Source organism: Anguilla rostrata, chromosome 17, assembly GCF_018555375.3.
Source record: "Anguilla rostrata isolate EN2019 chromosome 17, ASM1855537v3, whole genome shotgun sequence".
Taxonomy (NCBI): Eukaryota; Metazoa; Chordata; class Actinopteri; order Anguilliformes; family Anguillidae; genus Anguilla; species Anguilla rostrata.
The window spans coordinates 7,463,729-7,535,817 of record NC_057949.1 but is presented as its reverse complement, the minus strand read 5'-3'; the positions used below and the strand labels follow the sequence as shown (position 1 = coordinate 7,535,817).

Here is a 72,089-nt window from a genome sequence, read left to right as displayed (position 1 = left end):
CTACGACCCCGTGCGATTTTACACGAATATTTACCAACCCTGATTTAAGCCGCCGACCGGAAAAAAATGCAGCCGGCTAACGCTTTCAAGTTCAATAGCTCCCAGACAATAGGGCCTAGGACCATCAAACCACTGCTAGAGTGTTCACAGACAGCGGCCCCGAGAAACAGAGCCTATGTTTCGGGCGCTACGACCCCGTGCGATTTTACACGAATATTTCCAACCCTGACTTTAAGCCGCCGACCGGAAAAAAATGCAGCCGGCTAACGCTTTCAATGTTCAATAGCTCCCAGACAATAGGCCTAGGACCATCAAACCACTGCTAGAGTGAAAATGCCCGCTACGCTCAGTCATGCTCGACATGGCAGCCATCAACATAGTGTCAAGACGCGCCCGAACAAGCCATTCGGCTACACCCGATCATTTTCATTTAAGCGCCGACGAAAATCACCGCAGTTAGTCATTCCCAACATGCCTAGCATCACCTGCGGTTCACAACGCCCGAAGCAGCTTTGCTCCCGCATTTTACGAAATTCCTGATACCGCGCGAAAAATGCGCGTAACTTCAAGTTATAGTCCAGCAATAGGGCTGACATCAACCTGAGAGGTTCCAGACAGGCCAAGCAGAGCATTCGCGCACACCCGCATTAACAAATCAACTGATTTAGCCGCGACGGAAAAATCACCAACGCTTCAGTTCATGCTCCAGACATAGGGCAGCTCAAACATGTAGGTAAACAGCGCGAGCAGAGCCTTTCGCGCTACACCGCGTTTTCCATTTTCCACGACTTAGCCGCCGGAAAAAAGCAGCCGCTAACTTTCATCAATAGCTCGAATGGCTAGGACCTCAAACACTGCTAGAGTGCACGACAGGGCCGAAAGGCATTTCGGGCGACACCCGGATTACAAATATTTCAGATTAACGACGAAAAATGCGCCGCAACGCTTAGTCAATGCTCCAGACAATGGGCCTAGGACCATCAACCATGCTAAGTGTTCACAGACAGCGCCGAGACAGAGCTATGTTCGGCGCTACACCCCGGCGTTTTAACAATATTTCAACTGATTAAGCCGCGATCGAAAAATGCAGCGGCTACCTTCAAGTTCAATAGCCCAGACATAGGCCTAGGACCATCAACCACTGCTAGAGTGTTCACAGACGCGCCCGAAAGCAGAGCCATGTTCGGCGCTACACCCCGCGATTTTACACAATATTTCCACGTGATTTAAGCGCCGACGAAAAATGCAGCGCTAACGCTTTCAAGTTCAATAGCTCCCAGACAATAGGCCTAGGACCATCAACCACTGCTAGAGTGTTCACAGACGCGGCCCCGAAGCAGAGCCATCTTCGGCGCTACCACCCCGCGTTTTACACGAAATTTCCAACCGGACTTAAGCCGCGACGAAAAAAATCACGGCTAAGCTTCAAGTTCAATAGCTCCAGACAATAGGGCCTAGGACATCAAACCACTGCTAGAGTTTCCAGACAGCGGCCCCGAAAGAGAGCCATTTCGGGCGTACCACCGCGCGATTTTACACAATATTTCCACGACTTTAGCCGCGACGGAAAAATGCAGCCGGCAACGTTCAAGTTCAATAGCTCCCAGAAATAGGGCCTAGGACCATCAACACTGCTAGAGTGTTCACAGACAGCGGCCCGAAGCAGAGCCTATGCTTCGGGCGCTACACCCCGGCGATTTTACACAATATTTCAACCTGATTTAAGCCGCGATCGGAAAAATGCAGCCGGCTACGCTTCAAGTTCAATAGCTCCCAGACAATAGGGCCTAGGACATCAAACATGCTAGAGTGTTCACAGACAGCGGCCCGAAAGCAGAGCCTATGCTTCGGGCGCTACCACCCCGCGATTTTACACGAATATTTCAACTGACTTAGCGCGACGGAAAAAATGCAGCGGCTAACGCTTCAAGTTCAATAGCTCCAGACAATAGGCCTAGACATCAAACCACTGCTAGAGGTTCACAGACAGCGGCCCGAAGCAGAGCCTGTTCGGGCGCTACACCCGGCGATTTTACGAATATTTCACTGTTTAAGCGCGACGGAAAAATGCAGCGCTAAGCTTTCAAGTCAATAGCTCCAAAATAGGCCTAGGACATCAAACACTGCTAGAGTGTTCAGACAGCGCCCCGAAAGCAGAGCATGTGGGCGCTACACCCGCGATTTACACAATATCCACTGATTAGCCCGACGGAAAAAATGCAGCGTAACGCTTCAAGTTCATGCTCCAGACAATAGGGCTAGGACCATCAACACTGCTAGTGCAGACAGCGGCCGAAACAGAGCCATGTTCGGGCGCTACCACCGCGCATTCACAATATTTCCACTGATTTAGCGCCACGGAAAAAATGCGCGGCTACGCTTTCAATTCATAGCTCCCAACAATGGGCTGGACCATAACACTGCTAGAGTGTCAAGACAGCGGCCAAAGCAGAGCCATCTTCGGGCGCTACACCCCGCGATTTTAACAAATATTTCACCTGACTTTAAGCCGCGATCGGAAAAAATGCAGCCGGCTAACGCTTCAAGGTTCAATAGCTCCCAGACAATAGGGCCTAGGACCATCAAACCACTGCTAGAGGTAGACGCAAAGCAGAGATGTTGGCGTACCCGGAACACAATATTTCCACTGCTAACCGCGATCGGAAAAAAAATCGCTAACGCTTCAAGTCAATCAAGACAAGGCTAGGCTCAATGCTAAGTTCACGAAGCGCCAACAGGCAATGTTCGGCGCACACCCGCGCGATTTCATATTCCATGGATTTAAGCCGCCGACGAAACGCGCGCCGGTAAACCCGCAATAGGGCCTGCCCAAACAGCTAGATCACAACACGCCGAGAAGCAGGCCAGCTCGGGGCTCACCCCGCGATTTACAATATTTCACTGACTTTAAGCCGCCGATCGGAAAAAAATGCAGCAGGCTAACGCTTTCAAGGTTCAATAGCTCCCAGACAATAGGGCCTAGGACCATCAAACCACTGCTAGAGTGTTCACAGACAGCGTCCCCGAGAAGTAGAGGCTATGCTTCGGGCGCTACCCCCCCTCGCGATTTTACACGAATATTTCCAACCGTGACTTTATGCCGCGGATCGGAAAAAGATCCAGCCGGCTAACGTTTTCAAGGATCAATAGCTCCCAGTCATTAGGGCCTAGGACCATCAAACCACTGCTAGAGTGTTCACAGACAGCGGCCCCGAGAAGCAGAGCCTATGCTTCGGGCGCTACCACCCCGCGCGATTTTACACGAATATTTCCAACCGTGACTTTAAGCCGCCGATCGGAAAAAAATGCAGCCGGCTAACGCTTTCAAGGTTCAATAGCTCCCAGACAATAGGGCCTAGGACCATCAAACCACTGCTAGAGTGTTCACAGACAGCGGCCCCGAGAAGCAGAGCCTATGCTTCGGGCGCTACCACCCCGCGCGATTTTACACAAATATTTCCAACCGTGACTTTAAGCCGCCGATCGGAAAAAAATGCAGCCGCACTAAATCGGTTGCACTAAGCGAGTTTGTCTTCGTGGTTTTTCCTGTGCGTTTGCAAAGTCTACGATATGTTTCGAAAATTGAGCTACGACTCAAAGGAGAAATTGAGCCATGCTGAGAATGTGACCAGATTTTTTTAATTGAGCATGCGTTCATTTCACATGTATTTAAAAGCTGTAATATTACATTACAGGCATTTAGCAGACGCTCTTATCCAGAGCAACTTACACAACTTTTTACATAGCATTTTACATTGTATCCATTTATACAGCTGGTTATATACTGAAGCAATGCGGGTTAAGTACCTTGCTCAAGGGTACAACGGCAGTGTCCTTACCCGGGAATCGAACTTGCGACCTTTTGGTTACAAGCCCAGTTCCTTACCCACAGTGCTACACTCCGTCCTTATCAGATCTTAATATCAGATATTAAAGCAGCACACAAAAATCTAATTGTCCCTGAAGTCTGTACATGCGAGACTAGGTACTGATGTACATGTGAAATTATTTGGAATTAGGATAAAATATTACTGTGCCATTTTCTCATGACCCCACTGCAGATTTTATATGTCAACGTCATATCTAACTGGAATATTCATGAGCGCAACAGAGCATCGCCAGGGAAGACACTCAGCACCTAGTGATGTATATGGGTCACAGCTTTCAAGCATGCAAAACATGTGACACAGTGCTAAACACAACTAATTTTATTGACATAACATTAATGCGTCCCAACCATTATGGTGCCCAGAAATAGGGGGCTATATCGTGCTGTAATTTCCACATGGTGAAACAAGTGTATAAAAATACCCTTAAATAAAAGCAGAGAATCTGCACTTTTTTATTACAAATTTAAATGTTGTACAGAGCCAAATTGAGAAAAAATATGTCTTTGTCCCAAACATTATAGAGTTCACTATATACATATGTGTGTGTGTGTACATATTTATAGATACATACATATACATAAATATAAATGTGTAAAAAAAAAAATATATATATATATATATACACACACACATACACTCAGTATATAATGTGTGTGTTCACATTCAGACAGGGGACAAATTAAAGGAAAACAGAAAGTGTCTTAGTAAGGTGTTGGGCCACCACGATCCACCACCCTTGTGCCCTGTGGATGGGGCATTGTCATCCTGGAAGAGGCAACTCCCATCAGGATAAAAAATGTTTCGTCATAGGATGAAGGGGATCACTCAGAATAACTTTGCATTAAGTTGCCATGACCCTTCCCTCTAAGGAGACAAGTACCAGGAAAATGCCCCCCACAGCATAACAGATACACTGGAGCCCCTCACTGTAGGGGTCACGCATTCAGGCCAGTACCGTTCTCTTGGTGTACGCCACACATGCACTCGCCGACTTGTCGAGAATATGGTGAAGGATGAATCACCTGACCTATTTTCCACATCTCTGTAGACCGGTGCCTATGGTTTTTGCACCACTGAACTCTCAAATGTGCCTTTGTCTGTGTAATAAGGTGCTTATGAGCTGCAGTCCTACTATATTATCCCTCTCCATGTAGATGTCGACGAAGTGTTCTCGCTGACGGTCTGATCATGTCCTGCATTAGGATTTTCAGTCACCAGAGGAAGAGTTGCTCTTCTGTTTTTCCTTACATATTGCACTAATGCACAAGGTCATCGAATGTGCACTTTCAACCACAATTTCTGACTCTATTTACTGATGTCTTTTGCATAGGTCTAAATGCAGTTGTCGCTTTAGTCACTGTTCCCATTGAAACCCTAGCCAGTTGAGCAGTCTTCATGACTGAAGCTCCTGCCATCCGTGCCCCAATAATGAGCCCTCTTTCAAAGTCACTCGAATCTTTTCTTCTTGCCATCTTGATCCAAAATGGAGGTCAACAATGCAGGACACCTACATGGAACCATCTGCATTTGTTATGTTTCTCCACTCATTTATTCAGGTTTTCTTTTTAATTTCTCACCTGTATATATGGGCCTAAATGCATGCATGTATGCATGTACTGTATATAAATAAACACACACACACACAGATATACATAGCGGTATTCCCGCCATCATCCAAATTCCATTATGAGCTCGGTTTTCGAAACACATAAACACGCAAAGAGGACAGTGAAAGCGTACAATCATATGGCCCAACCACATTTGCTACACCTGTTTTCACATTAATCAGAGATCCGAATTAAACCGGTTCCCAGCGTAGCCTACATATTGCCCAACGATGTTTAAAGGCATAGCTTTGTGACGTTATACTTATAGCATAGAGCGTACACAGGAATACACAAAGCATTAAATATGCACGTCTACACGTAGCTCCCGGGCAGACCACACAAGGCATATGAACACGAATGATTTGTCGCCCTCTTGTGGCGCTGAAATGATACTAGTACAGTGGTGCCCTATCTTATCCCGAAAGGGCCAGTGTGGGGACACGTTTTTGTTTTATTAAAGCCCAGCACTACGATACCTGATTCAACGAACACGATCAAGATCTTCAGTCAGGACAATAATAAGTATAGTCAGGCGTCTTAGTGCGGGGTTTTAAAAAATAAAACATGCACCCACACCGGATTCGAGGGCACGGTTTACAAATCCGTGTGCATGGATTTGTAATTCAAGGGCACGGATTATGAATCCGAGAGCACGGTTTATAAACTGTGCGCAGATTTCTAAACCGAGAGTACAGATTTACACATGGGTCTGTTTTTTTCTCAGCTGACCCCAGGGGGGCTACGTAGCACTCGATTCTGATTGCTAATGGAAATGTTAATTTTTTAATAACGTTTTACACTCACCGTTATTGATGATGTTACTGGGGCAGATTATCCCTTCAACATAAAATGTTTGTTTTCATGATAATTTAACTGGATTGTCTCTCTGTTGAAGGCAAAGGGGGATTTCCTATATATAATATTATATGTTCCTATGATGGCCGCTGCAGCAAGTACAAGTTCATTAACTACTACAAGCACTGGCAGGGCTCTATGCATACATTCTTGTCACGGATAACATGTGCTCCTAAGTTTAAAAATTATGGAGCACACTAATGCAGCCCGATTGGTAGCCGTTCTCTTAAATGGGTCGATAGTCAGCTGGGACCCCGCCTTGTCTCCTCTTCATAAAAGTACATAAGCCTTGTTTTTATTACAGTCAGTGTGTTTCTAGAACACAACTTAACGGTCAGCCAGAGATCAGCTTTTGCTCAGTGGCGTAACTCACAGCCAGAAATCAGCGATTGCTCAGTGGCGTAACTGTCGGCCAGAGATCAGCGATTGCTCAGTGGCGTAACTGTCGGCCAGAGATCAGCGATTGCTCAGTGGCGTAACTCTCAGCCAGAAATCAACGATTGCTCAGTGGCGTAACTGTCGGCCAGAAATCAGCGATTGCTCAGTGGCGTAACTGTCGGCCAGAAATCAGCTTTTGCTCAGTGGCGTAACTCTCAGCCAGAAATCAGCGATTGCTCAGTGGCGTAACTGTCGGCCAGAAATCAGCGATTGCTCAGTGGCGTAACTGTCGGTCAGAGATCAGCTTTTGCTCAGTGGTGTAACTCTCAGCCAGAAATCAGCGATTGCTCAGTGGCGTAACTGTCGGCCAGAAATCAGCGATTGCTCAGTGGCGTAACTGTCGGCCAGAGATCAGCTTTTGCTCAGTGGTGTAACTCTCAGCCAGAAATCAGCGATTGCTCAGTGGTGTAACTGTCGGCCAGAGATTAGCGATTGCTCAGTGGCGTAACTGTCGGCCAGAGATCAGCGACTGCTCAGTGAAGGCGAATGTGCCCAGTTTCAGGACGACTGTGGCTCTTGTCAAAGGTGTCCATCGTAGTTCCAAAAGACTGCAAATCCCTCCAACTGTGAGGGACACACTCTGCACAGATGCGATGGGTCACAACTGTCATTAAGAAAGACCACTGAAGCATTATCCTCAGAAATGCCACAACAAAAGCCTTGAGTGGACAGAAGAATAGGGAATCCATCATCCACATACCAATTATTACACAACAATGAATTGTACATACTCTCAAGTCACTTAAAATGTCCAAAACCCACCAGACATATTCTGCAAATTCATTTACAAGCGAAAGCGTTTAGAAAACCAGCACACAAGCACCTAAAGCACAATCAAAAGGAGCGACGAACGTATGAATTTAAGCCGGATGCCGGAATACACCCAAAGCTCAAACAGAAGGTGGGCTAGTTAGCCGTGGTTTGCTGAAATCACTTGCCTCTTGTATCTCCCCAACAATATGCACCTCCATCCCAAATCACTGGAGACAGTGGTCAATCGCTTGCTTCACTGAGAACCTAAGGCACTGGTTGACATGACAACACTTCTTATAAACGATGGCGAGCACAAATATTAGAAACTGGCATCAAAATGTGCAGAGGAAGCATTCTTTTAGTCTGCTGGGAAAATCTGCTGATCCCTGCGCATTTTCAGGTACCCTAAAAAAACCCTATCAAAGAATTGAGGTCTTTTCAAAGCATCACTAGTCTGTACTGCACTGTTCTGGTGTCCAGTAAAGTATTTAACCCCAGCCTGATGGAAAATGCTGATTCATTTCTTTCAATTTGTTAATATCCTTTCATTTATTCCTTTATTTACTTGTTCATATTTAACAGTGATTCAAGGGCAAAAGAAGAGTAGCCTTCGCTGGTTATTTCCAGGAGCTGCAGCCATCACACAAGGACACACTGGCCAGCTGATTGTTAGAAAACAGAAACTAAGGGTGCGCTAGCCTACATTCTACAATGGAGGAAAGCACATTGGAATGGGGGGGGGGATCTGACAGACAAGAAAATGACAGCATAATAACAGCCATCGAGTCCATGACCATGTTTGAGCCAACTGACTTGTCTGAGACAGCAGCAGGACAAAGTATTTCAGCACAATAGATGGATCCAGAGCTGCCCTTTAACATGACAGATCCACAGAGCTGCCCTTTAACATGACAGATCCACAGAGCTGCCCTTTAACGTGACAGATCCACACAGAGCTGCCCTACATGACAGACACACAGAGCTGCCCTTTAACGACAGATCCACAGAGCTGCCCTTTAACGTGACAGATCCACACAGAGCTGCCCTACATGACAGACACACAGAGCTGCCCTTTAACGACAGATCCACAGAGCTGCCCTTTAATATGACAGATACACACAGAGCTGCCCTTTAACATGACAGAACCACACAGAGCTACCCTTTAACATGACAGATCCACAGAGCTGCCCTTTAACATGACAGATCCAAACAGAGATACCCTTTAACATGACAACTCCACACAGACCTGCCCTTTAACATGACAGATCCACAGAGCTGCCCTTTAACATGACAGATCCACACAGAGCTGCCCTTTAACATGACAGATCCACAGAGCTGCCCTTTAACATGACAGATCCACAGAGCTGCCCTTTAACATGACAGATCCACAGAGCTGCCCTTTAACATGACAGATCCACAGAGCTGCCCTTTAACATGACAGAACCACAGAGCTGCCCTTTAACATGACAGATCCAAACAGAGATACCCTTTAACATGACAGAACCACACAGGGCTACCCTTTAACATGACAGAACCACACAGGGCTACCCTTTAACATGACAGATCCACAGAGCTGCCCTTTAACATGACAGATCCACAGAGCTGCCCTTTAACATGACAGATCCACACAGAGCTGCCCTTTAACATGACAGATCCAAACAGAGATACCCTTTAACATGACAGAACCACACAGGGCTACCCTTTAACATGACAGATCCACAGAGCTGCCCTTTAACATGACAGATCCACAGAGCTGCCCTTTAACATGACAGATCCACACAGAGCTGCCCTTTAACATGACAGATCCAAACAGAGATACCCTTTAACATGACAGAACCACACAGGGCTACCCTTTAACATGACAGATCCACAGAGCTGCCCTTTAACATGACAGATCCACAGAGCTGCCCTTTAACATGACAGATCCACACAGAGCTGCCCTTTAACATGACAGATCCACAGAGCTGCCCTTTAACATGACAGAACCACACAGGGCTGCCCTTTAACATGACAGATCCACACAGAGCTGCCCTTTAACATGACAGATATTACAAAAGCGGGGTACACAGGGAGAGCTGGGCTTCACAGAGAGACTGGGTGAAATGGGTTGAGATGGGGTGTGACTGGGTGAAATGGGTTGAGATGGGGTGTGACTGGGTGAAATGGGTTGAGATGGGGTGTGATTGGGTGAAATGGGTTGAGATGGGGTGTGACTGGGTGAAATGGGTTGAGATGGGGTGTGACTGGGTGAAATGGGTTGAGATGGGGTGTGACTGGGTGAAATGGGTTGAGATGGGGTGTGACTGGGTGAAATGGGTTGAGATGGGGTGTGACTGGGTGAAATGGGTTGAGATGGGGTGTGACTGGGTGAAATGAGGTGAGATTGGGAGAGATGGGGTGAGACTGGGTGAGACTGGGGTGAGACTGGGGTGAGACTGGGGTGAGATGGGGGGAGACTGGGTGTGATGGGGTGAGAAGGGGTGGGACTGGGTGTAGGAGAATGGCGATGGTAAAATGGGAGACTTAAGATAATTTCTAAAGCACACACACACACACAGAAAAGAACCAATTAGACAAAACAGTATGTGCAAATACAACCCAAGTACCACACAATGTCAACGCTCAGAGTTCACACATGAAAATCCCGTCTGCCAATCAGCAAAAGTAAGCACAAATCACTGTGGCAAAAAATAAAAGTAAGTAATAATAAAATTTAATCCATCCAAAAGCTCAAACACAATCCTAATGCACATAAAATTGGAGAGGGGGGCAATGTGCAAGTACCATAACCATCCATTCAAACTGTGCTGCCGTGTAATCTCAGCAGCTAATAAAAATGAGAAAAGCGGAGAAAAATACAGAAAAATATGCAATCTCAGCTCTGAATATACTGTTTAATAGCTTGACTTAGAGTCTGGCCTACAATTTTCCAGGACCTCACAAATATTTCCAGGACATTTTGTAAATTTTCTAATTTTCCAGGTGTTTTCCATGATTGGAAAACCAGTCGATAAATTTCCAGGTTTTCCAGGACGAGTGGGAACCCTGGAAATACTGTCCTTTTCGCATTCACCTGAAACTACAGCACATTTCACAAGGATATGGGACAACAGAGTATCGGGCTGTACATAATACTAATGCCCTAGCGGTGCACTTTTCAGCTGAAGCCAAGCCTTTCCAAGACTTTTAAAAATGAAATTCAGTGAAATTCAGCGGAGATTATAGAGGGCAGAGGTACCATTTTATTTTTATACTTAAAAAACAAAGTTTAACATTTCCACAGATGTGAAATTCAGGGGTTTTAGTCCAAAACTGACAATCGTTAGCAGGTGCACTCAAAGTGGTGATTGGCTATCCTTCAGGAATGGATTGTGTTAAAGACACAGACACACCCACTCCTACAAACACAAACCACTGCTTACTGACACACAGTACTGCTTACAGACACGCTCACTCCTGCAGACACCCTAACTCCTACAGACACACTCACTGTTACAGACACACAGCACTGCTTACTGACACACCCACTCCTACACACACACTTACTCCCACTGACACACCCACTCCTACAGACACACCACTGCTTACAGACACACAGTACTGCTTACAGACACACTCACTCCTGCAGACACCCTAACTCCTACAGACACACTCACTGCTACAGACACACAGCACTGCTTACTGACACACCCACGCCTACAGACACACAACACTGGTCACAGACACTCAAATCACTGTATGAAGCAGTCTCACAGTGCACGTGTATGTAAACCCACACATATAAAAACAAACATGATTACAGTTTTTTCTCTGCCAAGATTTCAAAACCAATGATCCACGGCTAACATGATCGCTGATCAACAGTCTTGGGAAGTTAATGTCAGAAGAAGGGAAAAACTGTTAAAACTGCATATCAGGACACAAAGGGGGCACCACAAACTTAAAAAGTGCAAACTTTGAATGTTCTTGCAAAAAAAAAAAAGAAGCCTTTTGAAACTGATCAGAATGTGTAAGACACCTAATACATCACCTGCTTTTCTCACATGCCCCGCAAAAGTACAGACAGATTCATAAGCACGCAACTTTCTTTTTTCCATGACAACCAGAATTAGATGAGCTTAAATTCTCAGGAGAATACCATGCAAGCCCCCTGTGGCGAGTTCCTCGGGTCAGACTGCGATGCCCGTCACCGCTGCCCTTTATATACCTGTCAAAAAAGAGAGGCGGAGCCTACGGACCACTGACAGGACGCCATTTTGAGTGCTGGATGTCACACCTCCAGCGCAGTTCCCTCAGACATTTCCCCCCCTATAGGGCCGAGTGCTACCGGTTTTCTCAGAGGTGGGAGGGAAGTGCGTGAGTGGAGAGATGGTGCAGTGTGAGCTGGGTACTGCAGTTCTGCCACCTGGGACCGACACACTGGATTCCGCAGTTTTTTTAATAAAGGATAGACTGATAATCTAAGGATTAAATGAGCTTTGCAGTTTGACTGTACCATGTATCGCGCAGAACGCTAGCGTTGCGTAGAACGCTAGCATCGCACATAACGCTAGCATCGCACAGAACGCTAGCCTTCGCTCAACTATGGGGCTACCCAAACCCTCATCTCTTCCTACACTGTAAATCCACATAAGCATATACCTGCTGCTTTAATCGTTCGATTGCAAAATGCAATTGTAAGGACTGAGCCCAGTCTCCGAACATAATGATGTAAAAGACGTGCACGCGCGCACACACACACACACACACACACAGGATAAAATCACCTGCAAAATAAAAGCAAAACCATGAAATTAAAATGGAGACGGTGCTCCCCACTGCAGAGGGACAGTGTAATTTTATTAGGAGGGACCACGGGGGGGAAACGAGGGAGGAGGTGGGCAGTGTGCAGGCTGGAGAAGAAGAGAGAAGAGAGACGGAGAGAGAGAGAGAGAGAGAGAGAGGGAGAAAGAGAGAGAGAGACAGAGAGAGAGAGTGAAAGAGAGAGAGAGAGTGAGAGAGGGGGGGAGAGTGAGAGAGGGAGAGAGAGAGAGAGAGAGAGAGAGAGAGAGAATGGAAGGAGATGGTCGTAGTTCAGGGCCTCCGCGCTCCTGCTTTTTGGCGGTCCGTCTCAGCGCCCGCCCGAGAGGGCGCGCTCATTTTGTTTCATTCCATTTGTTCGCTTCAACTCTCGCTTTCGTTTAGGGGTCCGTCTCCCGTCTGGCCTTCCGCCAAGTTTCTTCTTCTTCTTCTCTGATTTCTCCTTTCGAGAGAAGCTCGGAGGCTCAGTAGTCCTCCACCCAGCCGTTCTCCAGGATGAAGGCGTCGATCACCTCCTTCATGGCCAGGTTCGGGATCAGCTGGTCTTGGGTCAAAGGGCTGCGGGTCACGGGGTCAAAATGTCCGACCCGCTGCAACGCGGAGAAACAATACCCACGTTAACAAAATATTTCTGAAAACGGCTTGTAAAAAACAAAAACATTTACGACGTGAGGAAAAAAAATAAAAGCTGTTTTTCTAAACAGCGCTTGCAGACAAAAGGTAAAGCAAACGTGCGTTCCTACAAAACAAAATCCAGATTCAGCCCAACTGGAAAGTGCGCGGCCCTCGCCAAACCAAACATCGAATTTCTCACGTTTTTATGCTTCATGGAAGTTCAAGAAAAACTATCCACAAACACGTGTGCACGTATGAGTATGCATAATCAGCTTGCTTAAACCCACCAGGGCGTACAAATTTTATTGAGGCGACTGATCAGTATTGATCATGATCGTTTTTGTTCTTAACGTGCCGTGCTGAGCGTGCTAATGCGCTAGCGAGCTTCTCTCCCCCGGTGCCAGACGACCCTCCTCCTCCTGCAGCTACGGCATCTGCTGGCCTCTGGTTGGTATGACGACATTACATTACATTATAGGCATTTAGCAGACGCTCTTATCCAGAGTGACTTACACAGCTTTTACATAGAATTTACATTACATCCATTTATACAGCTGGATATATACTGAAGCAATTCTGGTTAAGTACCTTGCTCAAGGGTACAACGGCAGTGTCCTTACCCAGGAATCGAACCTGCGACCTTTCGGTTACAAGCCCAGTTCCTTACCCACTGTGCTACACTCTGTCACCACAACGCACCTGTGGTGTGGTTTCGCACCTTCACACCGCTTTAGATGCGATTTACGGCTGCTTCCCATCGAGATGACCAATAGCAGCCTTCCGCCTGGGACTCCAGCTGTCACCGGATCTGCGTGCTCTTCTTTAAATTCTCACAGTAAAAAACCCCAAAGAGCGCACAACTCCACGCAACACTCAGAAGACCTCATCGTTTTGTCACAGTGCAGTAAACATGCACAGTCCCCACAGCTGAATTACCTTTCATGTCGTTTAATAGCTAGCCTACGTGTTGTGTCGTCTTACCATAGCAGAGGCTGAAATGACACCTCTGAGACTAATAAACACTACCGATTTAATAAACTTGCTTCACGACAGTATCTTTCCGAACAGCGCTATACAAATAAAACGGAACGCACGGATTGCTCTAACGGCGTGTAACGATCAGTTCCGCGTGGAAATGCTGCCGTCTGTCTGGAATGCACCTTTTTCCGGCGCTGTGTGAATCTGACACACCTCCCCGGCTCTGTCAATCACACTCCGGCCCGCACGGGGAGGCGGAGCCGGGCCCTACCTGCAGGTGCTCCTCGATGTCTTTGCGGTCGTAGGTGATCCCGCTGGGCGTGATGCAGGGCTCCCTCATGAGCTCGAAGCTGATCTTCCCGCACAGGTAGTCGGGGATCTCCCGTTTCTGCACAAAGAAAGGCACGACCGGAGAGTCGTAAACAGGGCGAACCGCCTGCCCCCCCCCCCCTAATATTGGCCACCCCCCCCCACCCCCCCGCCCCCCCGCTTTAGCACGCTGCGGACCGTCTGGCTTCGACCGAGCACCTTCGGCGAACATCCGCTACGGAGCGCCAAATGGGAACGCCAATATCGGACTGAAGAAAAGGCGGAGCCAATGTGCACCGAAGAGCCTCCGTCAGGACCAGATGAGTGACAGGTGTGAGTGACAGGGCTCTCCCCCGCAGCTGACGGCAGGGGCTCTCTCTTTAAGCGCCGTTCCCAGCAGCCAGTGCGTCTCTCTCTCTCTCTCTCTCTCTCTCTCTCTCTCTCCCTCCCTCTCTCTCTCTCTCTCTCTCTCCGCTCTGAAGACTCACCTTTCTCTTCTCGTCCACCTGAGAGAACAGCTCGTCCATGTCCGACAGGTACTTATCCTGTCCGGGGGGGGGGGGGGGGGGAGAGAGAACGGTTCAGAGTCACACGCGGAGAGCAGGAAATCCCTGTCAATGCTTCTGTCTTACGGAACTCAGTCATTTTAATGTATCCCGGAAAAAACGTTGCGCTATAAAAAATAGCGTTAAAATAGCGCTAGCTGCTAACACTGTCACTGTTAAAGACTCCCATGTCTGGACCTTACCTTACTGATTCACATAATACCAAAAATCAGAAATAGATTATTATTTTTTTTCCCCTTTGGCAGGTATGGTAGGCTTTGCAGGTATAGATACAGAGAAACAAGAAGCCAGTTTCACAGCAGATGAGTGTCATCTTCCTGTAAAGAGGCTGTACATTTTTACTTTTAAAGTGCTCATTATGGACTTTTAAGAAGAGAGCCCTTTGAAATGATGAGACGGTTTACACAGGGAACCCACCCATCAGTCAAGCTTTTCCCAACTTAAAGGGAAATGTCAACACAAAACGACCTTAGCCTCATTCAACGGATCGAGGCGTTAACTGACTAATTAGGCGTTCGAGGCGTTAACTCTCTGTGGCCAACCAAAGCAATCTCCGCATAGAGGTACCGGCAGCAAAGGTTTCGTACGCCCAATGATGTATGCCTCGTACGCCTCTGCAATTTCTAATTTTTGACAAACTACAAAGAGCGGGTAATTTGGAGATTCCCCCCCCCCCGCAACCTCCCGTACTAGGAGAATGGGGCTCTGCCCAAACTCACGGAGAGATTCGGGGTGGCTGCTGTTCCAACTGCAAACTGTATTAGCTTGGGAGCTAGCTACCGTTAATGGACTTGCTTGCTCTTCTGTGCTCTCAGTGACTGCAGAAATGAAATCTCTGTTTGTACATTAGCTAACCCAATGCCTACAATAAGCACTGGGCCATTTATAGGCTTTGGTGTGATGGCTGCTCAAGCCTGTGTTTTAAAAAGAACAAGACAAGAGACTGGAACCTGAAAACATTTAAGCTCCATGCATGCGGTAGAATGACAATGCGAACCGAGGTAATTGACCCAGTAGACAGTGTAACTACACGTGAAGTGACTAAAAACCATCTCTTCATAAAAAAACATCTCATTTTTAACAGGCAGTAGAACTGGTAACGCTGCAAAGTCGATTTCTCATTTCGATCAGGCGGACGGCCCAGGGGGCCAAAATCCCCCTTTTAAAAAACGAACGCGGTCGGAGACAGAACGGCGGCGGCAGACTCACGTGTTTGGACTGGATCTTGGCCGACTCGTTCCGGCTCCTGCTGTCCTCCGACTTGTCCTCCTGCTTTTCCCGCCAGTCGTCCAGCTCCCTGAGGAAGGCCGGCGGAGACGCCGCGTTACCGCCAACGCAGCAGAGCTCGGCTAACGCTCCGCGCTCTCGCTCCGGAGCGTTTCCAGAGAGGACTCAGCACGCTATACGGCAACAGGCACGAGGTCCACTTTTTCTCGCGCAATGATAATTAGACCGGCTAAAGTCCGCAGATTACTTTCGAATGGCGAAAAACTTTTCAAAAAATGATTACTCTTGCCTTGTTTGTCGAAGAGACATGAGACCAATGACAGTAGATGCATTTTCTCTTGAACAAAAAATAATTCCATAGAACCCATGTCTACACTCGGATTCCACCAATTTGAATATTTGAAAAAATGATGTCTCAGACGTTTCGACAACCTTATTCAGCAACGCATAGGCTTCCTGATTCTCATACTAGCATCTGGTCTTGTTGACAATGAATACAGACTCAAGCAATGAAAAGATAGGTACTGAAGCTCTCTATACCTGCATTTAAGGAAGTGAACACACTGACTAACAAAACACTAGTAAGCATTTTATAAACACTATGGTGCAAAGAAATGGGTAAATATAAATATAAAATATAAAAAGTGCTGTAATTTCTACATGGTGAAACCAAAATATACATTTAAAAAATAAATACCATTTTTTTTAAAAAGCTGAGACCCTGCACTTTATCCACATGTGAATCATTTGATTACACATCTAAAATAGTAGAGTACATGGCCAAATAAAGAGAGGGAAAAAAAAGTATTTGTCCCAAACATTATGGAGCTCAGTGCACACAGACGTACATGAGAAGCCACTCACCTCTCCTTCTCTGCCAGGATGAGTTTGGTGAGATAGGCGTGCAGCTCGTTCTCCTGGTTGATGCGCTTCTCCTCGATGCTGTTCCATCGCTTCTTCTTGGCTATCCTGAGGGCGCTGGGGATGTCGTCCCCAAAGTTCAGCCGCTGCTCCTTGGCCAGGTTGTAGGCTGCCAAAACAAAACGGGAGAGGGCCTGGTCTGTCTTCTGGGCTCCGCCATTTTACACACGGGTCTTTGCATTGCAGGTGTGTAGTCCACTTCCCTCCCAACCCCGATACTGTGTTCGCCTATACAGCCTGGGTTCTGGGGACCTCCGAGGAATCCATGATGGAGTCCTCGCCAAAACAGAAATTTAATCCAATCCATTAACTTCTTAAAAGGGGAGCAGACGGTCCACCCTCTTTGCATTTAAAAAAAAAAAAAGAACGACTCCATCGGGGGGAAGCAGAGAGGGTTACAGACAGAAATGGAAACAGGCCCCCCTTGACAATCTCAATGAGGCTCTCTCCTGGGTGAAGGAGAAGAACGGAAAGTTCCGGAAACCCCGGGCACACAGAGGGACTGCTGTACGGGTTAAAGAAGAAACTTCAAGAAACTAATTTAGCCACAAAAAGCATGCTTTATAAGCACAACGCGATATTCTCAATGTGACGTGATGTTGGGTCCCTTACAAAATTATATCTAATGTTAGAGTAATACTCAATATATCACCCAGATTACAGTAAAGTACAGATCAGACAACTTCAAGCGCGTTCAGAGGACGCAACTGTAATAAGGTGTTGGGTTTACCGAATCTTTTTTTAACGAGCGCGAATCCGCAATAGCTGCGACCACACATGCGCATGCATCCATGTGCGCATGCATCCACGCACACACCCTCACACCCTCACACAAACACGTGACCTCTTCTTTGGCTCATGACCAACCTTTCCACAAAATCTTGTGCAAATCTGTGAATCCACTCGGGAGTTATGCGCCTTTTTGTGATAGGCCACGCCCATCGCCACGCCTCCTCTTGGTCAATCGGCCTGAAATTTACTCAGCTCTACCTTCGGTCATGACCAACCTCAGCCTCATGCCAAATTTCAGCCTCCTGGCCGCTACGGGGTGGGACACTTTTGTGGACCAACCGACCAACTGACCGACTGACAGACAGAGCTATAGAGCTGCGGTCACAGCTAATAAAAAAAGACAGATAACCTTCAGCCATTTTTGTTAACATTCCGCCATTAAGCATTTAAAAGCCACGCCCCATAATATAGATCCATTATGACATCACAATGCTTCCATTTTCCATGCGGATGGCATGAATCATGGGGGAGGCCCTACAGGAACAGCCCCGTGTGTATTCCCAGGACAGGGTGGGTTATTGAGCACTGAGTAACTGCAGGAACCCCAGCTCTGACCTCTCTGCAGGTTGCCGATGGCTTCGTCGTAGTTCTCCATCTCCAGGTGGCACTGGCCCAGGAAGAAGTGCGCCTTGACCGACTGGCTGTCCAGCTCCAGAGCGTGCTTGCAGTCGGCCAGGGCCTTGCCGTACTGCTGGAGCTTCACGTAGCACAGGGCCCTGTTGGTGTAGTACACCGACACCGAGGGGTTCCGGTTCTGCGGGAGATGGGAGAGAGAGAGAGAGAGAGAGCGCAGGTCGCGCGCTGAGGCTCCGGACTCTTCGTCGGGATTCAAAGGCAACGAGAAAAACGGCGAAAGAAAGGAAAGGCGAGAGAAGCACGTCCTTCAGGTTCGGAGGGAACGAGCTGGGGCGCCCCTCTGCACCACGTGGGCCTCTACCCACAATGCTCTAGGCATGTCATCGTCAGTTTTGACAGGCAAATGTTTCATTTTTTCCTCGAAGACAAACGCAAATGCGTTGGTTAACATGCAGCTGAGGAAGATAATGTCAATGGGGTCTCAGTCCAACCTATAACCTCTGACCCCTGACCCTCTACTGGGAGGGGCTGCACTCCCCAGACCATTTGCATTGCCACCCTCAACCTAGACACCGGCACCTCCATCTTCACTTCCTACTTCACTATCAGGTCTGTTTGCCTAAACTTCAGGCGGTTTCTCTCTGTCTACGGCAGTAAAACCAATGCAGATTCAGAAGCGCGTTCAGGCAAGACCTGTGGCAAAGACTAAGCTCAGTCAGACGATAGACATCCAGACAGTCTACAAACACAGTACACGATAGACATTTGAAACTCCAGTAGATTTATTTAGAGGAAACACTTCTGTTCATATTATCAAGGCAAACACAGAAGATCAATTAAGTAAGCTATAAGTAATATATAACTGTCAACTATGAGCAAAAACAACAGCAGACTAATAATAATAATAATCGATTGATGAAAAAGATGATAATTGTTCTGCCCCATTCCAAGGCTTCCTCTTAAACAGTTTCTCTATGTCTATAGCAGGTGCCCCTAAACATGGTCCTGGAGAGCCACAAGGTCAGCTGGTTCCTTCCTTCATCTTAAAATCAGCTATCAATTCAGCCCCAAGAAACTTCTAAAATCAATTGTATTAGCTGACCAAACAAATGCAGTGTAACCCCCCCCCCCCCCTCTCCTCCCCCCGTGGCTCCCCGGGGGCCACAGCTGGCGACCCCCCCTGGCCACAAGGCCTTCCGTACGGCCCTGGCCACAAGGCCTTCAGTAGGGCGCCCCCCGCCCCCGCCCCCCCGCGGGACTCACGATGGCCTTGCTGTAGCAGACGGAGGCGTCCTGGTACTTTCGGCCGAGGAAGAGGCGGTTGCCCTGCTCCTTCAGCTCCTGCGCCGAGGCGCTCTTCTCCGGGCTGCCCGCCATCTTCTCCGCCAGCCCCGCGCCGCCGCCGGCCCCGCCCTGCTGCTTCCCTATCCTGCTCCCCGTGTCTCCGGCTCGGCACCCGCCGTGTCCTCCCGCCGAAGCCCCGCCCTCGCCCGCAGAAGCCCCGCCTCCCCCTGCAGGACTGGACACAGCACAGAGAGGGGCTCAGGGCTCTAGAACAGAGAGACCCCCCCCGAAGCACAAGGGTCAGAACACAGGCCCAGTGACCACAGGGAAATAATCGTGGGCGTATGACACGAGGGGTAAAAGAGGTGAGGGAAATGACACCGATGCAATACCCAACATCTCTTTCCCCAAAATCTCTCTCCAGTATTAGAAATGTGAGAATATTGGTTTTCGGGTCTTATTCTCCGATCAAGTCAACATATGTAGTCCGTCTGCATTTAAGGGAAAGGGTTCCATCATTGCTGCAAAAATGCACGTGTCTCTTAGTGCAGCAAACCCACCTTCTTTGTGTACATCGATTCAGCATGTCTGACATTTACTCCGGATCAATACGACCCAGCGAACCTTGTGTGTAACCATGCATTTCATCAAATTAAATTGCATGTCAGTGGTGAATAACTCACCGACAACGTTCATTTGTCTAGTTACCCAGCAACCTGGTTATCCACTACACTCACTGACTGCAGGCAGCTAGCTACCTATCTACTTAACTCGTAAGTAAGCGAACTCAAAGTAAAGACATGGACACAACACTTCAAATTGACACAAACCAGTCGGCAATCAGGTTATCACGACTCCAAACTGACTGTCAACGGTGCCACCTGATTTTAACCGGCAGCTACCGTTAACTATCTACCAATAAACAACCAGCCAGTCAGCTAGCTGGAAACACTGTTAGTCACAAAATTGACATTAGCACAAATGGTTTTGCTATTACATTTGCTATTCTGCGATCTCTCCCCGGCTAACGTTACCTCTCCTCGGACACTTGACAGACTGTAAACACCAAGCAGCCAGCTAGTCAAGAGATCTCACGTCTGGTTACGGTAGCACCTTTTCAGTGAAATTAACACGATCTGAAAACGAACCTGGCTAACTGGCTACACTACCATTTTACAGTATAGCCTTATACGTTATCGATAGACTAGTTGTAATGTATCAATTTCCCAGCAATTATATGCAGCCGATGTTAGCCAAGCTAGCTAACGATGAGCGTTAATTCTTAGCGGACAGGGTAACATGTTAGCTGCCTAACATAGAGAAGTTACGGTCTCTTCCGAAGCTAGCGATAAATCTAGGATACTGCTATATAGTTTACATTAGCGTGCTAACATTAGCTAGCAGAATAAATTATGAACATACCTACCTGACTTATTAACCGAAGCCAGCTAGCTTGGAACAAAACAGATGTTTCTTCCTTTTCTAATGTAAAACAATTTCACTTTCACTTAGCAAGGTCAACAACGAACGCATAGCGGTTCTCCCAACAGAACAGGGTCAAAAGAGGGTCTAAACCCCAACGTACCGACTGAAAACAAACACCCTTACCCAGGTCGCTTCTCTCTCCTTCGCCTAACTTACTGTCAGGCAATGACGTGGTCCCTGAGTCTTGGCCTCTCAAATGTCTCTCCTTTCCTCGGCACTTCCTTTACAAAAAACAACAGTCAGTATCTCGCACGCTGAAATTCAAATTTATATTTACTAAACTTCATTTTCAATAGCTTATTGTCGTTGACAACAATCACACACAGCTCTCGAATGGCTATGTCTCATCCGTGCTTGTATGGTGACGCAACTGCTATCGGAGGTTCTCGGAGTCGGTAAAACCAATGCGGATTCGGAAGCGCGTTCGGGCAAGACCAGTGGCAAAGACTAAGCTCAGTCATACGATAGACATCCAGACAGTCGACAAACACAGTACATGATATACATTTTTTGAAATTCCAGTTGATTTATTCGGAGGAAACAATTCTGTAAATATTATCAAGGCACGCAGAAGCACAAAACACAAAAGAACAATGAAATAAGTTATAAGTAGGCCTAATATATAACTGTCAGCTATGAACAAAAACAATAGTAGACTAATAATAATAATAATAATAATAATAATAACAGATTGATATTATTCTGTCCTATTCCAAGGCTCCCTCTTGTGGTTGACCTTTTATGTTATAAGGTGTAGCCTATTGTAATTTAGTTTCATCTTGCGGAGCTACTAGCAGTGGCAGCTGGCATATGCTACTACCAAAAGTAAGGGAAATGTTTTTTTTAATTTTTTTTTTAAACATTACATATAATATATAATGTTAAATTCTATATGAATAAGATTTATCTTTACTTAAATGATGAAGAGTATTTCCCCAATAAAATAAGACAATTTACAAGAAAAACAGTAGAATGTTCCAAGTCCATTGTAATAGTAAATACTACTTTTTTCATGTGAGGTGACTTTACAGTTCTGGAAGGAGACCACACTTTGGCTTTTTGATTGGTTTAATAAACCGATCTATTTTTCTTCAAAGGATAGTATTTACTATTACAATGGACTTGGAACATTCTACCGTTTGTCTTGTAAAGTGTCTTATTTTATTGGGGAAATACTTTACCCATAAATGTGAATGGGGTAATGTGATCCCATCCCTTCCCCAAGGAGTGTGAAAATTGGTTGTTGTCCCCTTAAAATTTAGTGAAAGCGCTACGGCAATATATTTATGTTTTTTCACACCTACTGCAGATGTTGACGAACGGATAATTAAACGCATTAAAATATCATGTGATTTGGCTCGTGACCAAGGACACAACTGGGGGAAAACTGTGTGTTTAGCTGCACACATTGAGAATGAGATGGCAGGTATGCCACCTTGGCTGTCCTACACAGCACTGAGAGTTTGGCACTTCTTCAGGGTTTCCAACAGGGCTTCCACAGTGGGTGAGTAGAACATTTGAGAGTGATCATAACAGTGTGATTGACACAGAAAAGTCAGAAGATGGGTGGGATGTGTCAAAGAGCATTAGACCAGATTAAAATCTTTGGGGCAGTAACCTTAACCCCAGGACCACCCTTGCAAGATACTTAGTATCGATTAGATATGAAATAAGATGTTTGGACACCGATTTGGCATGTTATTACACTATCGGTAATTACATTATTCATCAAATTGTAACCTCTGGTTAATACAAAAACCAATGTAATACCTTGTTATATTATATTACAGACAATATATATTATAAATAAGTTATTACGTTAACCGACAGTTATTACATTAAGGAAGACAATGTTACTACATTAGCCGTTGTTAAAGCGGGAGACGCCGTTACAGCGCAAGACGATGATGCACCACTTTAAGCCACCGTAAGCAACTGTCTCAGTTAATTTTACAAATGAAGAATGAACCCAGCCTGGGAAATGATCTCAAGACTATTTCAAAGTTTATATCCGAGAACGTTTTCACAAACGAGGCCTTGGAGCTCCACGCTGGGGACGAGAGTATTCCCCAAACTCCCTGCGCATTAATTTTTACTTTAATTAAAAATGCTACACCCCCAATCTCCTTCATTGGATCTGTCCTCCTTGATTAGTTTATACCCCCTCTGCATAATACGCGTGCCTGTCTCCTTCCCCAAGCCACGTCTCAGTAATACCAACTATCAGTAACCCGTCACGCGGGCCATAGTACATACAAGTATGCTTCCAGCATTCTAACGCAGGAGCTTCTCTCCTCTCTCAACTGCACAAAATCAAAATCTCAAAAAAGTATCCAATTAGAGGCCTCTCTGCGATAGCCTTGTGGATATAATTATACTGGAGCTGCGTGGAGAACATGCCGAGCAGTGCGGTGAAGTCGAAGCTCAAACTTGTGTCTTGCATATGAAGTGACTGGCCAAGAAATGGCTGAGATTGATGTTATCGGCTACACAGATCATCTGTGGAGGCGCACTATTAAAATGCATCTGTTGAGGCAATTCATATATTTCATACCAGTGATTTTTCTGGAGCTCTCAGAATATTTGTGAAGTCTGATATTTTGCTTTCGAGCGCTTGCAGAAGTTTAAGTTCATATGAATAAATACGTTGACATTTACTTTGACTTTTCATGTAGTTGTAGCGTCCTCTGGAATTTTTTTTTTCTGCGATGCCCTCAACAATAAATGTTCTTTATTTTTTATGTTTGGCCTCTGTGTTGCCGATTAAAATAAAAACTCCCGAAATATCCCAAGTGTTTTTATTTTCAACTTCAGACAGAGCTGGGGGTATGAGCCAAACCCGGACTCATGAATAAGTGAAAATGGAAACGGAGAAGGAAGGGGAAATGCAATCATCAAACCTCACCCAGAGACCTGCCCGTAAAAAACAAATCCTTTATTTGGTCCTTTGGAACCTGAGTTTGCAAACTAACTATACATACATATTCTTTACATATAGATTGTTCTGTATTCTAAAATGGATAAAATATTCCTTGTATAATTCTCCACCCCAAAAAGTGTTCCTTTGTAGTTCTGCCATACGTCGATCTTGATTCTTTTTTTTTTCCAAGGATAAAAGTATTCACAGCTTGGCAAAGGAGGGTTGGTACCTGTACAATTTAGCAAAAAGGACAAGTCAAGCCCTCTGACGACGGAGGGTGGCAAAAAAAGCACGCCGAGAGCCAGAGATTTCCCTTAACATTCAAACGCGATCGTACCGCAGATGAGATGACCCAGAAGATGAGGAGGTAAGGACGTGAAATTGAACAGAGCGTTTTTGCAAACGAAAGACGTACAATCCCTGTGCTTCACCACGATCAGCTGCAACAGCGGTGGGTTGGCTTTTCGTAGGGGGGGTTGAGTTCATTGGTAATGGGCAAGGCTCTGCTCATACGTAACCGCTTCTGTTCGTCTCACCGATTCGAACATCTTGGCGAAACACATGCACGCGTCCCAGTTCACAGAATCCTCTAGCTTCCATCGAGGGTAGCAGATTAACCTCCGGGGTTTCTTGCGGTTCCCACAAACATCATTACCATATTCATCCATAAAACATGGCGAGAGAGAGAGAAGACGTATCATCCATAGTATAAACCACGTGTGTCTTAATGTGTCAAGGCTGTCAGGTTGCACAACAGTCATCAGTATTCATTCAACACTACACAGGGCCTCCAGACTGAACAAAACACAACATTAATGCGATGGCTATTTCACGTGCAGAAAACACCAAGATCTTTCTTTAAATACAAAGAGCAGCCTTGTGTTTGCTTCGCAAAACGTCCCAAACATTTCATATATTCCATTCAAGTTTCAAATGACTCGGATTGAGAGGCTGGTTTGGATAGTCTTAATTAATAAGTTACCCTGTTTAGCATCCACAGAAAAAAACCACACAGCACCCTTCTGTCATTACATTCTGGAGCTCGAAATCCAGCGTTTTTGAGATGGCACCATCCCAAAATAAAAAGACAAACACAGAAGGAAACACAGAGACATTCAAACGGACCTCCATTTCACGGAACTGAAATATGCTCAGTCCTTATATTTGTGCACCAAATTCAAGTAGGAACTAAATAAAAAATAATCATGCACATGTCGTTACTTTCAGCTACTGTCAGATTTTGTGTAGGAACAAATAGAGGTAAAGGATGATTATTATTATTTTTTTTAAAAACCTGCTACACTCAGTTAAGGAAAAGGTGAACTGCCGAAAGTCTTAATCTTAACCTCTGCCATGCCACAGTCAACGACAGCTGAGAACTGCAATGAACTGTTTTATATAAATGCAGATACTTGATTGAAAACACCAAATGTTAGCATACGGTATTCTGCTCAGTTCTGCCCAGGGATCTCTGCTTACCAGTAAAATATTCCAGGAGGAAAAATGCTTTCCTAACAAAATTCTCATCAAAGCTTAATCCCTCCATCCCCCTGCAGAATTGATAATCTCTTTTTTGATGTCCTACACTTCTGTTTACTTGCCAAAAAAGTGGTTTGTTTACCTGATTGGAATGAACAAACATCTTGTGAATGGAAAAAGTGGTGAGAGGAGAGGAGCTTGATTTCCTTTCTAGATTTTGCACTAAACACTTTCATTTGGGGATTGTGCTCAGGGTAGGGGATGGTGGTCAGGGTGGGGGGACAGTATTCAGGGTAGGGGACAGTGCTCAGGGTAGGGGACAGTGTTCAGGGTGGGGAGGTGGTCAGGGTGGGGGACAGTGCTCAGGGTAGGGGACAGTGTTCAGGGTGGGGATGATGGTCAGGGTGGGGGACAGTGTTCAGGTGGGGGATGGTGGTCAGGGTGGGGGACAGTGCTCAGGGTAGGGGACAGTGTTCAGGGTGGGGGATGGTGGTCAGGGTAGGGGACAGTGTTTAGGGTGGGGGATGGTGGTCAGGGTAGGGGATGGTGGTCAGGGTGGGGGACAGTGCTCAGGGTAGGGGACAGTGTTCAGGGTAGGGGACAGTGTTCAGGGTGGGGACAGTGTTCAGGGTGGGGGACAGCGTTCAGGGTAGGGGACAGTGCTCAGGGTGGGGGATGGTGGTCAGGGTGGCGGACAGTGTTCAGGGTGGGGGACAGTGTTCAGGGTAGGGGACAGTGCTCAGGGTGGGGGATGGTGGTCAGGGTGGGGGACGGTGCTCAGGGTAGGGGACAGTGTTCAGGGTTTGGGGACAGTGCTCAGGGTGGGGGATGGTGGTCAGGGTGGGGGATGGTGTTCAGGGTCGGGGATGGTGCTCAGGGTCGGGGACCAGCCCCACAATGAGAGTTTGATGTGTGCTGGTTACTAACGACACCAAGCTTATACATAATTTATATTTAAACCTTGGATGTGTTCCTGAATACCTGTGAACAGTGAGAGAGGGTGACATGACCTTTGACCTTCCCCTTCCTGTTGTCGGTGTGAGCGATGGTAAGGCTGACCCAGGGCCCCGTAGAGCGCCGCAGTTTCCGTTTCCTGGCGACTGCATTACACAGCCGGGCCCAGCCTCTCTCACACGCGAAACGGCCACCGATCGAACCCGGCAGAGGATGGCCGCTGGCGGGCGCGAGGCGCGGGCGGGAGAGCGTCTGTCCGGGGACGAGCGCTTCTCGACCAGGCGACGCGGCGCAGCCGCCTCGGCTGAGGAGCGAGGGCACGCGGGGGCGGGTGATGCAACGCCGCGAAACGAACGAGCGACGCGGCCCGCGCTGTCAACAAACGGCTCGGGAACCGGTTGCGCCCGCAGCGTCGCTCGCAGCTATCCGCCGGTGCCATGGCAACGGGCCTGTTATAAGCGGCGGTAAATAAATGGAACTCTAATGGGATTTATACGGGAGGACGCGGGCCCCAGTAAGAGCAGGCGAAAGCTAACCGACAGCAGTGAAGGGAGGACGTAGCGAGACAGGCTACGACCGCTAGCCCGCAGTCTCCACACACCGGAAACACAGTGACCATCTACCTCAGCCAATTACCACAGATTAAGAACCTATTAAGCTCATAATGGAACCCCCCCCCCACCCCCACCCCCCACCCCCCCCGCCCCCAGCAGCCTCCACCCCTCCTGGGGTGACGTACTGTACAGCTGCGTAATGTCACTGCACAGCAAAGGAGTTTGACCCTGAGGATCCACAGCTGGTGAGCTCCACGCAAACCCGAAAAATTACACGATTAAGTCGAAGACAAAACTGCAAAAATGAAGATGTAAAAAAAAAAAAAACAAACCAAAAAAAAATAAAAAAGCAAATAAAAAAGTTTCCAGACACAACCGACAGGCCCATACGCAGACGACCAGGCTGGCTCCGCCTTCTTTAAGCGGCGGAAGCTTCTGGAAGCCCGCCGCCGCAGTTGGGCCCGTCGCCGGGGGCCAAGGTCAGGCGGAGGTCAGGCGGAGGAGGTCGGCGGGTCGTAAAGGCGGGCCGGGAGGGACGTACCATCCGAAAGGGGCCGCGGGTGGAGGGCTGACCAAACCCCCCCCCCAAAAACTCCCCCCTCCATGCAGAAACGTAGCCCCTTCCCCGCGACGAAAAGCACCTTCCTCGGCTGGCCTGGAACAGCACAATGCACGGGACGCAAACCCGAAACCGAAAGACTTTTTTTTTTTTTTGGCAGGACCACAGTTCTCTCTCTGAGGAAAGATCTACAGGAGGGGACGGGCGGACTCCCCTCCCCTCCCCTCCCTTGTCTGCGTGCGGTCCGAAGTCCTGCCCTGGTTTGAAGGGCCACGCCCCTCCCCCAGCAGGGAGTGGGCCGGGGTCATAGGGGGCGGGGCCGGTGGGGACCGGGGTCATAGGGGGGCGGGGCCGGTGGGGGCCGGGGTCATAGAGGGGCGGGGCCGTGGGGGCCGGGGTCATAGAAGGGCGGGGCCGGTGGGGGCCGGGGTCATAGGGGGCGGGGCCGATGGAGCCCGTCGATGTCGGGGGTGAGCTGGGGGCTGTGGGTGGCCTTGGTGGGCGTCCAGTCGCCCAGGGAGGCCTGCGCCGCCTTGCGGTGCGCCAGCCGGTGCGTGATGGAGAACCCCGCGTTCCCCTCCAGCTGGGACAGCACCACCAGCACCTGCCTGCAGGGGGCGACAAAAATCAACACACTCCTCAGCTTCGGCATTCATTACATTACAGGCATTTACATTACAGGCTTTTAGCACAAGCTCTTATCCAGAGCGACTTACACAAGCATTTACACTGCATCCGCTTACACAGCTGGATATATCCTGAAGCAATGCAGGTTAAGTACCTCGCTCAAGGGTACAACGGCAGTGTCCTGCCCATTCACGACCGAGAAACACCACTTTTCACCGACCTAGTCTTTAACCGGTACCTGCGTTCCAAACCGGGAGATGTGCGCCAACACAGCAGCGGACATAAACGCGCTGCTTCTCGACTGTGAAAGTCAGGCTTGCTCGCAGCGGACGAGGCGTCACGGCTGCGGCCCCGGCAGAGCGAACGCCCGCACGCACCCAGTGAGAACCCGCACTTACATACCGTGACAGAAATCCGGCTGCCCAGGTCCCTGCCGGGACATAAAGCATCCGCGCGCGGTTGGTTTGGCTAATTCATTCAACTCCAGTAGTCGAGGAGATTAACGACCGGAAGACGGAACCCGCCGGAAATGGACGGCGTCAACGGACGTTTTTATTTTACTTTTCCGTTTTTAATCGTGCGCGAAAAACAGCTAAAGTAGAGATTTTCCATTTTTCGTTGTTTCTCTTCTTGGTTTCCTTATGAAAAACCGCGATCGCGTATCGAGTGCGATGCGTGGGACCGCACTTGGCATACGCACACATTTAGAAAATTCAAACGGCGCACACTGGCCGCTGAACCTGCACATCTGTTCCGACTAGTTTTACCGCTTATTTCCCTTTGATCCCTGGTCTGAGCTATAGCTCCACTTTACTTGCGGATTAAATATGCCTTTTTAAAAATTTTTGTTTGAAAAAACAAACAAACAGCATTTTGAATTCGCTCAAGCTCGTCTTTTTGTGCTTTTTCAAAAGCTATTTCACGAGGTGTAAAATCGAAAATGGTGGGCACTGGCCGAAATGTGACCTCACACGACATCACCACGGCAGCCGCCAATCAGAACAAACACAGCCTGTCAAGGCCTTTTAATCAACAGACTGCACCACACACCCAATCATCTACTCGGCCAGACCTGGGACAAATACGTATTTGTTTTGGATTCAAATACTTTTCTACACTTTACTGATCTTGTCTGGGGTATTGGAAACAATGAAATACTCTCAAAGAGTATAAACCCCGCATTCTGGTCATACTGGCAGGCTCAATTACACCAGTATTTAAACCTCTGACTAATGGCTGGGCTGTATTTCAAACACATGCATTTTAAATATGGATTTGAATGCATTTCTTATGTAAAACAAGCTAGCTCACCACCTTTTATATGCCCCTCTATGCCACCTACCCTTCCACCATTTCGACTGTAATTCACAGGTTAATTTTCGTTGAGAGGCGTGTCGTATTTGGGCACGCTAGCGCTAGCTTAGCCCGCCGAGAGTGCGTACCTGTGCAGGGGCGGGACGCTGTCGATGGTCTTCAGGCTGCCGCGGGTGGACACCACGTTGAAGCTGTCGGTGCAGTCGCAGGACACGTGCAGGTAGTACTTGGGGTGGCGGTTCTCCACCACCACGATGAGCCCCGCCCAGCCGTGCGTCAGGTAGTAGCACGTCATCCCCTCTCTGCCCTGCAGGGGGACACAGCGAGCGCCATCAGCCTCGTGCTCGGCGGTGTCCCGAGCGGAGCGGCTCCAGTGAATATGGCTCCGGTTTAAGTGTGGACGGTAGACGGCGGTGACGCACGGAAATGCCCGGAACGTGGCAGAGCTTTGTAAACCGCCATCTTTTCTTTTTGGTCTAACAACTGAAATTTCAGAGGGGAGTTCAAACGTTCATACAAAAAAGCCACAAGAGATGAAGTGGCACCAGCTGTGCTATGCTCACAGACTGGACAATACCCCTTAAAGATGCAGATCAATTTTTTGAGGATTATTGTCATTATTATTATTTTGCCATTGTTAGACGATGTCTGTGCACCCAGTAGAAAATACCTAACAGGCTGCATGCTACTGTAATGGTGCTACCTCTACGAATGGCCACAGATGGAAGCGGCGTTAGCTTTGCTTAAACTGTGATGGAAGTACACCTTCCAGCATCACCGAAAGCGGAGTTATTTACAACTGCACCTTGCATGTTCATAACGAGTGAAAACAAAAACAGAAATCAAAATTGCAGTCACGGTAGTTTAGAGGCAGCTAAATTCAAACCATTAACCGACAAGTGACCGTGTATCCATCCACTGGGTGTAGCGGTTAGTAGGTGTACACTGTGAGTTTGGGGTTGCCAGGTATGTTGTACTGTTGGATGCAGTGGTAGTGGCAGTGGGAGCACTAGTTTACACTCAGTGACAGGCATACCTGGCAACCCCAAACTCACACCATTTCCATCACTTCACGGAGCAGAGCTAGTCTGCAGTCCTTCACTGAGCTAGCATAGTTAAGATAAGATAGTTAAGATAAGATATACTTTATTGAACCCCGTGGGGTAATTTGTCCTCTGCATTTGACCCATCCTTAGTTTCCTAGGAGCAGTGGGCAGCCACAGTGCAGCGCCCGGGGACCAACTCCAGTTCTGAGGCAAGTGCCTTGGTCAAGGGCACCTGCAGGAGTGCACCTAACATGCATGTCTTTGAGTGTGGGAGGAAACTGGAGTACCCGGAATAAACCCACGCGAACACGGGGAGAACATGCACAGAAAGGCCCCAAGCCGAGATTCGAACCCACAACCTTCTTGCTGTGAGGCGACAGTGCGAACCACTATGCCACCGTGCCCGTCCATGCATGCCTGTAGGTATTGTCAAGTATTTTTGTACTGGACACACAGGGATGAAACTGGTGTCAATATTTGCATACAAAGTAACATCCCACATGGGCTGTAGGTCAGTTCCCAGTTGTTATGGCTAAGCCACACACATTATATGACCAGAAGTATCTGGACACCCCTTGGTCTGGGGCTGTTTCTCATGGTTTGGGCTCGACCCCTTAGTTCCCGTGAAGGCAGATCTTAATGGCAGAGCATACAATCACATTCTAGAAGATTCTGTGCTTCCCCAACAGTTTGCAGAAGGTCCTTCCCTGTTTCAGCATGACAATGCCCCTGGGCACACAGCGAGGTCCGTACAGAAATAGCTCCGTTGAGAACGATATGGAAGAACTCGACCGGCCTGCACATAGTCCTGACCTCAACCCCATCCAACACCGTTGGGATCAGTCGGACAGCCAAACGCAAGGCAGGCCCTAACGGCGCCCGGCCTCACTGATGCTCTTCTTCTGGCCGAACGGAAGCAAATCAAAGCGGAAGGTGCAGGGGGGACAGCGCCCCCCTCTGTGCTGGGGGGTGCTTTAAAAGCGACGCTCTCGCACACCCGAACCACATCTGACTCACAACCACTAAACACAGCCGTTTATTTCCTCCGAATTTACCCACAGCCCTTTCGCACAGACAGTATAATAATATGTTTATTTATACAGCGTTTTCCATACAGATCCCCCACCCACCCCCCTGCCTGCCACTGTTAACACAGCAGGAGAGAGAGAGAGACGCTTGACAGATTTCACATTTACTCCGAGGGCTTGTTATTTACAGGCGTCCGTGTGAAGACAGTTTGATTGGGCCGCTGGCTTTACGTCGTCACGCAGAATTCTGACAGGTGCCCATTCTGACAGGTGCCATTCTGACAGGTGGCCATTCTGACAGGTGGCTTTTCCGGTCGCTGCTGCTACCAATTCCAGCCAGGCGGTCGTCCCATGAAACTGTGTCGACGTTCGTTCGATGGAACTGTGTTATATTGACACTCAAGTACGTTTCAACGATGAGTCTCTTTGAAATGCTATTCGATCATTTGAAGAAATCTAGTGTTTGAAGTTGAATAATCACAACAAACTAATAAATTTGTCTGCCCAGTCAGTGCGACACCATGCCATTTCTCCAGACACACACACACACACACACACACACACACACAGGCACATAGACACACACACACATCCTCACACACACAGACACACACACACATCCTCACACACACACACGCAGGCGCACACACACACACACACACACACATCCTCACACACACAGACACACACACACACACAGGCACACACACACACACACACACACACACAGACACAGACACACCCTCACACACACAGACATACACACGCACACGCAGGCACACACACACAGACACAGACACACCCTCACACACACAGACATACACACGCACACGCAGGCACACACACAGACACACACACATCCTCACACACGCAGGCACACACACACACGCACACACACATCCTCACACATAACGCACACAGCCCCCCCCCCCCCCCCGCGGCTGCCTCCATTAAAGAGGTGTATAAACTCCCACACGGCCAGAGTAACAGCGTTCACCGCCACACCATAACAGAACAACGCAAGCCCCCAATTATCCAATTCATTACACCCCTCACAGCCTAATAGTTTAAAATGCTCTTTATTCTCTCGCGGAAATGGAAAAGGGTAAAAAGCAGAGGCCTCACGCTGGGGTTCAGGTGGTACCCTGGTGCAGGGGGGCAGTGTGGAAATGAAAGCATGTCGATCGCCCACACCCGCTACATCACAGTGCCCCTGCCCGCCGGTTCAATCTGCATTAGGCCGTGTGTGTTTTACATCCCGTCTGGAGCTAATATAAACGCGACGAATGCTTCTATTAAAATGTCGAGAAAACTGCCCAATTCTATTCCTGGCTGTCCTCTGCTATGGGTGCACGCCATCAGTACCGCATCGCCATGATATGCCGTTCTCTCTCCGTCTCCCTCTCTCTCTGTCGGTCTCTCTCCTTACCGACCCCCCCCCCCACCTAACCATGCCCATCTGGTCATCCCTGGTCCAGCAATGCCCACTATTCACTTCTACACCCACGGACTAACCACTGCTTTACTATTCACTTCTACACCCACAAACTAAACACCGGTTTACCAATCACATCAGCTCAGTGGCAATTCACGGAAACTGCGAGACACAGAAATGGAGCTGAACAAGAGGCGGCCCTGAGGTGTTTCTGAGACGTGTTTCTGAGACGTGTTTCTGAGCAGTGTCTGAGCCGTGTCGGAGCCGTGTCTGAGCAGTGTCTGAGCAGTGTCTGAGCCATGTCTTAGCCATATCTGTGCCGTGTCTGAGCCGTGTCTGAGCCGTGTCTGAGCCGTGTCTGAGCCGTGTCTGAGCCGTGTCTGAGCCATGTCTTAGCCATGTCTTAGCCATGTCTTAGCCATATCTGAGACGTGTTTCTGAGCCGTGTCTGAGCAGTTTCTGAGCCGTATCTGTGCCGTGTCTGAGATGTGTCTGAGGTGTGTCTGAGATGTGTCTGAGCTGTGTCTGAGGTGTTTCTGAGACGCGTCTGAGACGTGTCTGAGCCATATCTGAGACGTGTTTCTGAGCCGTGTCTGAGCAGTGTCTGAGCCGTGTCTGTGCCGTGTCTGTGCTGTGTCTGAGATGTGTCTGAGGTGTGTCTGAGATGTGTCTGAGCTGTGTCTGAGGTGTTTCTGAGACGCGTCTGAGACGTGTCTGAGCCATATCTGAGACGTGTTTCTGAGCCGTGTCTGTGCCGTGTCTGTGCCGTGTCTGTGCCGTGTCTGTGCCGTGTCTGAGATGTGTCTGAGGTGTGTCTGAGATGTGTCTGAGCTGTGTCTGAGGTGTTTCTGAGACGTGTCTGAGACGTGTCTGAGCAGTGTCTGAGCAGTGTCTGAGCCAGTCGTCCCTGGCCTGAAGCTGATGGTTCTGTCTGCCTGGGTCTGGGTTCGGATTCTAGCCGTGTCGCGGCTCTGGCTCTGGAATCTAGTCGTGACGCTCACCTCATGTCTTTCTCCTTTGTCCTCGGTCAGCAGAATAATGGCATCGGCGACGGTGGTCGCCATGGCCTCCACCTGCTCCACCATCACCTGCCGAGAGCTGTAGATGGCCAAGATGTACCCTGGGAAGTCCTGGTTGAGGCGCCCACTGCTGGTGGGACTGGAAACTGCAGGTACAGAGCACAGAGTGATAAGCATGGCTATGTGTGGTTGTTTTACTTTCAATTATTAAGCAAATTTTTGCAACCATGATCTCTCATGTAGGCATACTGTCATCGGAGCAACGACTTTGAGTTCACTTAACCATTAAAACTGATTTGTGACAGAGCATAATAGCTCTACACTGAGTTAGGGAGCCATCTATATTAAGACAAATTCAGTTTCATCCCGATAACCCCTATTAGTAAGAGACAGCCACTGTTCTTGGCTAGATATTTCACAAACATTCTGGAATATATAACTGCTTACATTACACCCTGCCATCAACCACGTTAGACAGTTTGACTGTCCATGAATCTTGACCGGAAGTAGTAATTAGTAAGCAGTAAATAGTAATTAGTTCATTAGTAGGTTGGGAAGATGTCAGTTTAAAATGAGAAATTAGAAAACCCTCAGATGTAATTTTAAATACATATTCATAGAAGTTTTATCTTGGTACAGGGAACGCAAGCAATCATTTTTATAACCTCGAGCAAAAAGTCACCCGTGTTTCATCGTCAGTCTCTGACAGTGCATTGAAGCCTCTGGATATTTTATCACTGACGTGCCCAGGTAGCGTACGCAAGTCTGAGCAGGTACAGTATAATCTACTTTCGCTGTGTGTGTGTGTGTGTGTGTGTGTGTGTTTATGTTTGTGTGTGTGTGAGAGAGAGAGAGTGTGTGTGTGTGTGTGCGTGTGTCTCACCAAGCGTATGTGGCTCTAAGTACCAGTGTGTGTGTGTGTGTATGTGTGTGTGTGTGCGTGTTTCTCACCAGGCGTGTGTGGCTCTAAGTACCAGTGCATGTGTGTGTGTGTGTGTGTGTGTGTGCGTGTTTCTCACCAGGCGTGTGTGGCTCTAAGTACCAGTGCGTGTGTGTGTGCGTGTGTGTGTGTGTGTGTGCGTGCGTGTGTGTGTGCGTGTTTCTCACCAGGCGTGTGTGGCTCGAAGTACCAGTGGTTGAAGGCGCAGCAGACCACGGCGTACTCCCCCGGCTCCAGCATCACGTCGCAGCCCACAAACTTCTTGACCGCGCGCTTGCTGTGGGAGAGCAGCCGGCCCAGCGTCAGCTTGTTGCCGCTGCCGAAGGACGCGCGGAACACCATGATGCACAGGTCCAGCAGGTGGCTGTCCACCGTGTCCGAGCGCCTGGGGGGGGAGAGCACCACGCCACGTCACTCGCACCAGCACAGAGGCTCATGGGAAACCGCATCACTCATTCCAGCACAGAGGCTCATGGGAAACTGCATCACACATACCAGCAGAGAGGCTCATGGGAGAATGCATCACTCATACAAGCACAAAGGCTCATGGGAGACTGCATCACTCATACAAGCACGAGGCTCGTGGGAAACTGCATCACTTATACCAGCACAGAGACTCATGGGAAACTGCATCACTCACACCAGCACAGAGGCTCATGGGAAACTGCATCACTCATACTAGCACAGAGACTCATGGGAGACTGCATCACTCATACAAGCACAGAGGCTCATGGGAGACTGTATCACTCATACAAGCACAGAGGCTCATGGGAAACTACATCACTCATACCAGCACAGAGACTCATGGGAGACTGCATCACTCATACAAGCACAGAGGCTCATGGGAGACTGTATCACTCATACAAGCACAGAGGCTCATGGGAAACTACATCACTCATACCAGGCGACACTCATGGGAAACTATATCACTCATACAAGCAGAGGCTCATTGAAGATTGCATCACTCATACCAGCACCACAGGCAAGGATGAGAGAGTTCAGTGGGATGTTAGTGCTACGGATCTCACCAGCAGTGATTAAAGACAAGTGACTGTCCTTAATAAATCAAAAGACTATTTGTCTGACCAAAAACCGCCAAACCAATCAGAGCCATTTGACAACCGCTAGCTGAGTGCGGATCGTGAAATTGAGTGCAGAAGGAAAAAAGGAAGGAAGATGGAGTAGGACAGTGTGAGCTCTAGAACGCAGAAACGCCGCTCGCTCTCCCGACGCTGGGACGTCCCGTACCGGCTGCCCTCCTGGAAGAGGGCGAACTCCAGCGCCGTCCTCTCCAGCACCGTCAGCGCCGTCACGGTGACCGGCCCGCTGGCCCGGCTGGGGAAGCAGCCCTGCAGGCGCACCTCCTGCCAGTCCGAGTGGATCTTACAGATGTCCACCGAGTCAAAGTACCTGTGCGCACACACACACACACACACACACACACACACAGGGCCCAGCGGGGTCAATGCACACGGCACATCACACATAAACGAGCCCTGAGTCTGACAGTCTGACACTGTGAGTGAGTCAGTCCGACAGTGTGAGTCAGTCTGACACTGTGAGTGAGTTGGTCAGTCTGACACTGTGAGTGAGTTGGTCAGTCTGACACTGTGAGTGAGTTGGTCAGTCTGACAGAGTGAGTGAGTCAGTCAGTCTGACAGTGTGAATGAGTCAGTCAGTATGACACTGTGAGTGAGTCCGTCAGTCTGACACTGTGAGTCAGTCAGTTAGTCTGACACTGAGTGAGTGAGTCAGTCTGACCGTGTGAGTGAGTTGGTCAGTCTGACACTGTGAGTGAGTTGGTCAGTCTGACAGAGTGAGTGAGTCAGTCAGTCTGACAGTGTGAATGAGTCAGTCAGTATGACACTGTGAGTGAGTCCGTCAGTCTGACACTGTGAGTCAGTCAGTTAGTCTGACACTGAGTGAGTGAGTCAGTCTGACCGTGTGAGTGAGTTGGTCAGTCTGACAGAGTAAGTGAGTGAGTCAGTCAGTCTGACGGTGTGAGTGAGTCGGTCAGTCTGATAGAGTGAGTGAGTCAGTCCGACAGTGTGAGTGAGTGAGTCAGTCTGACAGAGTGAGTCAGTCAGTTAGTCTGACACTGAGTAAGTGAGTCAGTCTGACAGTGTGAATGAGTCAGTCAGTATGACACTGTGAGTGAGTCCGTCAGTCTGACACTGTGAGTCAGTCAGTTAGTCTGACACTGAGTGAGTGAGTCAGTCTGACCGTGTGAGTGAGTTGGTCAGTCTGACAGAGTAAGTGAGTGAGTCAGTCAGTCTGACGGTGTGAGTGAGTCGGTCAGTCTGATAGAGTGAGTGAGTCAGTCCGACAGTGTGAGTGAGTGAGTCAGTCTGACAGAGTGAGTCAGTCAGTTAGTCTGACACTGAGTAAGTGAGTCAGTCTGACAGTGTGAATGAGTCAGTCAGTATGACACTGTGAGTGAGTCCGTCAGTCTGACAGAGTGAGTCAGTCAGTTAGTCTGACACTGAGTAAGTGAGTCAGTCTGACAGTGTGAGTGAGTCAGTCAGTCTGACAGTGCAAGTCAGTCAGCCAGTCCAGCACTGTGAGTGAGCCTGTTGGTTTTATACTGTGAATGAAAAAGTAATGGTGAAAACTTAATTGCTTTGTTTACACTGTTAAAAGAAAAAAAAGAGTCAATTTGCTTTCACCCTTCTGTGTTTTGCAAACTTTGGCTTCCTGAACGAGTTACTGCTCTTCAGAAGCTGCTCAAGATCAGTGCTCCAGAGAAAGGCCTGGTGGATCAGCACTTTCTGAGCTTTTATCTAGGACTCGTCCTGACTGTCCTTCACTGCCCACAGCTGCGTTAACTGCATCAACACTCCAACAGACAGGCTGCACGAGCCCAGATCAAACACCAGGGGGCAGCAGGGGAAATGGCGCTGCTGCGGCTCACCTGATGAAGTCGCCGTACTCCATCCAGAACACGCCCTCCCCGCTGCCGTGCGCCATCAGCTCGCCGCGCAGGTGCGGGGGCCAGTCCGCCCACTCGTCCGACCAGCTGCCGTTCCACGAGAAGCGTCCCCAGGGGTTACGCAACCTCAGCAGCCTGCGGGAGGGGGCGGAGCCAAACGCGCCTCGCAGTCAGCGCGACGTCACCTCAACTTCATTAACCAATCCGTCCGACCGCGAAATAATAACGATGAGCAGTAAGATAAACACAGCGTCTTAAATATAAGTGCTGTCACACTGTAACGTTTTGACTTATTGATAGCCCCCCCCTCACCCCTGATGATTGGTGCCTCAGGTTAAGCAGCCCCGCCCTCTCACCTGAAGCCCTGCACGTCGCGCACGTCCAGGATGGAGTAGGCGTGGCGGGGGCGGAGTCCCAGCGACTCGTACACCGTGTCATCCACCTTCATGTTCCCACCTCCACACGAGGCTCCCATTAAGAATCTGATGTGCGCACACACACACACATATACACACACACATACACATACACATACACACATACACACACACACACACACACACACATCCACACACACACACAACCATGCACACACACACACACACACACACACACATCCACACACATACACACACACACACATGTAACCGCACACACACACACACAACTGCAACACGACACACACACATACACCCACATGCAACACACACACACACATCGAACACATACACCACACACGTACGAACACACACAACACATGCAAAAACACAGCATTGACACACACATGCACACACACACACACACACACACGTACACATACACACACCCACACACACGTACAGACACACATACACAAGTGCACACACATGGACAGACACAAACACAGACAGCAGGTCACCATTAGGATTCAGCCAATAAATCATTACAAAAAACACAAATGAGCACAGAGGTTAAACTAACGCATAACTCTCTGTATTAAATGCAGCTGTACCAACTCAATATGACACACGGTAATAGCAGAGAGCAAAAAAAAAACAAAAAAAAAACATCTGTTACAAATGCGGTCACTGTAGGAGAAACACACAGGCAGGTTACTCTGGGAAAAGCCTTAAACGGAATTAAAACTAGGGGGCAGAACAAAGCAAGCTGCAGCGGGTCAGTCAAAGGCTCAGGCCACACCCAGATGATAAACATCAACAGACCCGCAATCTCTTAACCGCCTTGGGAAGGGCGTTCGATAGCGGCGCCGCCGCTAAAGGCTCCTATCCCCGCTCCCGCGTTCTGCTGGAGAGGAGAACGGCGTCTGCGGACGCTCAGGCCTCTGAAGAAACAGACGGAAAGCACCTTCAGGCGTCCCCTCGCACCGCAGAGGAGGAGCCCGAGCAGATAAATATCCGAGGAGACCAGCTCTGGCCAGGGACGACGGAGACCAGGCTGACCGGGGCGGCCATTTTCTCTCCTTTTAGCCTGTATGCGCTCTCTGAGCACGGCCCTGGTCGTCGGGAGACGGCGATAAAATTTCCAAAAGGGCCGTCTGGGTAGCGTAGAGGTATAAGCACTTGCCTACCACAGCAGAGACCCGGGTTCAATCCCCTGCAGCGGCACTTCCGTATCGGTCAGACGTTCCTACATACACAGTTGGCAGTGTTCGTGGGCAGGAAGCCGGTGAGGGTATGAGTCCTGATCGTTGCATTAGCGACTCCTACTGGTTGGGCGCCTGTTCAGCAGGGAGGGGATCTGGGGGAGATAGCGTGAACCTCCGCACGCGTTACGCTCTCCCAGTGAAACTCCTCGCTGTCAGGCGAAAAGAAGCGGCTGGGGACTCCACATTTATCGGAGGAGGCATGTGGTAGTCTACACCCCCCCCCCCAGACCGACAGAGGATAGCGCATCAATCAGGACCGTGATACACACGGGGAATTTGTATAACGACTAAAATGGGAGAAAAATGGCAAAAATAAATAAATAAATAAATAAAATTTCCAAAAACGACCTGGAAAGTGTAGGAACTGCCCGCGCTCTGACCACAGAAGCAGACGAAGAAATGGTCCGTTTGAACCCAGTCACACGTTTGCTCTTGGTGGGGCGGGGCGGTGGGGAGGAGGCAGGCTCGTCGATTTACTATCATATTTAAACTGAACAGCTTTTGTTTTTTCAAAAGTACTTTCAGGTTTTTTCATTCATAATGCTATTTCTCACGTAATTTTCATCTTAGTTTCACTTTACGACAACAACCTTGCTGGGAATTCATTTTATTTATTGATGAAAGTGATTGATGATGACGATTGATAATGATATATAAGGACCAGCAGGCGTGTGGCCAAATCCAACGCTTAGCAACGGCGTATCTGTAGCGTTAGGAGTGCTTGGCTAATTGGGCCTTGGAGAGAGAGTGCGTCTTTAGGGACCACGCACAAGAGGCGTGGCTATGTTTCCAGACAGCAATGAACGACTGATCTTTGCACACGACCCTGCAGGTCACGTGCCTTTTATGGGATGGCTAGGACGTTTCCTCATGCTAATTAACACAAACAGGCACACGCATTCAATTTGCGAACAACTGCCATCCATCCTCCGATACACATGGGATACGCACAAAATCGAAGGTCTGCGCGTGTTTTTGAAGCCCACGTTGGTTTTTTCGCATGAAAGTTTAAGAACGAAAGAAAGAAGAATTTTTTTACAAGTTTTGCGAATGAGGCCCATTGTGTGGGGAGATTTTGGGCAGAAGACACACCCCCCCGCAATGACATCATGTGACCGCAACCCTGCCTTTATAGTTCCATGGGTAACATTAAGACTCCGGAGGGAGAAACAAAGTAAAAATAATATGCATCAATAAACATTATGATCTCTCCCTCAGTACGTTAAGATGGCCGTCTGTCATCTTTAACAGGGTCGATAAAGCTGAATCAAGACACACTGCGATGTATCTGTGCCAGGCTGAAACCATGAGTTTAACTAGTTTGAGTTTTAGCTCATTTACTGAGCACAGGCTAACACGGCTACGCTACTTGATGAGGCATCAGTAAGAGAATACCTCACAGTATAAATCACAGTCCGTCTTACCACGCTTTTAACAACCCTGACCGAGTTCAGCTATAAAAAATTTGATTGAGAGAAATTGATTCATAGCTGTTGGAGAGGAGAAGCAGCCTTTCAGGCCAAGCAAAACCCTTTTTTAAAAAGTGAGTCATTTAGACAAAATGCTCTCCATTTAATGAATGAGAAAACCCCTGAAAGGATTCTGGTATAGAAAAGGTGCTGCAGAGAACTTTAGAGAGCTTCTGGGGACGAGCTCCCTGAGAGACAGAGACAGAGAGAGAGACAGACAGAGAGAGAGAGAGAGAGAGACAGAGAGAGACAGAGAGAGAGAGAGAGAGAGCCTGCCTCTCGACACACACACGTTAACCTTCCAGGTCACAGATCTAATTGAGTCACTGTTCTTCCAGGCAACCGGAACACGTTATCCTTTCAGATACCATGTACCGGTTATGTGTGCTGCCACCTGGCGGTGACAGGCTATAAGGCGACAGAGGTTATAGGGTCTCCAGTCCCTCCGTTTACACCTATATTTTTAGAAACGATGAACACTGAGTTCAGAAACGGCCCCTAAACCTTCTGTGAAGGGTTTATAGACGACAGTTCGCATTCATCCTTTGTTGCTACATGTAAACATGGTCAGACAGGCAGCAGCTATTGTACTAAGAGCTTTCCCTTCTCTTTTGTAGCAAAAAAAAAAAGAAATATCATTGCGTTCACTTTGTTTAGTCTCAGTTTTGTTTATCTGAGCACACAAGGCTAAGAAAGAAACTGGTCAACCGAAAAGTTGGTCAGTTACGAGCGGAATACTGAAAAGCAGTCTCTCTGCTTTACTTTCTTTTGTCTTCGTTAATTGAATTTGTTGTTTTAGTTTATTGTTTTTGCCCTAAAGCCGTGAGGGGGAAGGGTGAAGGTGTATATTTGTTTTTGTGTTTGGTGTGGATGCGCTCTCTCTCTCTCTCTCTCTCTCTCACCCCATGTGGCAACCAATAGTGTTTCCCAGAACTGCCGCATCTCCCTCCCAGGGGTGTCACGCTGGCGTGCGGAACAATCAAAAAAAAAAAGAAAAGGATCTTGGGATATCAGTGCAGGCTGGAGTCTGTGGAGTTGCATGCTTGGATAGAGTGTGTCTGAGCAGTTATCTCTTAAGACCTTGCATATATTTGAGGGATTCTGTATTTGAAGTGTCCTGGGTAGGGTGTAGCGAGGGGGGGGGGCTGTGTGGAGAGAGGCATCAGTCACTTGCTCAGCTCTGCTTTCTGCTTTTCGGTGAGAACACCACAGCTCCTTACACCCTCCATTTGACTTTACATCGAGGCACATGCATGCTTTTCATAAGCAAATACAATGGAGCTGAAAATATCTCCCATCCATCTCTGTCAAAATGACCTTCAGTAACTTTACATTCACATTGGCTCACCCCCCCCCCAGTCCTGTTCCCTCTCTCCCCCCCCAGTCCTGTTCCATCTCTCCCTCTCCTCCAGTCCTGTTCCCTTTCTCCTTCTCCCCCAGTACTGTTCCCTCTCCTCCCCCCCAGTCCTGTTCACTCTCTCCTCTCCTCCAGTCCTGTTCCTCTCTCTCTCCCCCCAGTCCTGTTCCATCTCTCCCTCTCCTCCAGTCCTGTTCCCTATCTCTCTCCCCCAGTCCTGTTTCCTTTCTCCCTCTCCCCCCAGTCCTGTTCCATCTCTCCCTCTCCTCCAGTCCTGTTCCCTCTCTCCTTCTACCCCAGTCCTGTTCCCTCTCTCTCTCCCCCAGTCCTGTTCCATCTCTCCCTCTCCTCCAGTCCTGTTCCCTATCTCTCTCCCTCAGTCCTTTTCCCTTTCTCCCTCTCCCCCAGTCCTGTTCCCTTTCTCCTTCTACCCAGTCCTGTTCCTCCTCTCCCTCCACCCCACTCCCGGTCCCTCCCTCCCCAGGCTGGGAGCACTCACCCGGCCTCCTTGGAGCTGAGCATCTTGGCCCAGATGAGGTCGGTGTCGATGGGCTCCTCGCGGGGGTTGGTGGAGCTGACCTGCAGCATGAGCGACTCGCAGGGGGCGCCGGTGAGCGTGGCCAGCCCCTCGATGGCCCGGCCCGCCTGCAGGGCGAAGTAGGAGCCGTGCAGCTTGGCCAGCGCCTTCTCGATCAGGGCCACCCACAGCTGCTTCCTCTGGGCCTGCAAAGACACGCCCCCCCCGACAACACACTTAGCCACGCCCCACCAGGAAACTACGTCTCCCTCCAGCTGTTCATCTCCAACTCCCCAGTCCTGTTCACCTGCTCCCAGTACCTGTTCCATCTCCCTCTCCTCCAGTCTGTACCCTCTCGCCTCTACAGGTCCTTTCCTACTCCCCCCAGTCTGTCTTCTACCCCCCCCACTACTCCCGGACCTCCTCCTCCCAGGATGGTAGCACGTACCCGGTCACAGTTGAGACGAGCATCTTGCCCAGAGAGTCCGGTCAAGGCTCGCGGGGTTGGTGAGCGACCGTCACGAGAGAGCTACGGCGACGTGCGTGCACCTTCGAGGCCCGTCCCGCGTGCAGGACGAAGTAGGACTGCGCTTGCCAGGGCCTTCTCCGTCGAAGCCACAGGCGCTTCTCTGGGCCTGAAGCCCGCCTCCCGCAAAGCACAGGCCACCCGCCAGGACTACGCTCCCACCCGGCGCAAAGCAAGGGCCTTCTCACTTGGGCTCAGCTGCCTCATCCCCCGGTGAAAGTACAGGGCCATTCTCTGTGACCGCCTCCCGGAGGACTCCGCTTTTAGCGCTGGCAGCCGACGGGACAAACTGAGGTGCGACGAAAGCGCTGGCTGACGTCGCCTGCTTCGGAGGAGGGCACGGGGACGCGCTCGCACCCCGAATCCACAGTGGAAGTTGCAGCAGTTATTGTAGGTACACACACGCACACACACAGACAGGCAGACGGATGCACAAACACACACACACACAGACAGATAGAGAGACAGACAGACAGACGGACACATACACACACGCACAGACAGGCAGGCAGACAGACACAAGCACACACACACAGACAAACACACAGACAGATAGAGAGACAGACAGACACACACACACACACAGACAGGCAGACAGACACACAAACACACACACACACAGACAGATAGAGAGACAGACAGACGGACACACACACACACACACACAGGCAGGCAGACACACACAAACACACACACACACACACAAACAGACAAACACGCAGACACACCATTTTGCATTCCACATTAAAGGAAAAGGAAGGCGATTGATTTTATATTTTTTTCTCTTTTTAGACAAAACAAACACATGTCGGGATAATCGCATAACTAAGGACATAATCCTGACCTGGTCGCTCCTCAAGGGCTACATAGCAGTCTCCTGGCTGCCGATGTTGTCACGTCAGACCAGTTAAATATGTGCTTTTAAGAAGCTAACGTGTCCCATGAAGACAAGAAAAAAAGCAGAGCCAGTTTTTGAACTTTTTCTGCTGCTGGAAGTAGCTCTGGTTACGGTCGTATAAATGACCTTCGACCTTTCAGTGAGGATTCTGGGGAGGTTATCCGCTCTTGTTCGACCGGTCCGCCCGCCGCTTCTTGGAAGACGGATGATGAAACTCTGCTCGCTCGCCTTAACGCGGGTTCGTCGCTCAGGCGCGGTGTTCAGCCGGTACAAATCCCATCTGACCGAGAGCCAACGCTGGCAGTGTACTTGGCAGCGTGATTAGAAAACGGTGTTCAGTTTCCATCGCTACGCCGGTGACACAGAACTTATAAACCACAGCGTCAACTAAAGATAACAGCGCCATCAGCAATCTTGTAGGATTGTCTAAAAAAAAACATACAAATGTGGATGTCTAACAGCTGTCTCCAGCTTAAAAGACGGAAGCTGGATTATTATTTGATCGAAGTATCAAGAAGAAAAGATCATTTGAGACCAGGACTCCTTGGTGTCAGACAGTATACCTCGAGCGCTTTGGCTGATGCTGGTCCAACAGGGTCCTGTCTTGAGAACCCGTTCAATGTGGGGACACTATTGGGAAGTGTTACGACATCCAAAGAATTCACACACACACACACACACACACACACACACACACACGCACAAGGACACACACACACACACACCATAAATACCACACAATGCACAAGGAACCACACACACACACACACAACACACACACATGCACAAAACATACGCACGCACAACTCACGCCACACAGCACACGCACACACACGCAACACACACACACACGTACACCGCACTCAGGCGCACAACACACACACCACACAGCACATCGAGCGCACCACACCACACACACACGCACAACCACCAACAACACTACGCACAAATAATTCGGACACCCACGCAGATGAGCAGGAGCATGACTGCCTCAGACACAAGCAGTTCTGGAATGCCCAAATACTGCCGCTGGGCCTTTCTCTGGAACTCAAATGACGGGGCAAAAAAAACAAAACTTTTTCTCCTTGCTTTTATTCTTTCTTCCCATTGTGTCGTTCTAATAGAATTCTAAAGATATTCATTTCTACCTTCCATTTAGTCACGTTCCTAATAAGACAATTTATCTTTCATATTACAGATGTCTTCGCGACATTGTATATTCTAGGACACTTACCAGTGGTTCATCGCTAGATTCAGCTTCCAGAACAATATAAGAAACGGGAATAAAGTGAGCTTCTTCCGACTGGATTATGGTAAATCACTTGTTTTTCCATTCGATTCTAAACGCCGCTGCAAGACTATCGACCAAAAAAAAAAAAAGGCATATTCAGTCCATATTACCCCAGCCCTGCCATCTCGTTCGGAATTGACTTTAAGACCCTTTTACTTGTTTTTGAAGTCCTAAATTGACCGGCACTAGAATACTAGAATACTGAACTTTTTGGAAAAGCATCGCCCCCCCCAAATCGAACCCGGTCATCAGTCAGCAGAAGCTTGACCTCTCAGTGTCCCGCAGATTCGCTGCAAAACATCAGGCGAAGCTTCCATTTCCTTCAGTGCTTCCAGACCGTGGAACAGCATATGCCCCAACGAAAGGCCCAACAACAGCAGCTAGTTTCAAAAGTTTCCACTTGAAAAACATCTTTTTACAATTGCTTTGGGTTGCTTTCGTGTGTCTATTTCTAACAGAAATTTTATCTATTAGATTCCTATCGAAAATCTATTAAAAGCTCTTATTTCCCGCTTTCGTTTGTAATCTTTTTAGAATTGTAGTCCTTGTACCAATTCTCCCATTTAAGTTCCCCTTTTCTTGGAACTCTCTAAAATTACATCGTCCTTTAAATCTCTTACCATTTCTGTGAAGCACGTTTGGCTATAAATAACCTGACGCGACAGCGCCGAGGTAGGTAATGGTTTGAACTGCGCTTAAACTCATCCGCAGTCCGTATCACCGATGCTGATGACATTTTTTTTTTTAAAAAGGGGGAACAGCGATAATTGGAGTAATCCTCAAAATCCTCAAATTTCACGAGAATCCACCCGGCAGTCTTTCTTTAAAAGACAAGCGAAACCGGCGTTATCTTCGTACAATGTTTTTTTTTTTAGCTCCTCCACCACTTTTGCCGCAGTAGACGCTTTCTTAAACAATTACACCCTATCTTTTTTTTTTTTACCCAGAGGATGTCGGACTGAACCCTTGGCGGTCAGCCCAGCGGGGAGCATCACGGAGCTGTGTTCCGCGGGGTCGGTCAGCGCGGAGCCCAGGAACCGGCGAGGCGCTCAGATTTATTTCCCGTCCCCCCCGAATGCTTCCTTCCACCTTCTCTCGCTGGAAAAGGTGCTCTTCGGGTTGAACCTCCAGTCATTTTTGTGCCTTGCCAACCACTATCCCATTATACCTCACTCAAAACATATTATTATTCTAATAATTTTTATTAATATTATTATTATCATTACCCTTGTGATAGATTGCCAGCCTGTCCAGGGTGTTTTTGTGCCTCTTGCCCAATGCATGCTGGGATAGGCTCCAGCACCCCCCCGCAACCCTCCTCAGGACAAGCGGCTATAGATAACGGACAGACGGATTATTACCGCTACGACACGGAGCGATTCGCTGTACTGAAGGGTTAGGGTTAGGGTTAGGGTCTCCGACTAATGGAGCGGCGACACACACACACACACACACACATACACACACACGCACACACACGCACACACACTCACACACACTCACACACACCACACCACACACACAGCACACACGCACACACGCGCACACACACACACACACACACACTCACACACTCACACACACACAGCGGCGGCGGTGGCCTGGAACGTTCCGGAAGGCTCACCTGGGAGAAGAGCAGGTAGCCGTACTCGTCGCAGGGCAGCATGTCGTCCACCAGCACGGTGGTCCAGGTTCCGTCCTTGCAGAGCCGCACCTGGTACGCCCCCTCCTGGCAGATGGACCGCGTGATCATCACCCGCTCCACCAGCTCGGGCCGCTCCGCCAGCACCGCCAGCGCGCTCAGGAACCTGCAGGGGGAGGAGCCGGAGAGTCACGCCAGCCCGGCCGGCCCCTCGCCGTCACGCACCAAAAAAAAAACAGCCCCGGCTTCACCCATCGAACGTCGCTCTTCAGCGAAACTCGAAAAACTCAGATCTTCCAGTTACCCGCGCGCAGTCTTACGCTTCAATCACATCACGTTCCGAAGAAAATTTTAAGATTAAATGTCATAGAGACACTGACAGCACACAGAACTGAATGAGAACTTTAAAAATCCATCGCGTGACACTAAAGAAACACTGATTCAAGCTTTCAGGGCAAAATGGGGTAAATAGATTCGGGGGGGGGGGGGGGGTAACGCCAAAGCAAAAGAAAATAAGAGGGGAAAGAGCTCCTTGTGTGGTTTCATTGTCCCATAAATTCTCTGTGCTTTTAACAAACCCTGATTGAAATCACCTTGAGAAATGATTGGTCAGGCGACAGATGACAAATTGCCTTTCAGACACTGAGTGCAGTGACCTTTCCACGAAGAACAAAATGGCTGCTTCCTTCAGTTACAGGACTGTGTGCTTAAGACATGTGCTGCCCTCCACCCCCACATGCACACACACACACACACACACACACTCCCACTCTTACACACACACACTCTCTCTCTCTCTCTCGTGTCTCACCAGCAGTTTCCCAGCAGGCCTTGCAGGATGTCCGACGGTCGGGGGGTGCGGAACACGGACCACTTGACCACGCGGTCCTTGAAGTTGTTGCAGTTGATCTCCTGGGGGCGGAGCCACTTCTTGACTCGCTGCTGGACGCTGTCCCCGTCGGGGAAGCCCACCGACTGGGGTCCGGGGGGGAAGCTGTCATCCACGAAGTTCACTCTGTTCTGGGAGAGGAGGGAAAAGGGGTCACGATGAGTCCCAACACCGCACTCACCAAACTCACAGGGTCCCAACAACGCACCAAACTCAGTCGGGACACACGTAAGGTCCCCACAAGGTCAACCAAAACTCAGCCGGGACACACACAGGTCACAACAGTACACCACACTCGGCCGGGACACACACACACAGGGTCCCCACAATATGCCAAACTCAGCAGGGACACACACACACAGGGTCCCCACAATATGCCAAACTCAGCAGGGACACACACACACAGGGTCCCCACAATATGCCAAACTCAGCAGGGACACACACACACATAGGGTCCCCACAACACACCAAACTCAGCCAGGATGCCATAGGAATGCCCCAGAACAGGTCTTGACAAGGCCATTTTCCTGCTGGCCAGTCACTGTTCTCCCAGAGCTCTGAGCCAGTCATTTTTAGTTTTTAAGGGGCCGCTTTTCCAGAGGGAAAAAAAAATCCACAAAAATATATTTTTCAGACTGAAATGATACAACAGTATGAGACTGCCATTTCAGGAAACGCCTTCTTATCGATTAATCCCGCAGACTGCTGACAAGCTGACAGCACGAGACAAGAGAGATTTCCTTCGCGCCACAGAACGGTATTAATTCCCGCTGAGTAAGCGCCTTCGCTCCGCCTCTCTACGGCGGCTTGCAAGGAACCGAACGATAGCGCTTCAAAAAAACGCAAGCGCAAACAAAAGCACAAACGCAAACGGAACGATGCGAATTTCCGTAAACGCGCAAAAAAGCAAAAGCAGACGCGACGGCGGGAACCCCGCCGCAAGAGAAGAGCCGGAAACGTACGGCAAAACGCCGAAGGAAACGTGAAACGGTACGCCGCGAGTTCAGAGACGGCGCTAATTCGAAAGCGCGTACGCAAATGAAAACCAACCGCAGAAGAGGAGAACCGCGGCGAATCCGGTCGCCGCCGCCGCCGCGGTGCTCCACGCCACGGGAGAGAATCGCACGAGGGAACACGCCCTCGTACAGAAAGGAACTTTTTACAACGAGGAAAGTTTCACGCGGCTAGCTGCCGGGCGAGGTGACGCTCACTCGTTAGCTAGCTAGCTGACATTACTCTTCAACGATGCTAGCTAGCTAGCAACCCGCAGTTCACAAGATCCTTGTTGTTGCTCTTGTGCTATTTCCAACAAATCTGTGAGGATCATATCTAAAAAAAAAAAACGCTAATCTTCGTTTAGAACAGAAACTTGCCTGCCCTCAGTTCCCCTCTAACTCTCATTAATGCTCCCATCTTGTTCTCCCTGGTGCGATCCTACTTGTCTTGTTCTCGCTGTGGTGAATTGCAGATAATATGTTTATCAAAACGCGATGTACATTTCCGCGCATTTTCTCAGCATTTATTGATACGCAATTGAAAACAAAAAAGGTTAAACAAAAAGAAATTGTGCATCACTAGATGTTTGCGTCCGAATTATGACGCAGACGCGCCCGAACGATAATGCTGGGATTTGTGAATGGGCCAGCAGTTTCAGCGCGAAGACCAGTAGCCAGACGGCCAGTGGAAAACTGACCTGAACGTCGCCCCCTGCAGTAAGAGTAGACTTCGGCCCGCGGATGTAACGCAACTCGCGACCGTTTACAGACAGGCGAAGAGGTCGATAGTCGCGCGGTCGGCGAACTTCCCCGATGGCCAGCGGGGGGCGCAATGCTTTTTGAGTGGCACCCCGGGCGTGGCGCTGCCCACAGGCAAAGCGACAACACTGGCACACACAAACCCGAACACCATTCCAGGGTCCTCCCCCCCCCCCCTCCTCTAACATTATGGCCCTCCTATCCCATAATGCCCAGCAGCCACTTCCTTCCTGGCAGGTCTGTCTGCACCCCCCCCCCCCCGGACTAGCGTAGCTCCAGAGAGTTACTGCTAATGGACAGACTACACCCCCCTCCCCCACCCCTTCTATTACCTCAGTTAACTCATCCGAAGATAAATGCCCCAAATTACAAAACGGCATCTGCTCTTCGCCGAAAGCTCAGAGGCTCAAAGCTGTTCTTTTTTTTTTTTTTTTAAAACACAAGAAAAAGAAACAGCTTCATGCTGATGTTAGCGTAGCTTTCATGGATCTTCGTAAGTGAGCATCTCAAACGGGACGGGCCAGCGTGGGAAAGGGGGGGGGGGGGGGCTGGTCAGACTGCGGCGCGGGACGTGGACGGGTTCTGCCAGCCCAGGACGGCGCGTTTTGGGGCTTGGCGGGCCGACAGCCCCCCACCGCCCCCCCCCCGCCCCAGTCCGGGCTGCAGGACTGGCCCGCGGCCTCGACGCTAGGCTACAGCTGGTCCGCGCGCAGCTGCTAGCTGCTTCCGAAAGCGGGAATTAATCACCTATTTTTAGAGTCCTTAGAGCTCCGTCGCGTTCCGTGACGCAGAGCAGCGTTCCGAACCTCTGGACTTTTTTAAACGGAATTAAAGACGGAATTAATCACACCTGCAGCGACTACAGTGCGTATCGATTTATTCTCAGGCCGACCGTGTGTAAATTTGAAACTGGTGCAGAGTCAAGGGCACAGAACCTGAGGGAAAGGAGGGGAGGCAGCATCTGGAGGGGGGGCAGGTGTTCAGGGGGTGGTGGGGGGTTTAGTGTTTGGAGGGTGGGGGCAGCGTTTGGTGGTGGGGCAGTGTTTGGAGGGGTAGGGCAGCGTTTGGAGGAGGGACGGTTGTATTTGGAGGGGGAGGCCGGTGTTAGGAGGGGGGGGCAGAGTTGGGGGGGGGGGGGCTCAGTGCAGAAAGGCCTTGAGGCGCCGCAGCTGCTGGCGTTGAGGGGGCGGAGTCAGAGGCTGACGGGGAAGGACGACGGCCGCAGGTAAGAGCGGAGCCCAACCAGAGGGCGGCGCCCTCTCCCCTCCTCCTCCTCCCCCTCCCCCTCTCCCCTCTCCTCTCCTCTCTCCCCTCTCTCTCTCCCTCCTCCCTCCTCCCTCCCTCCCCTCCCTCCCTCCCTCCTCTCTCTCCTCTCTCCTCTCCTCTCTCTCTCTCTCTCTCTCCCCCTCTCCCCTCTCCTCTCTCTCCCTCCCTCCTCCTCCTCTCTCCCTCTCTCCTCCTCCTCTCCCCTCTCTCTCTCTCTCTCTCCTCTAATGATGTCATTATCCTCGCTCCGAGAGACCGCGTAATCGCCCCTGCCGTCGCTCTATAAATATCCCTCCTCTCTTTCACCTCTGCCCGGGCAGAGCTGCCCAAAACAACAGCGTGGGGACGCGTCCTCCCTCTTCCGCGTACCTCGAAAGGAGGGGGGGGGGGGACTCGGATCCGCTTCCTCCTCACCCCCCCCCCCCAGGGACGGCAGCCGGCGGCACCATTACCCAAACTCCCCCAGGTACAGGCGGTAGAGCCGCGCGTTTGAGATATAAATAACGGCGTGCCGCTGCGCACTTCGCCCGCCGTTCTTACGAGAGAACGAGAACGCGCGGCGGGACGATGGGGGTCCAGGCCCGCCGTTCACCTGCAGAAAAACCCCGACTTTCGGACCGGGGAGGAAGAGGAGGACGAGCTGGCAGAGACAGGAGGACGAGCTTACTGCTCCTGGACTGGTCTGTGTCTACCGGACTGAGTATTGCCCTGGGGCGACATAGCTCAGGAGGTAAGAGCGGTTGTCTGGTAGTCGGAGGGTTGCCGGTTCGATCCCCTGCCCTGAGCGTGTCCCTGTGCAAGACACCTAACCCTAATTGCTCCCTGACGAGCTGACTGGTACCTTGCATAGCAGCCTTTCACCGTTGGTGTGTGAGTGTGTGTGTGAATGTGTGAATGAGAGGCATCAATTGTAAAGCACTTTGGATAAAAGCGCTATATAAATGCAGTCCATTTACCATAATAAGAAAGAGAGAAATGAACAAAACATTCATTTTGTTCATTTCGTTCATACAGTTCCTTTGACCATATTAGGGCCTGCTGACCTCACATCAACGCTGAACGTTCCGTAACTGCTCCGCCGCTGGATCTATGCTGTAATTACGGGAGGCTTTGAAGCTTTGCCGCAACGACGAGGTTGTCGTTTTCCTCCGTGCTAACGTCACGTTAGCGCCCAGTCCCGCACGAGCTCGTCGAGTTCGGCGAAGAGGAACGTCGTCATCACGCCGCTCGACTCCCTCCGCGGGAGAATAAAAAAAACCTCAAAGCAGCCACCGACTGTTTGAAGAGCGCACTTCTTTTTTTTTTTTCCTCGACGCGCGCAAAAAACACCCCCGAAACCGCGACGGGAAAACGCTTCAGAACTCGCCCCTCAAAAGCACAGCCGTAGCGTTCACGCCGAGAGCCCGCAGACCACAGAGGCCTATCGACAGACCCCCACCCGCATCCCGAAGCAGGTAAAGGTGTCGGTCTCTGGAGAAGGGGGGCGGGGGGGTCCTCTCTTTGCGGTAAGGGCAACGCGGGAGGTAACGGAGCGAAAAGCCTCGCACGCGAGCTTCCGTCGGCCTTAACGGTCGAGGGAATCCGGTAAGCCCTCGGGCTCCTCGAAGCTCCGTTAGCATCCGATCCCCTGACCGATTCGGGAGAGAGACGGACAGACAGGCGACTCCGCTGGCAAGTCCAAGGTCAAGGACAGCGGACTGATGGCTTCGATCGATACTGCCTTCTGGTGCACGCCAGTAAGGGGGGGAGGATGGTTAGAGTGAGCCATTCAGATCAGCCTAAGACCTTCTTCTCTCTTCCTCTCAAATCGTAATAATCAATAACGACCCTGTTGGCTTTTGGGGTTTTTTTGTGTGTGCATGGAACCGGGATCCAATCACTATACATTAGCAGGCTGCCCGTCCCTGGTTCCTGGTAACGGTGGATCATTAAAAAAAATTGGGACTTTGTGAGGAAAAAATGAGAATTGTGAGGTCACCACAGAAACCACCAGTCGTAGACTGCATTAGGAGTAAGTAGCAGAACAATGGCTATGGTGGTTGGTGGTGGATGCTTTCTAGGGTACTTCCAGAGTCCCTTACGGTATCTAGCCAGTACGGCCAGAGAGCATCCAGCAATTATCACTAGCGTGGTCCTATTGGTTCTTACCAAGCAGCCAAACCCGGGCTGCGTTTCTGAAGCTTCCTTGTCTTGTTGAGAGACGTTGCTCACTAGCGCCACTGTGGTCGGCTCCAGTGTCGGTGTCTCAGCCATCCGTTTTAATGCAAGTCAATGGCTATACGATACGATGGTCAAAATACAAAGTCAATAATTTTTTTTTTCACAAGAAATGCAGTCGGAATAGGTGTTTTTTATTCGTCTAATGTCTTCCCATGTAGTTATTGTGCTATTCGGGCAAGGCGGTAATATTTCGTGGACAAATCAGGGATTACGTCACTGCCGGGTCATTATCTCACGTGTTTAGTGGACGAATGGACTTCAAGTCCCTACTGCGCACTCTCTGGCTCCAATTTGCACGACGTGGCGGCGCTCACAAAACTACACTTCCCAGGCTTCAAAACACTCTTCAGCAAGCCCATGAAGGAGAGTCAATGGGTTTGACCAAATTTTTCCACAGTCTATGGTTCTTACCAACGTACTCCATAACAGGAGGAGCTTCCTCTTTGGGGCTGAGGCCTCCAATGGCCCGCCCCCATGTTGTTACCCCCGGTGACGGTTCCCCCGGCTTCGCGTTCTGCTAGCGGTGCCGGGGCCCGTTTCGTCCCCGAAGCCCCGTGAGGCTCCGGGCTTCTTAAAAGGGGGTCGCGCACTGGCCCCGCGGCCATGGCAACGGGGCCCAGACAAAACAGCTCAGAGACCAAACAGCCACCTCTGGGGCTTCCGGGCCCTTCTGTCATTATATTATCACCTGGCAGAGTTCGCCACAGGGACGGGGAGGGACGGGGAGTGGCAGGTGGCCATTGCGGAGGGCTTCCATGGGTGAAACGAACACTGACACAAAGCAGGCCAAATAATGCGTCTGGAATCGTCACAAGTTCACGCAAATTTCACTTCACAGCAGATCATTTAGTAATGGCAGGGGTCGCATCCCATAATTACGTTGTGCTGTCCTTCCTCTGCACTTCATCTAGATCAGTGAGAGGCTCAGACACATCTAGAGAAAAAAGATCATAATCAGGAAGACCGGCTAAAGCTGCCGGAGTCACTCACAGAAACGGGCAAAACACCGAAGCTAATGATTTTAAAAACGCACCAGCTGCTCTGAGAAATGACTACGCTAACCGGGAAGATACATAACACCCACCGCTGTAAACCATATGAGGCACACAGGCGCACACACACACACAGACACGACACAGACACACACACACAGACACACACACACACACACACACACAGACACACACACACACACACACAGACACACACACACACACACACAGGCCATTAGCTCTGAGCGGTTGTCTGGCAACCGGAGAGTTGCCGCTTGATCCCCGGCCTTCTGGGTGTGTCGAGGTGTCCTTGAGCCAGACACCTGATACGACCCCAGCTGCACCCGAGGAGCCGCTCGGCACCCTGCATGGCTGCCTTTTACTGTCAGTGCGTAAGTGTGTGTGTGTGTGTGTGTGTGTGTGAGTGTGCGTGAGTGTGTGCGTGAGTGTGTGCGCGTGAACGGATGAATAACTTGCATTCACTGCAAAGCGCTTTTATGCAGCAGCTGCTTTACATAACTGCGCTATATAAATGCAGTCCGTTTACCAATTATACACACACACACACACAAACACACTCAGGCAGAATTACAGCCTACAGCAGACAACCATGACCTGGAAATGCAGACTCTGACATCACACCTAAATTTAGCTTTAACCGACACAATGTAGATTTTGTATATAAATCAAAGGGGGCTACCACAGATAGGACAGATTTTTATGTGAATGCTCTTAGTGTTATACAGCATCTGGGTTCAGGGAGTACAGTGTTAAGTGAGTGTTCAGCATTATACAGTGAGCGTCTGGGCACAGGGTGTAGTGTTAGGTGAGCGTTCAGCGTTATACAGTGAGCGTCTGGGAGCCGGGTGTACAGTGTTAAGTGAGTGTTCAGTGTTATACAGTGAGCGTCTGGGCGCTGGGTGTACAGTGTTAAGTGAGTGTTCAGCATTATACAATGAGCGTCTGGGCGCCGGGTGTACAGTGTTAAGTGAGTGTTCAGCATTATACAATGAGCGTCTGGGCGCCGGGTGTACAGTGTTAAGTGAGTGTTCAGCGTTATACAGTGTTCATTAAGGTACAGGGTGTACAGTGTTAAGTGAGTGTTCAGTGTTATACAGTGAGCATCTGGGCGCCAGGTGTACAGTGTTAAGTGAGTGTTCAGTGTTATACAGTGAGCGTCTGGGCGCCGGGTGTACAGTGTTAAGTGAGTGTTCAGCGTTATACAGTGAGCGTCAGGGTGCCGGGTGTACAGTGTTAAGTGAGTGTTCAGTGTTATACAGTGAGCGTCTGGGCGCCGGGTGTACAGTGTTAAGTGAGTGTTCAGCGTTATACAGTGAGCGTCAGGGTGCCGGGTGTACAGTGTTAAGTGAGTGTTCAGTGACACACAGTGCTCAGTACCTCTCGGCAGAAGCCGGCGATGTTCTCCCAGAGCTCGGTGGCCTCGCCCTCGTCGTTACGGCGACGGGCTTCCACGTGCATGCTCTCGCGCCTCTTCAGCGGCTTGGCGCCCCTGCGCAGGGTGAGGTACCTCTGCGGGGTGTGGCAGGCCGCGCAGTGCGCCGCCTGCAGGTCGTTCAGCAGCGTGCAGGCCGGGCAGGGCCAGTGGGTCCCCTTCTCCTCCGCGGGGGGCGGCGGCGAGGGGAAGACCCAGGCCAGCTGCTTCCGCGGCGGCGGGCCCCTGCCGGCGCCCCCCCCCGCGCAGGAGCAGGGCCCGCCCGACGCGGGGCCCCCGCAGCGGGGGCAGCAGGACGGCTGCTCCTGGAAGCCGCGGAGCTTGGACGAGCCGCAGGCGCTGCACTCGGCCGCGGCGGTGGGGTTCCGGAGGGTGCACTGCGAGCAGGACCAGGCGCTGAAGTCCGGGCTGGACGGGCCGGCCGGCGTGAAGCGCACCGACTCCCCCGCCAGGTCGATGAGGTCGCCGCGGGACGAGGAGGGGCGGCAGGACGGGCAGGGGGCGGAGCCGGACGGGCCGGGCTGGGAGCAGGCGGGGCACTTCCAGCAGGGGGTCGGGGTCGGGGCCGGGGGGGGGAGCGGCTCCTCCTCCAGCGTGCTCAGCCGCTTGCCGGGGTAAGGGGGCTCCTGCGGCTGGGGCTGGGCGTGCCGGGGCTTGGGCCGGGGGGGCGGCGGCGGGGCGGAGCCGGGGGCGGGGCGGGGGCGGAGCCGGGGGAGGGGTTGGAAGGCCTGCCGGTGGGCGGGACTTCGCGGCGGCTGCGAGGCACGGGGTTGTTCTGCAGGGAGGGGAGGGGGCCGCAGTGCGGGGGCTCCTGGGGCTCCGGGGGGGCGGGGGGGGGAGGCGAGTCCTCGGTCAGGTCGATCAGGAACGGGACGGGCCCCGCGCTTTGGGCCGGGACGGGGAAGGCGGCGGTCGGCGTGTGGACCTCGGGCACCACCAGCGCCTCCGGGGGGATTTTGGGCAGGGAGAGCTTGCGGGGCCCCCCGCAGGCGGAGCAGGAGAGGGCCACGGACGTGTTGTGGAGGGTGCAGCGGGGGCAGGCCCAGCCGGGCCGCTGCTGCTGCTGCTGCTCAGGGGGGGCCGTCTCCCCGTTGCTGTCCGCCTTGCGCGCCGGCGGCGGTGGCGGCGACGGCTCCTCCCTGGGCTGCTGCCTGCAGGGCTCCGGGGGCGGGGCCGAGGGTACGGGGGGCGGGGCGGGGGCGGGGCCGAGGGGGGCGGGGCCGGGCGCGGGCGCGGAGGCGCTGGGCAGGAGCGGGCCGTTGGGGGCGGGGCTGAAGCCGCAGGCGGAGCAGGCCCCGGAGCCCTGCGGGTTGCTGAGGGTGCAGCGGGGGCAGGCCCAGCCCTGCTCCTCCGCGCCGCTCAGGCGCAGGATGTGGTTCAGGTCGGGCTTCTGCCGCGGGGCCTCGCACATGGAGCAGCGCGGCACCCGCGCCGCGTTCAGGAAGGTGCAGCGGCCGCACGACCACTCCCCGCCCCGCAGCGCCGCCGCGGCCATGGAGCCCGAGAGAGAGAGAGAGAGAAAAGGAGGAGAAGAGAGAGAGAGAGAGAGGAGAAGAGAAGGAGAAAGAGGGAGAGAGAGATAGAGAGAGGGAGGGAGGGAGAGAGAGAGAGAGAAGGGAGGGAGAGAGCATGTTAGGCTGGCCTTCTCACATTCACATTCACTTTACTGCTGTATACCGTCAATACTGTCAGAACTGGGCCCTGGCAGTTAAATTTAAAAAATACTAAAATTCTAATCTTCCAAAAGTATGAGGCACCAAATGTAACATGTTAAATTTAGCACACAAACTGCATCTCTCACGTCACAATATGACCCTCGATTTGTGTTAAGCAGTCTGAGTTAAATGATGGAGGGCTAACGTTAATCAAGAGAGAAGAAAATGAAGTGCTGGCGCACATCTCCCAATAAACGGACAAAATGAATCATTGATCATCCCACCCCATTGAACAGGATTCCCCTATGGTGCAACAAGATTAATAACCAGGCACAGCCAGCTGAGCTAAATGAATGTGCCCGGTCAAGACATCCAGACAACACAACTGTTGTTCTTATTCCTGTTTATTTAATCGTAGATCCAGCTTTCAATGGCCAATAATCCAGATGGGTTGAAGTTACTCACTAATGTTCTCCCCCGAATGTTAGCCAACCAGCTGACGTTAACCAAATTGCTTAGCTTCACTTCTGTTAGCGATTTAAGCAGCTAAACACAGTAAGGGCAGGCATGATGTTAGCTCAAGCTACTGTATGCAGACTTCTATCAGGATGACCAGAAAACAAACAGTTGCATGTTGTTCATGCTTATTCGCTCGTAGAGCCTGCTTTCAACAGCCAACGTGCCATGTGCCAGGAGAGTCTGTTCACAAGAAAGATTAAAATGAATTTCTGAATCGAGATCCGCAATGGCAGTTCACCAACTTCAAAACAAACCTTAACTTCCAAATCACAAGACTACACGAGCCAATCATTATACATAGCATTACATTACAGGCATTTAGCAGACGCTCTTATCCAGAGCGACTTAGACAACTTTTACATAGCATTTTACATTGTATCCATTTATACAGCTGGATATATACTGAAGCAATTTCAGTTAAGTACCTTGCTCAAGGGTACAACGGCAGTGTCCTACCCGAGAATCGAACCTGCGACCTTTCGGTTACAAGCCCAGTTCCTTACCCACTGTGCTACACGCCGTCCATAGCGTTTTTTTTCATGGCTGCAAAAGTACATTTTGTGCATAAAATGCTCGCCTAGTGTCACAAGGGCAGACACAAAAAAACCACGATTAACAAAAGACCCAAGACAGAGACAGAGGAGCAACGTAGGAGAAATCCTACACTGTGACAAATACGAGGAAATCTGAATGTATTACTAAAGTGAGAAACATCATTCCTGGATTTCTACAAATGCAACTATAGGGAGAAAATATAAATCCTTTTGAGAGAGAGTATGTGATGGCTAGCCACAGCCTGCGGGCCAGTAAATGGTTATTTAGGGGGGCCAAGCAACAAAGGTGCGTAGTGCAATTTTACAGAATAGTTTATTTTTATTACGACTTCCAACGCAGCCATAAAATCCACATAGTTTCTGAAAAACTCACCAAACATAGCAGATCTGTAAACACTAACTCAGGCCAATGGTCACTGGTAGACACATATTTGGTACATTACAAAAGTTTAAGCATAGTGACAAGGGCAGATGAGAGGAAGTTGGGATACATATGCCCTTCCTCGCATTGAACATTTTTATACGCAGTATTTGAGTACTACAGCCGCCATGTTGGAATTTCTGCTACACTGGATTTTGTGTAAACCACTTACAATGACATCACTGACCAGGGACCATTACTGAAATGAAAATCTCACCGAAGCATTCCTTGGATACTCAGAGGAGCACAGAGGAGAATATCCACAAAACGACCGCGACGCTTTCGCACCGTTAAACTGAAAAATAATAGCCTACGTACGACTCCCGATGCACCTGCCGTGCGTGGGCAGCCACGCCCAGCTACACCACCAGGGAACCAGCGACTCAACTGTCTGGCACACACTCACGTGCAGTAACATGAGCCTACATAAATGTCAGCACCAAAATGACAAATATTTACGAACAGAAGATCAGTCGATGACGTAACCCTCTTACAAAAAAATATCTTACGAAGGCTCGCCCGATGGTCAAAACATCACGTTCAATAAACAAAATGCGACATATGACTGCACTAGTTAAAGGTGCTCACTATTTGGGACAGTGGCATAGATCCTTGCAATACATGCAATACAGGATGTGTCCAATTAACAAAGATCGTTCATTACCAATAAACCAACATCACAAACAGGAAGCCTTGTTTAAGACTACCTGAAACTTGGCGGCAGGTTGGCGCAATCTATTTAAGTTACGCAATGCGTAAACATGTTGGTGACCATGGCGGCTGTCATGGCTGAACGAGGAAGACTCCGTTAACGCATTCATCGTGCAAAAGAGCATGTTTTGGCCCTTCACCTTTAAAACAATGATCAAAGAAAAGCTTTTGGAAAATATCCCCATATAAGTGGCTGGCTTACTATTTATATTAGGCTCATTTTGTTTATATAGCACTGTGCATTAAAATGGGTGTAAATTGTATGCGATGTAAACAGTAGTTATAGTATGATTATGTATTTTAGACTGTGGTAAGAGTTATAGTATGATTATATATTTTAGACTGTGGTAAGAATCTTTGTATGTTGTGTTGTTCTTTTGAAGCCTGATATTATCTTGCTATGGCTGATGGAACATCAAGGACCACGATGGAAATAAGTCCAGGACTTTTTTCGTGTTATCCTTGACAATTTCTTCACATGCAAGTCTTTTGATACATGTGTTTTAATTTTGTCAAATAAACTAAACTAAACTAAACTAAACAGAGAGAGAAATCATTTGGCATCGTTGGCTGAGTCATGCAATGCAGAACTGCTTGACGACAAACACAACAATGAATCTGCCCTCTGTAAATGAAGCGGGCCATTCCATTGTATGGAGACAAATATTTTGACAACTCCAATGACCGTATGACATTAATAAATATCATTCATTAAACCGATATAGCTGAAGAGGCCCATTTGCAGGTCATTCAACTGAACTCTTCATTAGTCGGTATTGTTCCAGCACCATTATTTGTGTTGCCTATGAATCCCTTGTAAAATAAAGGGCACGTTTCCCATTAACGTTATGGAATCAGCACTTTCTCAGCTTAAAGCTTTTACTCTATTTGTACAATTGGGGCAAAACAAAATGGGGGGGGGGGGGGGTGTTGTGCTTAGACAGCTGAGATAATAAGCGTCTGTAAATGTAAACAAAAGCAGCAGAGAAGATTAGGGTTGGCGTAAAGCACGCTCAAAAAAAAAAAAATCTTATAAAAAATCTTCACCTGATGGTCAAACCATCATGCTTCATAAATAAAATGACATTGCTGTACTGTTTTCAGTAACTATTTGGGATGGTTGCACAGATACTTGACTTGTATCAATACCATAGTGAATCAGATGTTAATTTGATGCAGATGGAGGTCACAGGTTGTTGAGTAATGAGCAGCATGAACCTTTTCTGGATATTCTCTCTTATTGGATCTGCCTGATTTTTTTGCAAAACAATTTGTCCACAGCAAACCGCATTTCTCTTGGTAGGTAAAGAGCATGCATATGAAGTTAGTAAGCATGGCACAAAATGTGGCACACATGTAAAGCACAACACATTAAACAAGTCCCCAAATATGTGTAGAAATATCGTTGCTATCAGCCAATGAAACTAACCTATTGTGGTTCAGCCGATGAAACTAGCCCAGTGGTCCAGCCGATGAAACTAGCCCAGAGGTCAAGCCCATGAAACTAGCCCAGTGGTTCAGCTAATGAAACTAGCCCATTGTGCTTCAGCCAATGAAACTAGCCCATTGTGGTTCAGCTAATGAAACTAGCCCACTGTGGTTCAGCCAATGAAACTAGCCCAGAGGTCAAGCCCATGAAACTAGCCCAGTGGTTCAGCTAATGAAACTAGCCCATTGTGGTTCAGCCAATGAAACTAGGCCACTGTGGTTCAGCCAATGAAACTAGCCCAGTGGCCCAGGTGCCAGTTGCTCATAAGCCTCTTATGGACAGGGGACATGCAATAGTGCATGTACAAGGACTCATCTTTCTTTGGCTGCTGATAAGATTCAAAATGCGCTAAAAAAAAACTATTCAGCACAGCTGCCTGTAAAGTGTCCGAGTCCAGCCACTGGCAATTAAAGCATTACTCTTTCTGCGCATAATAAACATATATCTGGAGAGAGAGAGAGAGAGAGAGAGAGAAGTGGGGGAGAAGGAGAGAGAGGGAGAGGAAGAGAGAGAGACGCACACAGCACATCCACGAAGTGACAGTTTTCCACAGCCTGAGGGCCGGTGGGTAGCAAAGAATGAAATAGTTATTTGGGGGGGGGGGGGCAAGCAAAATAGGAGGGAGGAAGAGAGAGAGACTGGGATGGAAAGAGAGACAGAGAAGGGGGGGAGAAGGAGAGAGGGGGAGAGGAAGAGAGAGAGACACAAACACAGCACATCCACTAAGTGAAGGGTTTGCCACAGCCTGAGGGCCAGTGGGCAGCAAAGAATGAAATGGTTATTTGAGGGGGGGGGGGTGCAAAGAAAATAGGAGGGAGGAAGAGAGAGAGAGACTGGGACAGAAAAAGGGACAGAGAAGGGGGGGAGAAGGAGAGAGGGAGAGAAAGAGAGAGAGACGAGCACAGGCAGAGACAGAGAGAGACAGAGAAGCAGGGAAGAAGGAGAGAGAGAGAGGGGAGGGCCAGAGAGAGAGAGAGAGAGATATTAGTAACACTGGACTGAATGATATTCCACCACAGGGCACCGAGGACACTGAAATCCATCCCCAGTGCCGCGGAGAGAACAGCCACAACTGCAGAAACGCAGGGACTGCAAAAGGTCAGGCGTCTGCAGGGGTGAAGACGACTGCACACTAAAACAGCAGCGCCTGCGCATCAACAGCACAGGTTTCCGCGTAGAGAAGCGCCAGATCAATTTCCATTCTGCGCGATCGACACGGCACAGCCAAATTCCACCTTACGTTCATTAAAATGACTTGCCTGGCCTGCACTGCAGCCATCTTCCGCTCCTACTTGTTTCAGGGGCTTGTTGCCTTAAGTTTTTTTTTCCCTTCAGCTTATGAAACAAAAGTTCAGTTGGATTCATATCAGATGAACGACTTGGCCAGTCAAAAACCTTCCAGTTTTTTGGCTTTGAAAAACTCCTTTGTTGCTTTAGCAGTATTTTTGGACTCACTGTTGTACTGCTGTAGGATAAAGTGCCGTCCAATGAGCAGATAAAGACATTATTCTACCTGCAGTTAAATCATCAATAAAGACAAATGAGCCAGTAACTGTGGCAGCCGCACAAGCCCAAATCCATAACAACCTTCACCACCACGTTTCACAGGCGAGAGGGGTGCTTTGCATCTTGGGCATTTCCTTTTGACCTCCACACCTTGCTCTTGCCACTCTGATACAAGCCAATCTTTGTCCCATCCGTCCACAAGACCTTCATCCAGAACTCTTTTCAGACTCTTTTCAAGTACTTCTTAGCAAACTAAATCAGGCCATCTTGTTTTTGCAGCTAACTAGCGGCTTGCATCTTGCAGTGCAGCCCCTGTACGTGGAGGCTTCTGTGGGCAGTAGCCAATGACATGTGCCTGCCTCCAGATGAAGAGCGTGCCTGACCGGTTCTGTTCTTCATTATGGTGACAACTCTTCATCAACTGTGGAGGTTCTCCTAGGCCGACCAGGCCCTGATTGTGATTATTGAGCTCACCAGTGCTCCCTTTCTTCTCACTGATGTTCCAAACAGCTGATTTTGGTAAGCCCAAGGTTTGGCCTGTGTCCCTGACTGTTTCAGTCTTATTTCTCAGCCTCATAACGGCTTCCTTGACTTTCACTGGCACAGCTCTGGTCCTCGTGTTGACGAAAGCTAATAATAAACTCAAAAGGCAATCGAGACTACAATCAGGACCGGATACTGAAAGAGCTCTCTAATAACTAAGGAAGCGATTTATCAACGGAAGCAATTGAATGCACATGACTGGTCAGGAACACAAGAAGCCATTTGTCGCAAACGTTACGATGCCCAGAAATGGGCGTAATGTGTATAAAAAGTACTGTGATTTCCACACGGTGAATCCAAAAAAATCTTCAATAAAATCTGTGAATCTGCACATTAACCACGTGTGAATTGTTTGATAACAAAACAAAAATTGTGGAGTGCAGAACCAAACCAAATTTTGTTTTGGAGCTCACTGTATGTAGATGCTGACTTCACTAGTCGCTGACTTCATTTTTTTTTAGACTAGAGTTTTAGAGAAAACTACACGCCTCAGCGCTAAAAACGAGCAGCACCGCAAGACCCCTGAAATACGCCGTCAGGGGAGCAGGTCTGGCCCTCAGTCCCGCAGTCAGGGGCGGAGTGCCATTCTCAGAGCAGGTGCCCGCGAGCACGCGTTCACTTACCGGCGAATTTAGGAGCGCTCCAACGCATCCCAATTAGCAGACGTGGCCCCCTAAGCGTTCCCCGCAGCGCTAACGCTGGGAGCGCTGAGGAGTCCCGAGCAGCAGCATAGCTGCTAACGGCCAGGGAACCGCGCTAGCGATCATGGAGGCGGCAGGTTCGGCTCCCAAACGGGGCCGCTGCCATTGTACCCCTGAAGCGCGGCGCTTAACCTGAACCGGCTCAGTAAATAGCCCGGCTGTGCAAACAGCCTGTTCGCTTGAAGGAGTGGTTTTCACACTTTCTCGGTTTTATGTGCTATTTGCACAAGAGGCGTTGAAGAAACACAATGAGTAAAGTATTAAATATGTAATTTAATATTACATATAAAATTACATAATGGGCAACAGGGGCGACATAGCTCAGGAGGTAAGAGTGGTTGTCCGGCAGTCAGAGGGTTGCCGGTTCGATCCCCCCGCCCTGGGCGTGTCGAAGTGTCCCTGAGCAAGACGCCTAACCCCTAACTGCTCTGGCGAATGAGAGGCATCAATTGTAAAGCGCTTTGGATAGAAGCGCTATATAAATGCAGTCCATTTACCGTTTACCATGTCCGTTCTTTAAAAATACGCCGTCTAAAAATACGCTTTTCTAAATTTATCGTCCTATTCTCAACCGGTTTGAGGATCTTATCGACGCCGTGCGTCACGAGCACATTCGTTTCGGTGTTGCCTAAAGACAACTTGGCAAGCGCCACATTCAACCGCCACGTTACTCCTTTAAAGAACGGAAGCTGAGGCGGCCGGAATGCAGAAGGAAGGCCGGCCCAGGCGAGCCCGCTCACGCCGGTGTGTGCCAAAAAAAAAAACGGGTGCGGCCACGAAACTGCGGAATCAGCCGCGCTGGTTCTGGCGGGGCGAGGCGGGGGCGGGCGGGTTTGGCAAGTTGCAGGGTTGGCAGGGTCGGACGCTCGCTCTGAGGTCCGGTGCCAGGAGCGCGTGTCACCTGCGTTAAGGATTTTAGACGACGCCGCGGCCCGCGGCAGGTACTCGCTTACCGCCATTAGCGACGCGGAGCCCCGCGGGCCCGTCGCCAGCAAACCCCCTGCCAAACGGGGACGTGTGACCCGGGCTGCTACGCTGCCTCGTGACGGGCCCGCATCCAAACAGGCGCCTGGGCGGTCGGTCGCTAGGCGACCTGAGAAAGCACCCCAGATTAGAGCCTGGGGGCTTTTGGGGGCGGGGGGGGGACAACAAGGAAGGAAAACAAGAGGCAGAGAGAGTCAACGTAACCGGACGGATGTGGAAAATTGAGAGGTGCCACTCTGACCATCCTGCCCGGCTACTTCCTGTTTCTTTTACAGTAGAAAAACTGACATACAACACAAAATAGGGAAACAAGACCCAGGCTGCCTTCTACTTCACAAAATGCAAATTCCAACAATGTCAAAGTGCTTCAGGGTTGAGTTCTCCGTCCAAGTGCCCCTCTGGGAGAGCCGACGCGGCCATCTCCCGCTCGAACGGACTCGCGCGCTCTACTGAGCGATGAAACGCTAGCGTGAGGGAGGAGGATCGGCTGCTCCTCACAGCGCGGCGCTGAACGGCAGATCCCGGAGCCAGATATCTCAGGAGTGCCGATGCCACAGAAATTAGGGATTATAGACCGGCGAGATCAAGCTCCAATCTCTTGGCATCCATCCAGTTCATCTCAGTAAATGGTAACGGTAAATGGACTGCATTTATATAGCGCTTTTATCCAAAGCGCTTTACAATTGATGCCTCTCATTCGCCAGAGCAGATTAGGGGTTAGGTGTCACGCTCAAGGACACTTCGACACACCCAGAGCGGGGTTTGAACCGGCAACCCTCCGACTGCCAGGCAATCGGTCTTACCTCCTGAGCTATGTCGCCCCCCTACAGTACACAGGGGCACCATCTTAAAAAAAAAAAACGGACCAGTTCCGAAACAGTATTAGGATGGCCATCTAACAGGAGGAACATTCTTGGAGGAATAATAACATGGTTGCCATGGTTTTCATTTTAAGTTATGCGGAGATATAACCGTACAGCACAGTAACCCGAGGGCAGAACCTAGCCAGCTCCCGAGGGCGATTGCACGAAGATATTAAACTCGCTGTCTCAAAAGTTTCCTCGCTTAAATTAAAACAGGTCAAAAGTATTAATTATTGATACAAAAGAAGAATAAAATATCTTCGATAACAGAGCTCATCTAGTGCCAAATTTTGCATTAGAAGAAAAGGGTAGCCTCTGTTCATCTCGATAGCATTTCTAACTCCATGTTCGTGTCATAGTTTGAGGCGGAAAAGCGAACGGCTGCTTTTCTCGGCAGCTCGTTAAAATTTCCCGCGATGCCCTGTCATCGGGCATTCCAGAAGAAACTAAGAGAACCGCCGTTGGCAACCTGCAAAAAATCCCCCCCCCCCCCCTGTGGAAACACGGGCTCCTAAACGGATCGGCACCGGTATGTATTCCCGATAAATGCGTTTCTCGTTTTAATTTCGGTCAAACAGTACTCTCGAGGTCTGCTGAAGCAAAGCTCTTGTACTTCTTGTAGCGTCCGTTTCTGTTTACGCACCAAATGTACGGAACGGTTTGGCGCAAAAATATGAGCTTTCACGTAACCTTTACGTGACTTCTTCATTTTTACCCTCGTGGTTTTTATTGTTTTTATTCCTTCGCTGGGTTTATCACGCATTTCAATCTCATTCTATACGCGGCGTATTTCCATTCCATTGTGAAGCACGAGAGGCTTTCCTTGCATGAAAGGTGCTCTACAAATAAAGTTTATCATCGTAAAGATCTCTCCTCTATAAACACAGCAAAACCCGAAGTTGATCAATGCACGGGTGAGTGAATGAAATTCAATTATGAGGGATTAACGTCCAAGGTCAGAGCTGACTTAGACAAAGGTGATTACCTCGTTACACGTCCTGATGACCCGAGAGCATCTTAGCCATCAGCTCGACGCTAATAAAGCGCTCACAGAGGACTATAATTGGGATCAGTGGACAATGACCGCAAAGCAAACAGAGTAAAGGGTTTGACAGATCAAATCTCATCTAATTTACACAGTCACCCTCCTCCTTACAGGTCACATTCACACAGTGTTGCATCGGTACAGAGAACACACACACAACCTGGCAAACAGAGCGAGCAGACACAAACACACACACTACCTATACCACACACACACAGACACACACACACTACATAAACTACACACACAAACACACACCCATTACCTGTACTATACACACACACACACACACACACACACACACTACCTGTACTACACACACATAACACATAAACACACACACACAACCTGTACTACACACAAACACACACACTACCTGTACTACACACACAAACACACAAGCACACACAAACACACACTCTACCTATACCAGACACACACACACACACACTACCTACACTAACACACTAACACACAGACTACCTATACTACACACACACACACACACACACAAGCGCACACACACATACACACACACAAGCGCACACACACACGGCCTTAATTAAAAAGCTGCTCTGAAAAACGCCAGTTCTGCTGAGTATAGTTACAGAATCGGGCTCGGTGCCAGCATCCAGAGCTTCTGCAGCGCTGTGGCTATACACACACTACCTGTACTACACACACATAAACACACAAGCACACACACACCACACAAGCACACACACACACACGTAGCAGAGTTGCAGAATCGGGCTCAGTGCCAGCATCCACAGCTTCTGCAGCACTGTGGAGGCTATGATTAGTTTTCTTTTCTGCTTTTCCCCCTTTTTCTAGTTTGGAGCCCAACCGTTTAATTATTTGTGGGGGTTTTTTTTGGCAGTAGGCCTAGTATTGTCTTCCTTTCTGATATACAAAGATTGCCTGTATATGTTGTTGTCCAATGTCAAGTGTCTATTTTTTATCACTTGAAGATGCAGAACGATGTAACCGTTAGCTAGTTTTGGCGTTGAACTTTTAAGGTCAGGTAGTAACTAGGTAGTGAGTCTACCTTGCCTCATGAAATTTCGGTCAAGGATGACTACAGTCCACATGCCCGGTTTCTTAAAGTGAAAGCACCTGATCATTTTATAGCTCCAAAAACTGTAAAGTAGGGTGGGTGAGGGCGTGCTGAGTGATCTTTAGCTCTAAACCAGACCACGGGTGAATCCTTTTGATCTTGGAAATTGCTTACTATGGATAAGAAAGTTTTTGTGATTATGCATCGCTTGTCGTCTCAGTGTTGTAGACTGGGGGGGATATTGACAGAACATTAGCTTTTGAGAGTGTCAAGACAGTAATGGTGGAAATTTACTGTAATGAGACTAGGCTATTAGCTAACTAGTGTGATGCAGTTTTTGGCTATAGCAATACTTGTTACCTAGCAAAGTCGCTAGCAAACTCCTAGCCCAGTGATCAAGTCTGTAAATTAATAGCACAGCCTGCACATTGTTTTCTTAGCCTGCTAGCCTACTGCAATGTGAGTCGCCATGCCAAACCACGGCTCTTTTCTGGGCATTTTTGGCCTGATGTGTTGTGTTGTGTAGGCCTTAGATACAGGCCTGGCTATTTGGGATGCTGTTTGTTTTGGTGACCACCTGTTTACCTTGCCCTGCGTTTCCAATAGCGTAACGTGCACAACCAAACGCTGTCTACTGTAAATAATGGTCCTCTTCCCATCGCTCTGTGATCGCTAGCCCCCCCCCCCCAACCTATCCTGAGTTTTTTTTCTTAGCTATTTGAAGGACGTTGCTTAAGACATTTGCATAAATTGAAAATGTGTTAAAGTTCAAGATTAAGGCTTATGTTTCTCTATGCTAAAGTTACAATCTCTCAGAACGGTCTGTCAGTCCTTTGATTTGTTTCGTTGACTGCTCACTACAAAGTTGAAATCAAATTGATGTGTGAGGCATGCTCATTACATCTGAAAAGAAAGTCCAACTGATATTTCAAAATGCCCACCCTGTCACAAGGACAGAATCAGTTGCGATTTTAAGGGGAACACAAGCACCAGTACTTAATTTCAGGAAAAGTTAGCACTCTTGCCAGGTGGAACAGAGAGCGCAGGGCTCTGTGTGATGGGGGAAAGTTAGCACCGTCGCTAGCTGGAACAGAGAGTGCAGGGGAAAGTTAGCACCGTTCCTAGCCGGAACAGAGAGCGCAGGGCTCTGTGTGATGGGGGAAGTTAGCACCGTCGCTAGCTGGAACAGAGAGTGCAGGGGAAAGTTAGCACCGTTCCTAGCCGGAACAGAGAGCGCAGGGCTCTGTGTGATGGGGGAAGTTAGCACTGTCGCTAGCTGGAACAGAGAGTGCAGGGGAAAGTTAGCACCGTCGCTAGCTGGAACAGAGAGCGCAGGGTTCTGTGTGATGGGGAAAGTTAGCACCGTTGCTAGCTGGAACAGAGAGTGCAGGGGAAACTTAGCACGGTCTATAGCTGGAACAGAGAGCGCAGGGCTGAGTGATGGGGGTAAGTTAGCACCGTCGCTAGCTGGAACAGAGAGCGCAGGGCTCTGTGTGATGGGGGAAGTTAGCACCGTCGCTAGCTGGAACAGAGAGTGCAGGGCCCTGTGTGATGGCAGGAAGCCAGGAAATCCAAAGAAAGAAAGGAAGGAGGTAAGATAAAGAGGGTAATGGCACATATACAGACAACAGATTTCAAAATGGCCACCCCTGCATTATACACACTCTTTTTACAGGCCTGTGGCTGCTGAGCCGTTTGACCGTTAGCTTTACGGCTGATGTCTATAAAACAGTCCAGAGAGCGCAATTTCACAGGTTCACAGCCACGTCTACAGGCGACTTTCACTGATTGGCCGTTTTGCTTCAGCCCCCCCCCCCCCCAGTCCAACCCGCACACCACAGGCGTACCAGGTACGCCCTCAGGTCAGAACGTGGTACCTGAAGGAAGGGATGAACACCCCTGACTAGCCATCATGCGGCTAAAAGCCGTGCGCTCCTTGGGCAGATATCATGCAAACCCACCATCACTAAAAGCCCTATTCCGATGGGAATAGTTACATAAGGATCGTCCTGACATCGGAATCATTACCTATTACTCCTGTGATTTTAATCCCGTCTGAATCCGCCATGTCGGTCGGTTTTTTAAAGTAAATTTGCGGAACAGTCTTAAAGCAGCGGCTGGCCCGTCCTTCATCGGACGGCGTCCGCGTCCCTCAAACTTCAAACTAGCTCCCGTGCGCTAGCCCTCAGGTCGCCTGTTGGTTTTTGTCCGCCTCGCCCCAGGGTTCTTTAATCCTTTCGAAAGTCGGCTAAATCCTACGCAAACACCCAGAGACGCTGTCCGTGAGAACCACTGCAGACTCACTGCGCTGCTGCGGACCGGACAGGAACGCGACGGAGTCCCCACGCGATAAAAGCCGCACGGGCAGCGCGACTGCGCCCTTTTAAAAAGGAGGCCGCGTTGCACTGGGAGAAGGTGCTCATGGAAAGGGGAACGGAAATCACAATGTGGTAAAAACGCCCTACAGGGCACAGGGCTTTAGCACAGTGCGTGTGTACCACAGTGCGCCGAAACTGTGTGTGTGTGTGTGTGTGTACCACAGTGCACCGAAACTGCGTGCGTGTGTGTGTGTGAGAAGGTGCGTGTGTTTGTGTGTAAAAGTGTTTGTGTGTGAAGGTGTGTGTGTGTGTGTGTGTGTGTGTGTGTACAGGAATGTGTGTGTGAAGGTGTGTGTGTACAGGAGTGTGTGTGTGTGTGAGAAGGTGTGTGTGTGTGTGTGTACAGGAATGTGTGTGTGAAGGTGTTTGTGTGTGTACAGGATTGTTTGTGTGTGTGAAGGTGTGTGTGTGTGTGTGTGTGTGTACAGGAATGTGTGTGTGAAGGTGTGTGTGTGTGTACAGGATTGTTTGTGTGTGTGAAGGTGTGTGTGTACAGGAATGTGTGTGAAGGTGTGTGTGGGTACAGGTCTTTGTGTGAAGGTATGTGTATACAGGATTGCGTGTGTGTGTGTGTGTGTGTGTGTGTGAAGGTGTGTATGTGTACAGGTCTGTGTGTAAAAGTGTGTGAGTGTGTGTATGCAGGTCTGTGTGTGTGTGAAGGGGTGTGTGTGCGTGTGTGTGTGTGCGTAGGTGTGTGTGTACGGGTCTGTGTGTAAAGGTGTGTGTGTGTGTGTGTGTACAGGTCTGTGAGTGGGTGTGTGTGTGAAGGTGTGTGTGTGTGTGTGTGTGTGTGTACAGGTCTGTGAGTGGGTGTGTGTGTGAAGGCACGTGCATGTAAATGGGTGTCTGTGTGTAAAGGTGTGTGAAGGATCAGCGTGCAAAAGCATGTGTGCAAAGGTGTGTAAATGTATTAGTATAAAAAAAGTGTGTAAAGGTCTCTCTCACAGTCTGTCTGTCTTTCACACACACTTTCAAGTTCACATCTTATAAAACAACCCTGGAATGCGCATTTCCCTTTGTGCTGAGTGTGGAGGGAAATGTCAGTGAATACTCCCCCCCCCCCAATAAGCAGAAGGCCTTTTCAGTGTTGCTTTCTGCACTTTGGTGGATGAGTCTGCAGCTGCAGTCTTGTGGAGCTTCATTCTGGGGGGTTTCGTGAGGCTGCAGAGCTACCTGAGATCCTTCAGACAGCCCACACAGACAACAGGAGTCCACACGGTCCCCCAGAGCCCCGTCCGATTACACTGCGGCTCCGCGCTGGTGGCTGCAGACTGACACACACAGACACACACAGACACACACACACACACACACACGCGCACACACACACACACGCACACACGCACATACGCACACACGCACACACACACACACACACAAACACACAAACACACGTTCATATGCGCGCACACACACACACGCACACAAGCACAAACACACATACACACACACGCGCGCGCACACACACACACACACCGTTCAGGGGATCCAGCTCCACACAAGCCTGCTGTTATTCAGCTCCACAGCTACTGCCTAACTGGAAAGTGTGTGCACGTCTTTGCGTGTGTGTGTGCGAGGTGCGTGTGTGAGTGCGTGCGGGGTGTGTGTGTGCGAGGTGCGTGTGTGTGTGTGCGGGTGTGTGTGTGTGTGTGTGTGTGTGTGTGTGTGTGCGGGGGGTGTGTTTGTGTGTGTGTGTGACGGGGGGTGTGTTTTTTGTGTGTGTGTGTGTGTGGGGGGGTGTGTTTGTGTGTGTGTGTGTGTGTGTGTGTTTGTGTGTGTGCGTGTGCGTGTGTGGGGTGTAGCCCTACATGTGGAGGGAGGCAATCAAGCCAGCATGGTACCAT

General features: G+C 49.6%; 2 protein-coding genes across 3 annotated transcripts; both read right to left on the bottom strand.

Annotated features, from left to right (window-relative positions):
* Positions 1–12,331: 12,331 nt before the first annotated feature.
* Positions 12,332–21,529, bottom strand: LOC135244166 (E3 ubiquitin-protein ligase CHIP-like). 2 transcript variants are annotated; one of them, XM_064316409.1, is made up of 8 exons: positions 21,220–21,529; positions 19,591–19,846; positions 18,307–18,505; positions 16,903–17,068; positions 16,021–16,108; positions 14,734–14,790; positions 14,208–14,324; positions 12,332–12,933 (listed from the first exon to the last, which is right to left on the bottom strand). In XM_064316409.1, exons 2-8 carry the CDS (start codon positions 19,702–19,704, stop codon positions 12,808–12,810), a joined length of 867 nt encoding a protein of 288 aa, XP_064172479.1. In that variant the 5' UTR covers positions 19,705–19,846; positions 21,220–21,529; the 3' UTR covers positions 12,332–12,807. The 2 variants fall into 2 exon arrangements, with proteins under 2 accessions (XP_064172479.1, XP_064172480.1); XM_064316410.1 differs by lacking the exon at positions 21,220–21,529 and having other exon boundaries at positions 19,591–19,854.
* Positions 21,530–24,016: 2,487 nt separating this feature from the next.
* LOC135244165 (calpain-15-like) lies at positions 24,017–57,318 on the bottom strand. The gene is given in 12 exon segments (XM_064316408.1): positions 24,017–28,170; positions 29,632–29,810; positions 34,014–34,177; positions 35,139–35,356; positions 36,220–36,381; positions 37,883–38,035; positions 38,257–38,382; positions 42,871–43,094; positions 47,228–47,411; positions 48,057–48,265; positions 55,765–56,495; positions 56,498–57,318. Coding segments are annotated over 12 exon segments (3,345 nt in total). The 5' UTR covers positions 57,315–57,318; the 3' UTR covers positions 24,017–27,992.
* Between the last annotated feature and the right edge of the window lie 14,771 nt (positions 57,319–72,089).

Excerpts from the sequence above, each read along its gene's own strand:
- LOC135244166 (XM_064316409.1), bottom strand. The coding sequence starts at position 19,704 with ATGGCGGGCAGCCCGGAGAAGAGCGCCTCGGCGCAGGAGCTGAAGGAG. Across the intron at positions 17,069-18,306 it reads CATCGGCAACCTGCAGAGAG|CCTACAACCTGGCCAAGGAG; the intron begins GTCAGAGCTGGG and ends TTGTTTTGGCAG. Across the intron at positions 16,109-16,902 it reads ATCCTGGCAGAGAAGGAGAG|GGAGCTGGACGACTGGCGGG; the intron begins GTGAGTGGCTTC and ends GGCCTTCCTCAG.